The sequence below is a fragment of the Cyanistes caeruleus genome, chromosome 14, assembly GCF_971803275.1.
Source record: "Cyanistes caeruleus chromosome 14, bCyaCae1.hap1.1, whole genome shotgun sequence".
In the NCBI taxonomy this organism is placed as follows: Eukaryota; Metazoa; Chordata; class Aves; order Passeriformes; family Paridae; genus Cyanistes; species Cyanistes caeruleus.
Window position 1 is genome coordinate 15,075,384 of NC_141714.1, and position 69,934 is coordinate 15,145,317.

The 69,934-nt window shown below is 54.8% G+C and overlaps 1 protein-coding gene and 2 long non-coding RNA genes across 6 annotated transcripts; 1 reads left to right on the forward strand and 2 right to left on the reverse strand.

Moving 5' to 3' along the window:
- Positions 1–5,061: 5,061 nt before the first annotated feature.
- Positions 5,062–49,925, reverse strand: EFNB1 (ephrin B1). Its single transcript, XM_086850252.1, has 5 exons — positions 49,728–49,925; positions 21,175–21,452; positions 7,930–8,022; positions 6,875–7,003; positions 5,062–5,925 (listed from the first exon to the last, which is right to left on the reverse strand). Exons 1-5 carry the CDS (start codon positions 49,841–49,843, stop codon positions 5,537–5,539), a joined length of 1,005 nt encoding a protein of 334 aa, XP_086706378.1. The 5' UTR covers positions 49,844–49,925; the 3' UTR covers positions 5,062–5,536.
- Positions 27,500–29,920, forward strand: LOC147650584 (uncharacterized). Of its 4 annotated transcripts, XR_015276249.1 has the most exons (5): positions 27,500–27,577; positions 27,886–28,078; positions 28,326–28,438; positions 28,769–28,899; positions 29,715–29,920. It is a non-coding gene; the product is annotated as an uncharacterized LOC147650584 (long non-coding RNA). The 4 variants fall into 4 exon arrangements; XR_015276248.1 differs by lacking the exon at positions 27,500–27,577 and having other exon boundaries at positions 27,594–28,078; positions 28,346–28,438; XR_015276246.1 differs by lacking the exon at positions 27,500–27,577 and having other exon boundaries at positions 27,595–28,078.
- Positions 49,926–55,209: 5,284 nt separating the features above from the next.
- LOC111928768 (uncharacterized) lies at positions 55,210–57,874 on the reverse strand. Its single transcript, XR_002864288.2, has 3 exons — positions 57,804–57,874; positions 56,288–56,368; positions 55,210–55,436 (listed from the first exon to the last, which is right to left on the reverse strand). It is a non-coding gene; the product is annotated as an uncharacterized LOC111928768 (long non-coding RNA).
- Between the last annotated feature and the right edge of the window lie 12,060 nt (positions 57,875–69,934).

Below are 69,934 nucleotides of genomic sequence, written 5' to 3' on the forward strand. Positions count from 1 at the left end.
TCCTGATGGACATCCAAAACCATCAGCAGCTCTGCAGCTTTAATGAACTTTCCAGATCCAGAGGCTCCCGGGTAGGATCCTGCCGATCCCTCACTGCCAGCCGGCCCCTGGGAGCGGAGTGGAGCCACTGCACGGCCTCAGCTCCCTGTCCCTGTGGGCACTGGCACTGGGTTTGATGTCCCCTCCCAGCACAGACAAGGACAAGGGTGCTCCCAACCAAACCTTTCCCAGCACGGGGACTTCTGCAGGATCTCACACCGGGGTGGGATCAGGAGGAGAAGCAGCTCCAGCACATCCCTGCCCTATGGGACCCCGTCTGCAGCTGCCTTGGGATACACATGGAGCACCAGGAGTGATCAGGGCCGGCAGGCTCTGCTCCCCCCAGTCCGTGCTGGTCCCACCCGGAGCAGCCCCGGAGCCGGAGGGACCCTCCCGCACTCCCGCTCCCGGCCGGGGGTGGGTTCCAGGAACCTGTTAAAACACTTTTCCCTCTGCTGGCAGGTCCCAGCACGTTTGGCACTTCCAGTTCTCCCTGCGGGCATCAGGGCCCAGAGAAGCTGTTTAGAATTAAAAGCCTTATTTCATTCCCACTGGGATCAAAGCAAGCAGGGAGGGAGGATTTTCAAACCAGCAAACCACATTTGAGCCCGGCTGGTGCACCCTGCGGCCCCCCCATCCCGACCCTCATCCCAGCATTCCCTGCTCACTCTTGGAATGGTCCCGAAGGTTCCGGCTGTGCCCAAGCAGCTCGAACTATCCAGCTGTGTTCCATCTCCAAGGCTCACCTCACCCCTCCGGGTCAGATGAGTTTCCTGGTTGGTGCCTCAGCCCCATTTTAACTCAGAGATCCCATGAACCAGACCCATCCCCTCCCATACCCGTGTGGTCATCCCAGAATCCAGCAGCCACAATTCCTGATAGGACAACCTGGACTGGAGCAGGTGTGGTTTGCACCAGGCAGGAACATCCATGGTTCCATCCTCGCCTAAAGCAACGCCAGGATGAGGAGAAGCTGGCCTCACTCTCTGCTTTTCCCTGTCCCTGTCTGGAGCAGGCTCATTCCTGCCAGGAATGGGACATCCCTGTCCTGTGCCACCCAGCAGCTCCCAATAGGCTCTGCCTGCTCCGGAGCACAGGAGCAGCACCTCAAGCCTGAGGGAAATCCAGTGGTTCCCAGGAGCCTCTGGCTGCAGGGACAGAGCCATGGAAACACAGAATTGTTTGGACTGAAAAACACCTTTAAGATCACCAGGTTCAATCATATCTGTGGAGTGCTCAACCATATCCATCCATATCCAACCCTGAGTTCATCCAATCCTGAGCCCATGCTGTAAATATTGGACAAAAATCTCCAAACCTTTTGTGACCAAACCAAACCCACCAGGTCCTTCTAGGACCAGCTGGTGAGGATCTCTCCCAGCCATCTCTTCCCAGATCTCTTCAGCTCAGTCTTCAGTTTCAAACCTGGGGCAGGAATAAAGCACACAAGAGACAGCCGGGATTCCATAGGAAAAAAACCCTTTTATTTAACAATATATCAGGTTCCATCACGGCTCCATGGAGTTCAGCTGCCACAGAGCTGTTACCGATGCCGATGATATGCTACTGGGCGGGAGAGCTGGGAGAAGGCGAAAGGAATCAAAACCAGGAACATGACAAGAAGAAAGAAAATCTGCGGCGCTGGGAGCGCGGCCGAGGGGATCCCGGCACCGCCGGAGCCCCACCGGGAGCCGAGCAGGATCAACCAGCGCGGGGATGCCGAGGCCGGAGCCAGGATGTGCCCCTGCAGCTGAGGAGGTTCCCCACATGGTGCCCAACCATTCCCGCTCAGCCCAAGCCCCATCCCGCGGGCCCGGCACCAGGAGCACATCCGGGCTCCAGCTCCGTATCCACCTCTCGGCAAACGGCAGTGGAGGGTGGACCCGGCTGCTCCGGCGGTGCCGTGGCACAGGGGAGGGGCAGCGGCAGCCCCGGCTGGTTGATGGCAGGGCCAGGCCCCTCGGGACAGGGGACGGCGCGGATGTGACGCTGTGGGATATGGAGGTGGCACAGCTCTGAAATGTGGGAGCGCGGTGAGTTCGTGCAGGGGCGCGGCATTGCCGGGATGGAGAGAGGGATGTCCATCCCTGCTCCAGCACCTCTGGAACCTCCCAGGAACCCTCTGTCGATATAATGCAGGTTCACAGCCCAGCTCCTGGGAGCAGCTGGGAGAACTGGGGGCTCCCTGATGCCTTCAAGCTGCCACGTGACACTGGAGCACAGGCACAGCCACCACCCCTGGACAGGGACCTTTCACTGTGGTGGGCACAGCTGAGAAGCCACCCCAGCCCAGGCACCAAGAAGAGATGGGGCCATGGTGAGCTGGCAGCTGACAACCAAACTAGGCAAACAGAAAACAGGGATAGTTGGGAAAGGGATCTCCACCACAGGCCCAGTAAAGCAGAGCAGGATCTCAGGATGTTGCATTGAGTTCTGCATCCCCAAGTCTGGAGTTTTTCGGTCAAAGATAAGAAAGCAGATAAATCTGATGCTCCTTTCGGTCACCATGTGTCCACAACTCTCTGCCCATGGCCAGGGCAGGGCTCAGAGCTCTGGGACTCACTGGGAATGAGCCACAGATTCCAGGATAGACTAGAATCCCAGATTCCTGCCTCACTCTCTGCTTGGAGCCCATCTGATCCTGCATTATATCGAGGGCAGGTCCCCAGTCCCGATCCCGGCAGTTCCCACACTCCAGCACAGCCCACAGGCTCCAGGCTGAGCTCTATGACAATGTTTTACACCCGTTCTTGTGGTTAAAATTTCTTTTTTTTTTCATCTTTTTTTTTTTAAGTTCTCATTTGTTTTTCTAAGAAAAAGCAACCAGAAAATAATTCGGAGTTTATACAAAACATCTTTACATTATTTCTTCCAAAAAAGACTAGTATTTACACAAACAAAACAGGGGGGGAACAAAAACATAAAAAATAAAAAAAAAAAAAGGAAAAATCAACCAAATTTCAATGCTTTCCATGAAAAGAACCCGAGGGACACACTCTGATCCAGGACCCAGCATCCCGAGGTGCTCAGCAAAAACCAAGAGTTCTGATTTCACCCTTTCTTCACATATTTACAAGGTTTTGCAGCTGTTCCCAGCAGCAGGAGTGGGACTGATGGAGACCTCAGCTGGGGACAGCCACCAGGAGAAGCCACCGGCACTGTCAGATCACTTCTGGTACAACCCGTGGCCAGACTTTGTCCCTTCTCCACCGAAACCAAAACAAAACTACATCGTCCCCTCATTTCCCCCTCCACTCCTGTCACTATTCCTAACGGATTCCACTGTCACTGTCACCATCACCACTGCCACCACCACCCAGCCAGGACTCTGCCTGCTTCGGGAAACACAGGCTAAGGTTTGGCAGAGGAAAGAGGGAAAGGGGATTTTTTTAAGACACAATTCTCTGGGATTTCCCCATCGGAGAATGGGGGTCCTGGTGGGGGCAGTTCCCAGGCCAGGATGGGCAGTGGATCCCACAGAGGAGAGAGGGATGGAAGGTGCTACATGGGGAAGCAGCGCTGGGATGGGGAAGCGGGGGGAGCACCCGCTGGGGCATGTCTCTCCCAAGGGAAGCAGCCGGTTCAGGGCCCTGGAAGCAAAACCATCTCGGGATGCCGAGGGCAGGAGGGGAGCTGGGACACCCTGCTCTGCTCCAGCCCAAATTCCTGCCCTAAACTGCAAACCCAACAATGTGACACCACAGGATGCTCCCATTCCGCTCAGGGCCAAACCCCAGCGCAGCAGCCGGGCCACTGGATCCTCCCGGGACCACCGGATCCTCCCGGACCACCGGATCCTCCTGGACCACAGACCCCCAGTCCCTGCTCTGCCCCCGCCCCCGCCCGCTCCTTGTCAAGGCACTTTAGCAGAGCAGCTCCCTCGCTCTTTGGGCACTTCCTAACGCGGGACTCGGGGCCCTGGGGACAGGTGGGAACAGCCCAGGCGGGAACAGCCCTGCCGGCCCCACTCCTGCTCCCTGAGCAAAAGCAGCTACTGCTGGAAGGAAAAGAAAGTGAGGAAGGGGGGACAGCTCAAGGACAGGCAGTGCCAGGGCATCGCCAGCCCCGCTGGGCTCACTGGCATCAGCCATGGTGCCGGTGGCTCCTCCTGGGAAGAGGAAGCTGGGAATGATCCCACCAGACAGGCTCGACCCCTTCCAGTTTTGGGCAGGAGATGGGCAAGGCAAGGGCAGGGGAGCCCGGGCTGTGGGACCCCCGGGAGGCAGCAGGACAGGGAATGCTCCTGCACCAGGAGCAGGGCGGGGAACAGGCACAGCAGGGCTGGTCCCCAAAGCAGGTCCTGCCAAGGGGCACTGGATTCTTCAGGTAAACCAGGAGGGTGGAAAAGCCTTTGGCTCAGTTCCCAACCAAGCCAAGCCTGGTGCTCCAGCCACTCGGGGGCTTCCAGCCCCAAGCACCAGCCTCCTCCTGACACCCCTGGCACGAGCTGCAGGTCGGGAATCTTTGTTTTCCAGTTTTCCTTTCCAAGGACAACCACCTGCAGTATGCCCAGCCTGGGAGGGGGCTGCAGCTTCCCCCTGCCACCCTCTACCTTGCTTCCAGCAGGCTCAGCCCCAGCCCGATAGAAAGCCAAAGGCTTTTTTCCACAGTGGGATGCTCCAGAGGGGTTGGGAAGAGCTGCCAGGCCACGGCTGCTCCGCGTGGGGCGGGAGCAGTGTCCGGCCCCTCGCGCACTGAATGCTTGAGACAGGGTGGAGATAGAATTTTTTTTTCTTTCTTTCTTTTTATAAAGAGACTAAAACAAGAGTCAACAGCTACGAACACAAAAGTTTCCAGGGGCAGCTGGGGGAGCGGGATCTGCCCCGTGGCCGGCGGGATCACGTGCTGGAAGGAGGTGATGGCGTGTGCCCGGAGGCGGCGGGCCGGAGTCCTGCCCGGAATTCACAAAAATAAAAATGTTACAAAAAAATTAAAATAATTATAATAATAATAATAGTAGTAGTAGTAAATCGGGTTTGCCAGCTTCCTCCCTGCACAGTTGTCTGCATCTTGGCACCTTGGCAAAGCATCCTCCTCCTCATCCCCCTGTGTGCTTGCTGCTCCTGGGACCGAGGCCCCTGCGTCGCTCCAGGCTCCGGGACCCCACGGCACTGGCGGGCACTTCCTGCAGGGCCCAAGGGGTGACACGGGGAAATCCCAAATCACAAAGGGATGGTGGAGTCTCCGGGTTTGCCAGCGGTGTCCCGAGCATGGAAAGGCACGGCACCCGCCCCCGCCACAGCCGGCCACAGTCTGGAGAAGAAGAGGAGGAGGCTGAAGGCTCACCCTCAGAGTCTCGGGATTACAAAAGCTGAGAACTACAAAACTAAATACAAAGGGGAGAATCAGCACGTGAGCGTTGAGCCCTCCGCTCCCCGGCGCCGCTCCCGGCGCTGCCCGCGCCGTGCCGGGGGGGTGCGTTTCGCTTCCTCCCTGCGGCGCCAGCCCCGCGCCCGGCGCTCCCGCGCTGCTGCATCGGCCGTTCCCAGGCTGCTCCTCACACCTTGTAGTAAATGTTGGCTGGGCTCTGCGGGGGCATCTCCTGCACGATGTAGACGGGGTGCCCGTAGTCCCCGCTCACCTTCTCGTAGTGCGGGCAGTAGTTGTTCTCTGTAGTCCGTAAGGGGATGATGATGTCGCTGGGCTCCGAGCCCGCATTCCCGCTGCATTTGGGGCTGGCCAAGGTGCTGAGGGACAAGGCTGCGGCTCGCTGCTGCGTGTGCTTCCGGTGCCGCTTGCGGATCTTGATCAGGAGCACAACGAGGAAGATGATGATGAGGATGAAGATGACGCAGCCGGCGCCGATGGCTGCGAACACGGCCACCTTGGAGCTCAGGAAGCCATCGCTGGGACCTTGCGTCTCCTGACCGTCCTGGTTGACAGAGCCTGCAAGGCAAGGGGAGACGGGGGTCAGTGAGGCAGCCAGGTCTGTGCTCTGTCCATGCATGGATCACACCTGTGGAGCAGGGAGATGAGTTTCCCATTGGAGCCCCTCTCTGCCCCCCAAACTTAGAACGTTCTACCGTGTTCCCAAGGAGGGGAGGCCCTCACCTCCAAGGGGATGGCACTTGCTCTGCACTTTCCCATCCCAGTCAGACCCACATATCCCTAGGAAGGGCAGGCAGGGCAGGCAGGAGCCCCAGGCATCCACAGAAAGGGCACCACACACCCTGTCCCCCATCCAGCACCACTGCTCCCCTTCCCATCTTCCAGCCTATGGAGCAGAGTGTTGATTGTGTCCAGGTGACACCATTCCAGACCTGGGGAGCCTTCACTCCCCACTACAGGGTGGGATGCCCTGGTGAACGTGGGCTCTGACACCCAGATCCCCCCAGTCTCCAATTACTGACCCCTGGGCCGGGGCAGCTGCAGTGCCTGCAGGGGCAGTGCTCAGAGGTCGATCCAGGCAGGAAGAAAAGAGAGACTTTTCCCAGCTTCATCTGATTCCACTTTGCTCTCAGAGGGGTCAGGAACTCAGGAAACCACCTTCAAAGGGCTCTCACACCCGAGGACCTCACCTCCTCCAAGCCCTCTCAGATGTACTGTGAGGAACACATGGGAGGAGGAGGAGGAGGAAGAGTGCTGAAACAGCACTTCCTTGCCAAGCTCTGCCAGAAGCTGGGAAAACAAACTCAAGCTGCTCTGCACCCTGGGCTTGAGACAGCAGCAGGACAGCAGAGACGGGCACGACGCTTATGGCAAACCCATCCAGATCCTGGATCCGGAGAGTCTGGTATCCCTGCAATCCAAGCAACAAGCTCAACTTGGAGAGGCTTCATTGGCCCCACAGCAGGCAGAGCCCCATCCCTCTCCTGGGGATCCCTGGAATACCCACCTGGCTTGCCAGGCTCCTCCACCGCCGGGACCTTGCTGCGTGGGCTCTGCGTGACGACCTTCACGGTGTCATCCGACTCCTTGCTCGGCCGACTCGTCGTCAGCTGCTCTGGGATCACCGCGTTTGGATCTGGGAAAGGGGAGGGATGGATGAGAAGCCTTGATCCAGCCTGGAAGGCAACAGCTTGCTCCCCCCTAAAGAAATGCCCCCAATTGTCAGTCACTGCTGTGGGACACAGGAGCCCTGGGAGATGCTGAGAGCAACAGAGCAAGGCTGAGCTGCTCCAGGGCTTGTGGGAAGCGGGTCCCCACCCTAATTCCCTGGTTTGCTGTTTTCAGAGCTCCTGTGCGTGGGCTGGGACAGGTTTCTTGCTCGGGCAGCGGGAGGAAGGGAAGGGCAGGCAGGAGGCCAAGGCTGCAGCACAGCTTTGCCTGTTTATTATAAATATTGGCCCCGACGTGCAAACACAATAATGAGAAGCAGAATCAGGAGCTGCGCATCCGAGTCAGGGCCAAAACGAGCCTGGGGCATTGCTGGGGCTGAGAATCAGCTTGGGATGGAGGTGGTGGGGAGGGGGAGCTCCAGGAGAAGAGCCTGTTGGTGATCTCCCTGGTGTCCCACTACGACCGGAGTCCCCACAGCCTCCACAACTGAGAGCCACCAAGCCCAATCCTAATGCCTGGCCAGCTACAACCCCCTCCTGGATGCTCAGGAAGTCACAGGGGCACTGTCTGTGCCAGCCCCCCCGAGGCACTCACAGGGCTCACGGGTCCTGTGCCGAGCTCACTTCCCGCCGGGATACGGCCCACGAGGTGACCGGGAACAATCGCTCCCTTTCAACCCCAGTGCTCTGCACATGCACCATGTTGGCAAGAGAAAAAAGGCAGGAAGAAAGACCCTAGAAATTAAATTCTGTTGAACTAACCCAGGAGTGCTCCCAGGAGCAGTTGGCCTGGCCTCAGTTTCCCTGGAATCTTGCACTCTCACACCCCGCAAAGGAACAGGGACCCTGGTTCAGGGGGCAGCAGGAGACCCCAGGGGACAGGAGGACTCACCCTGCCCCACTTTCATGACAATCTTCATGGAGCGTGTCTGGCAGACCCCTCCTTCCCGGTTCTCCAGGCCATCCAGCGTGCCGTTGGAAGTGGCTGCAAGAAAAGAGAGGGAATGTTAAGTTCCTAGGAGCTGGAAGGGCACTGCTGAGCAGCTCTTTGCTGTTCCCTGACATTACTGTGCAGGTCCTCACTGTCTCCTGGCACTACTGAGCAGATCCCAGTTATCCCCTGGCACCTCCTACCCCAGGGATTCACTCCTGACCCCCCATTACAGCCACATCTTCACACCCCAATCCAGAGCCCACCGAATTCCCAGCTCCTGCCCCTTCCAAAGCTGCCTGCAGCAGTAAGGACATGATCCCTGCAGCTTCCTCTCACTGCCACATCCACACAAGTGAGCCATTCTCCACGCCTGCAACCTCCTCCCCCTTTAATTCCTGGATAATTTCCTTTGCTTCTGGTGCAGAATGGGAACACTTGCATATGCACAGTTTAAATTATACATCTCTAATTACACCCTGTGCCTCGGTGAAGAATGTAAACTCAGAGCCCCAGTGGGCTCCGGGGGCTCTAATTGCAGGGCAGAAGTCACTTAAATTCACATTAACTTTTTGCTGGAGCCAGCATGGAGTTTTCAGCCCTTGGATCCCATGGGAACACAGGGAAGGTCCCCCATCCTCCAGCCCTCTGTGGGGTTCAGAGCAGGGGGGACACAAGAGAGAATAAATCCAAACATGAGGATTTCAGGATAAAGCACCTAAATGGCAGATTCTGCTAAACAGACTCAAAAAACTGGTTTCTGACCCAACCACTGGATGTAGCCCCTGTGCCTGGCATGGAGCTGGATCTACCCAAGGACCAGGATGGTTCCCACCCCATCACATCCCTCCATCGTGGCAAACACAAATCATTCCAGTGCTCCATCAAATCCAGCCACAGGGATGAATTCACCCAGGGAAGCAGGGAAACCTGGGAGAAGCTCAGCAACAGCTTAGGGAAGGTAATGCAATGAAGAATCACAGAGTCCAGGGATAATTTTCCAGACACAAGACAGGACTTGGCCAGCACAGCACAGCCAACACCTCCCCGAGCCTCAAGGCCAAAGCTCAGCCCCAGGGTTTCAGGTTCCCTGTGCAATTCCTGCCTCCATCCCGCACAAAAGCAGGTCTGGGAGGGCAGGTGACTGACAGAAATTTGGGATGAATCCATTGGATCCTGCTGGGTGTTGGTGAGGGGACAGGAAGAGGCTGGAGTATGGAGCAAGGTCATCTTTCCACATTCCCCTTCCCACAGCAGGAGGTTGGGTGCCTCCATGAGCCTCCCCACCGGGATACTCTGCAAAGCACACCTGGATCCCGCCAGGAAGCAGGATCCAAGTCCATCAGCTCTTTCCAAACACCTCTGTGCAATCAAGGCTCTCGCCTGGAACCCCAGCAAATGTTTTCCTAATCAGAAAGTCTTTGGGCCATTTGCTGAGTTATCACCTCTCCCACAGCAGGGTCCCCCCTGCCAGCAGCTCCTGGGATGGAGCTGTGCATCCAGCTGGGATGGTGCATCCAGCAGGGATCCGCAGGCGGCCGTTCCAACAGCAGCACTGTCAGCACCAAGCCCCACGCAAATGCCTGGGAATGTGGAGAAACGCCCCTGACAGCCTGCACGAGTTCTCTGGAATCCAAACAGGATGGACCTGAGCTCAGACTCCCCATAAAAACACATCAGGAGCAAACTCCAGCCCGGTTCTCCCAGGCCGGAGGCTCTGGTTTGGGGGTGAAATCAGCAGATCAGCCCAGCTCACAGCCCTGAAGCAGCTCCTTCAACAGTTTCCCAGCTCCACGCCATGGGCTGCTGCATCTTGAAGAGAATCATCCATCGAGGGAAAAGGCAGCAGTCTGTAAAAACCAGTCTGTGTGAGGCCTCATGAGGTCTGATTTATAAATAATTAACTAATTTTAACAAAATGAGGTAACAAGCAAGCGTGGTTCAAGTGGGGAAAACTAGAAGATCCCACAAAGGCAGCAGTTCCTCCAAATAACTATGGAGACATTCCATCCACATACAAAAAAAATATTAAAGGTCCAAAGAGGACAGAGGGAGCAGCTGGAGCCACGGGGATGGACGGAACGACACAGCTGAGCATCCTTCTTCCCACCCCACACTTGGACACAAAGTTTTTTCTTGTTCTGGCCATGGAAATGATGAGGGACAAAGTAGCTTTGAGAGGGAGCCACAAGGAAAAATGAAGCAGTTGCTTGAGGGAACAAAAAAAAAGGAAAAACATTTGTAAAACCCACAGTGATGGTCTTGGAATGGCCTCTGGAAACAAGGACATGAGCTTCCACATTCTGTGTAAATCCAAAACAGGCTGGAGAGAAGCTGGATGCTTCACGCAGCTGGTTGGGCTTCCAAAATCCTAAATCCCCAAATCCATCCAAATGGTGCAGAGTCCAGAGAGTTTGATGTGAACATGTAGGGCAGAGTGATGTGAGAGCAGCAGGTCCCTGATCCATCAGGAAAGGCTCCTCCAGTGCAATTCCCTGTGAAGCTCAGCGATGAAGAGCTGTTCCTCTCACTCTGTTTCCTGCTTTCCCAGCAGAGGACTCCAGGCTCAGCTCAGCCCAGCTCCAGTGGATTCAGACTGGGATCCAGGTGGCACTTGATGGACTCCCCAAGTACCTGTGCCACTCACCGCCACGGTTAGGGTGAGCCATGGTGACACCACCAATCCTCAGCTGCCGATGGAATCCAGAGTCAGCAACCCACAGAGGAAAACGTTAAATCCACAGGCACGGCAGCGGCTGCAGGAGAGCTGGGAGAGCCCCGAGCTGCAGAGAGGCAGCTGCAGGGCAGCAACAGGAGGCAGAGCTGTGACACGATGAAGGAAGCCAGGCAGGGAGCTGGGATTACCCATGGAATAGGAAATGGCAGGTCTCAAACAACACTGTCACCTCCCCATGCCCCACCAGCAAGGCTCAATCCAGCCTCAGCAACGCCGAGTGTACAGGAGCATTTTCCTGCCCTGTTCCGTTTTGGATGGATTCACAGGTTGGCTGTAGGACTGGGAGAGCAAAAATAACCTCTGGCCAGTGACTTCCAAAGGCTGACTTCCAAAGGCCGCTCCCAGCCTGGAGAGCCGTCAGATGCCTCTGCCCTAATGGAGCATTAAGCCCAGGGCTGCTGAGTGATGAGGATTTAACAGTGATACCATTAACCATGTAATTGCTTGTCAATTTAGAGGAGATGCTCAGCCACCATGGAAAGCAGGCAGGACCTCCACTCCTGGAATCCCACACGCCCATCCAGCCCAGTGACAAACACCACAGAGCTGGGACAGATGGCTTAGACCTCCAACAACCCATGGTCCTGTCTCCAAGCCAGCAATGCCATGTGCTGTCCCTGCTGCCTCCCCAGCACCAGCACTCGGTGTCACCACAGCTTCTCTCCCTCCCCTAAAAATATTTCAAAGGAGAACTTGGGTTTTGGCAGATGGGAGACGCTGGAAGTAATACCTGGCAAGAGATGAAGGCAAGGGTCTCTTAAATGGTCAGTCTTGGCCAGAGCAAGATGTTTGGTTTCTCTGCTGGATTCCCTCTAGCAGGACTGCGTTATGATTTCGGCCCCAAAGCACAATTAATGTGCTGAGACTGTAGCGAATCCAAGTCTCTTTCCTTTTATTGCTCTTAATCACTCTTCCATCTGTGCAGCTCAGCCCTGCTCCAGTCCCAGCCAGGCACGGCGTGGCCACAGCCCGGCCACAGTCCCCACCACCCCCCTCACCCCCAGACCTGCACAAGGTTCGTGTTTCCATCACTTCAGGAGAGGTGGCAGCATCCCACTGGTGCCCCACAGTCTGACCCCAATCCTGCTGGAGCCATGGGACCGACCCTGGCAAAGGGCAGCTGGTGCAGAGAGCAGCCTCAGCCCAGCCTGGGCACCCCTGGGCTGGAAGCCCCCCTGGCACAGGTGAAGCCCCTACAGGTCACGCTGGAGATGTGCCTCTCACATCACTGATGTGCTCAGACACTGCCAGAGATCCCTGCAGGAATCCACAAGCAGACTGCACTTCAAATAAAATCCCAGCTCCTGCCGCCTCCCCTCTCCAGACCTTCCAAGCCGTTTTACACCCCCTCGGTACCGACACAGAGGTACACACCAACCACCACAGGCACTGAGCTCCTTCCCCCCCAGCCCAGCCAGCACTGGCACCCCAGGGGCACAGAGCCACTTCCAGGTCACAGAGCAGAGGCACCCGCCTGCTCCACTGCACACCAACTCCCTGGGGCCTCCGGGGAGCATGGCTTGCTTACAGTCCCTGCTCCTCCTCCTCCTCCTCCTCCTCCTGCTGCTCCTCCCAGGCATCAGTGCCACGCAGCTCCGGCTCAGGGCATGCTGTTATTGGTAGTGTTGATATTAATATTGGTGTCACTTCCTAGCCAGCCCCATTGTGGGGACACAAGCCCCCCACCCAGCACACATCCCCCAGCCCCTTCCCTGAGCTCCAGCACATTGGCTGGGGCTGCTGCCAGCACCAGGGCAGGGGCTGTGTGGAGGGAGCCCACCCCACGCTGTCACACTGCCAGAGGAGCCGGCAGCCTTCTCCCAGCCTTCTTCCAGCCTTCTTCCAGCCTTCCCGAGGCAGCTGCACCGGGAAGGGGCCCTGCAGCCCCTGAAATGCCTGTGTGAGCCAGCCCAGCCTTGTCCCATCCCCGCACGGTGCAGGAGGTGCAAGGCTTGGGTTTCACAGCCACTCCTGCCAGCTCCAGAGCTGCTCCAGAGCTGCTCCAGCCACATGGTCCGGCATGGAAAGAGAAGGGACATGGGGGCTGCTCCACCAGCACCACTGACTGAGGGGGGACCACCTCTGCTCTCCTCCCTGGCATCAGGACTGCCAGGCCCATGCCACGAAGCCAGCTGGGATTGCTGTGTCCCTCCCCACAGCTGCACAGGGCAGGTGTGGGGCCTGTCGCTGCAGCCAGCCCATGGAGCACTGGGAATCTGGCCATCCCACCCCACACTCCCTGCTCCAGCAAATAACAGTGGGAAAATCCCCAGTTCAAATGCACTGCTGGAAATAGGAATGAAAGCCACTACATGGGATTTGGCTGGGATAGGGTTTGGCTTTCCCTGGCCAGGATCAGCACCCCCAAAATCAAATTAAAGGGTTAAATTAGCCCCATTCCTTATAGAGAGCAGAGGGACAGTCATACAGTTACACCTGGAAGAAGAGAGGGAACCACCCACCACACTCATCCTCACCACCCACAGCTCCACTCTCTCCCATTCTTTCCTGGGGCAAACGGAGAACAGGCAAACACTGAAGTATCCACTAGAAAAAGACACTTTAACCCAAGTAATGCTTAAGTGAAAAGCTAATTTCCCATTAAAACAGATTTCTGGTGGAAAATTATAACCAACCCTAATTAGTATCATAATTAAGAGTCACTGCTGGATTGCAGGGAACCTCATCCAGGCTGGAGAGCTCATCTTGGCTGCAGGACCACAGCTTGGTGACTCACTCAAGCCCTTTATCATCAACATGTCCATGTGGATGAGCTGTGAAAACTCCCAGTGTCCCCATCCTGATTCCTGCCCAGCTCAGTGGGACCACAGCCCTAAAAGAAATCCTTTGTCTTCAGGTCTGTCCATCCCTTCCAAAGAAAGAGCACATCACTGGGAGAGGAAGATGGTTTGTGCAGTCTCTGCGGTCGCTCCAGGCAGCTGGAGACAGGTCAGGATGAAAGTGCCACGTAATTCCCCACCTGATGCTCTGCCAGAGTCATTTGTGGGCCCCGCTGGGAGCAGGAGGGGAGGAAAGCACTTACTGCCTTTCAACAGGGTGTAAATCTCTCCTGCTAGGCACCAGAACACCTGGGAGATGACTGAGAAATCCTTTGGGAAGGGGATGGAGAAAGTGCCATCCCCCAGATGCAAGGCCAATGCCACTTGTCCACCTGAGCTCAGGCTCCATCTGCACTCCCATGGGCTCAGAGAAAACTTCAGGTTATCAGGGACAGAGAGGCTGACAGAGGGACAGATTCATGTGCAGATCTTCTGGAAGATCCAGGTGCCAGGCAGTGGGGAGGGACAGCAGCTCTGGGTGCTGTGGGACAGCCAGAAGGAAACTCCACTGCAATTACAGGCAAACTTTGCATAACCACCAGGAACTTCTGGAACTGGGGAGGTGACATTGGTGAAACTCTTGGCCCAGAATTGCAAATAATCCCTTGCCTGCAAGAGGAGGCAGCCCAGGCACTGCTCCCACCATGGCCATGCACCCACCAGAGCCTGGCTCAGAGCAGGATCACCTGCAGCTCCCAGTCCCACAACAGCTGGAGCAGGAGATGATGCATTGCTCCTGGGGATTGCATGGCAGGACCTCAGGAGCTGGTCTCTCCTCCAGGCAGACAGCAGTGCATGCACCAAATAGTCCCAGCAACACCCTGAGTTACAAGGTTTGGAAATTTCCAATAGATGCCACGTAATCCCCTGGCTCTCCAGACAAGGATTTGCCTCCTCACTGAGTAATGGACAGAGGAAGGGGACTCCACCCCCAGATCAGAGCTGATCTCACTGCAGCCAGCCCCAGATCCCACTGCTCCTGCAGCCCCCTCTCCATGAGGTGTGTAACTCCCACTCCACACTACCAGGTGGGATCAAAGCTCAGACATCACACGGCTGCAGCAAAAACATCAGTCCCGGGGCAAAGAGACTTTGACTGGAGGATGACACCAATCCACCCCAGAAAGGTGATCTGCTAAAGGTGCCACACACCACCTGGGCTGGCCTGGCTGAGGGGTGGATAGACACAGATCCATAGAGATTAAGGATGGAAAAAGGTGGCATGTCACAGTTCATTAATGTCAGACTCTCTGCCCCCTGCACATCTCAGGGTCCAAGTGTGGTGGTACTTCCTGGAGCCCCCAGTGAGCTCTTGGTCTGACAGCACCCACCACCAGCAGCATCCACCACCACATCCCACACCCACCATCACACACACAGCACCCTCCCGTACAGACCCCTCCACACCAGTTTGGAGCTGTAGTGATACCAACAAGCCTCTTCCCAGCACTACAGCAGCAGTGGATTGATCCCAGGATAATAGCCCAGATGTTATGGTTATTTTAAAAAAATATGCCAAGGAAGTAGCTGCCTGCAGTTATCCATGCACAGCTTCCCAGACACACCAGTATGCCAGGATTTGTTTCAATTCCTCATCAAGCTGAAAGCTCCTTCAGCCTTGAGAGTCTCCTGCTCAATGTTTAATCCAAAAGCAGCCAAGTTTAATTTCTTCTAGTGACCCAGAGGAAGTCCTCAGAGGTGACCATCACTGAAGAGCCAGGTCCACCACAATCCATGCAACTGCAGCTTCAGGAAATGCCCTGGGATTTGCTGCAGACATGGCAGGAGGAGCAGGGGCTGGAACAGCCAGGATGAGGAAAGGGAAGATAGGATGCACCGAAAATCCTGCTTTGCTGTGAACCTCTCACCACAGCTGCCAAGAGAACCCTTTTGGGGTGGACAGGCAGATTCCCAGTGTCTCAGGAACAGGGGGGCAGAGTAGGATCAGGCAAGGGATGCAGGGGGAGATGCCACCTCTTCACTGCCATCACCCCTGCACACCATCTCTACTGTCACCTCAGTGTTCAGGAGCACTGAGGAGTTAAACATGTTTTGTTTTCTCCTAATGGGTCGTGACAACACTAAAGGGGTCGTGACAATTCTAGAGATGCTCTTGGGAATCATTTCTCCCAGAGAAGAGCAGCCTGGGATGCAGCCAGCCTGGCTTCCCAGGCAGACAGCACCCAGTGCCCAGCTCCAGAGCCCTTTGCTGTGCCAGGGCCGCAGGCAGAGCTGGGCTACCCAGCAGCCAGGGAGTTGAGCAGGCATGGGGACCCCTGGGTGGGTAGCTATGGCAGGCAGGGACCCCTGGGCGGGGATTTGTGGCAGGCAGGGCCCCCCTGGCCCCAGAGCAGATCAAAGCACGGGGTATTTACCTCCCGGCCGGGCGCAGGACACCGGCCCTTTCTGAGGGGGCTTTTCATCCCTATTAGGGCCGTGAAAGGCTGAGCCATGAGATCAGCTGCCAGGGGCTGTCCGGGGACAGCACTGAGCCGAAAAGGTCAGGAGGGAGGAGGAGAAGAGAAAAGAGGCAGAGGCTTAAGGGACAGGGCTCAACAAAATCACATTTACTGTGGTCACGCTCTTCAGACAAGCCTGCAAGACAAGGAACCGCGTGTTGTCTAAGGGCCATTATTTGGGTTTGACATGGCCAGGGCCCGAGCTTTGAAGTCGGGAGCAGGACACCGTTAGAGCCATTTGTGTCCAGCCACCGGCTCCCATGTGGCATCACCATCCTCTGCCAGCGGCTCCCAGCGGGATGGGGATGGAGGAGCAAAGCCCCAAAACCAGATGGATGCCACCAGGCTGGCTCTGCTTGGCCTGGGTGTGTCGCAAGCTGGGCCCGTTTGGGTGAAGAATGAGGAAGCCACTTAATTGGGGTTTTATCAGCAGAAGTTCACAGCTCCCATCGTGGCATCAAACGGCCCCTGGCCTTTCAACTCCTCTCCACCAAACAAGTTGTGGGAAGGAGGATGAGGAGCACATGAAAGTGGCCACATTCAAATGGCATCAGCAAAGAGCTGGCGGGCTGACAAAGCCCCCCCTGGCACAGCCCCCAGCCCAAGGAACCAGGGAGGGAATTATCAAATCCCAAGGAACACAGAAAGGAGCGCGAGCGGCTCCGCACACATGCATTGGCACGGGCTGAAGGCTTCCCAAACCAGCGGAAGCTGGAGGAGCACAGCCAGAAAAGCGAGTATGGCAACATGTCCCAAAAAAGCTCCCGAGGAGGAAGGATGATCCTGGCAGCTGGCAGGGTATAGGTGACCCCCTTCCCCACGCTGAGCTGCAGGAAAATGCTGACGGAGCGTGGCCCAGGGACGAAGCCGCATCGCAGCAGCAGCGATGGTTTACAACAAATAACTCTTGCCAGGTTAAGACTAATTGCATCTAAAAACAGAAATGCAAGACAAGGGCTTTAACACAACACTCAGGGTAATAGATCCGCTCTCACTGCATCCCGCTGCCAAAAAGTGTTGGATTGGATTACGGACGTTATTACATCAAAAATGGATTGAAGGGCTTAAGGACTAACAATAAACAGCAAACGCTTCGGATTTATGAGGAAACATCTACTAGGACCTTGCTTTTCCTTCAGCATTGTCATCAAACAAGGGCTCTGTGCTTTAAAGAGGCTCATGGGACAGGTCAGACACTGAGGAAGAACACCTGGAAGAGCACCTCGGCACCACATCTGCCAACAGCTGCCTGGAGTGCACCCCAAGGCTGAGCAAGGTTTCCTGGGGTCTCCACACCCCACTGAACACAGAAGGGGCTGCCAGGACCACCATCAGCCCCAAAAAACAGAGAAGGAACTGGGAACTAAGGGAGTCCATCCAGTTCATCCCCTGCCATGAGCAGGGACACCTTCCACTAAACCAGGTTGCTCAAGCCCCATCTAACCTGGCCCTGAACACTTCCAGGGATGGGACATGCCAGGGATAGACTAGGCAACATTTAACAGTTCCTTCTAACGCAAACTATTCTTTGATCCTCTGATCCAGAGCTCTGGGATAGAAGGGAGCCACTCCGGGAGCTCCTCCTCAAGTCACCCTGCTGCCAGGACATGGGGATTAATGGATCTCTATCCAGGCACCTCATTACTAGAGATAGTAAAACTGGAGCAAGTTCAAAGAGGAGCAGCAAATGCAATTAGGAGCTGGAGTGAATTAGGAGGGGAGGTGGAGGGAGCTGAACCTGCAGGGCTGGATAAGCCGTGGTGGGGCCGGAGCTGCCCACGACATCCCGGGACTGCAGGCACCAGGCAGGGGGGAGGCTATTCCAGTGGGGAGTATTTTTTAGGGAGGGGACAGGACACTGGGGACAGGGAATCCCACCAAGGCACCAAAGGCAAGCAGGGAAACACCCAGGAGAGCAGGGATGCTCTCACAGCACTTCATGATATAAAACACACAATTCCCAAATTCCCAGCTCCTTCACCCTCTCAGCACTTCATCCTGGGGATGGTGCCCACATGCTGCTGGCATCCCATGTGCCCCCCCAGCGTCTGTCTCCAGAGTTGAACTGCAGGCAGATGCTGCTGCATCTTGTTCTTTATGGAAAGCCTTAGGAATAAGCATTACCTTTCCTTATCCACCCCCAGGAGCAAAGATGCTTTTAAGGAAAGTCTGGAGCTGGTGTGAAGGGGGTCGGTGTGAGGCTCTGGAGAGGATGGGGACAGGGAACAGCAGCTTTCAAAAGCCTTTTCATTGCTAAGCCGAGGGCTGGGGCCATGTCCCTCCATGATAAAAGTGTCCCTAAACAAGGCTTGGCATATCCAAAGTGATGGCAAGGAGCAGTCCTGAATAGGAGGGACCCTGGGAAGCCCCCAGCTCCGGTGAGGAGGTTTTCCAGCTGCTGAGGAAGGTGGGGGATGAGTGGCACATGCCCTGCTCCCCTCAGCTCCAGCATTGCTTCCCCAGCTTAGAAATGAAAGGGGAGAAAAAACCCTTTTGTGTGTCCAGGCAAAGCTTGGGGAAAGGGAGGGGAGAAAAATTGGGGGGGGAAAAAAAAGACAACATGTGGGTGGTCTGCTCAGGAGACTTCTGACTTTGTTTTTTTGGCTATTTTATTTCTTGGCAAAAAGAACTCCTGGGGCTGCTCAGCAGAGGGTATGGCCAGATCACAGGAGCATCCTCAGCCCACCCAGGGGCCAAAGTTCAGCTGGCAGCTCCCAGCTCCGAGGGGTTTCGCATCAAAGCTTGGAGGAGTCAAGAGAAATTAAAGTCAGAAACGGTCCAAGGCAGGGGCAGAGGCCACTGCTGGCCCCCTGAGGAGAGGGGGGGAATCCCACAGGGATGCTCCAAGCACCCCGCTCTCTGCATCTCTATACAGCCTGAAACTGGGAACAAGAGGATAAATAGGATTTTACATTAAAAAATAAGCTTAAAAGGCTCAGCCCAACATCCGACGGGACGCACAAGCCGGGATTTCCCAAGCTGGGCTTTGCAAAATCCCGGCTGCATGTCCTGTCGGATCCACAGCGAGCTGGAGCCGGTCACCTGCAGTGACCCAGGTGTGCTGGCAGCCTTGGAGGGGAGCTGGCATCGGCCCAAAGCCGCGGGGGCCCCGCGGGAGCCGGGTTTGGAATCGGCAATGCACCGGCGGCCGCTTGTGAAAGCACCGCACCTCCCAAAGCTCCGGGAGGCTGATTTTCACTTCAGTTTTCATGTGAAATGCAAAACAGCTCCTTAAAATTTGGGTAATTCGGAGGCTGGTAAATCCTTCTGCCTCCACCTTCCTGATGGACTTGGTTACCATAAGAGGGATCCCATTTTTCTTTTTAGTGTGTTGTTCACCTCCTGAGCTCATTTTGAGGAACCTATTTGTCTTTGAGGGCTCTTTGCAGCCTGAGTCCCAGGGGCTGTAGCTTGGAGGACCCCAGTTTCAGACCTCATTAGCTCAATGACCACATCAGTGCTTGAACTTGACCCCCAAACACAGAGGAGCCACTGACCAAGTGCTTCAAGACGTTTGCCTGACCCAAACCTGCCACTTTGGCCTCTCTTCCAAATTTTTGCCCGCTGCAGGCAAAACCTGTATTCAATCAAGCTTTCCATCAGCTGAAGGACAGCAGAAGGGCTGAACTTCATGGTCCCCAGAGCCACCAGGCTGGTGCCAGCTCTGGTAAGGGAGATGGGAGCCTACATGGGAGTTGTGCCAGGGCATTTGGTATCCCCAGCCCATCTGGATTATCTGGGATGGAACCAGGGTGTCCTGCCCCCAGTGGCTTCAAAGGTGGTGCCACTCAAGTGACATGGCACAGACATCCCCATGTCTGGACAGTGACAGTGACCATTGCTCTGAGAGAGCCCAGCCCTGCCACAGTGACTCAGCCCTGCAGAGCCTGGGGTCACTGCCAGTGCCCAGCCGAGCTGGCTCTGCAGGTTGTGGCGCCAGGTTGTCCCTGCTGTCACCTCTCCTGTTAGGGAAACTTCCCTGGCTGACCATCTAGGAGCCACTTTTGTATCTCCATGGCCACACAGGGAACAGAACCCCTGTGAGCCCCCGTCACCACCCAACAAAATTTGCTGTGACCGAAGTGATGAGGGCTCAAGGCTGACCTGCCAGAGGAAGGCTCGGCTGCTTCTTCTGCATCAGGTTTATTCCAAATTATTCTGCAGCAAGATTCCAACAGCCCCAGCCAGGCTCTCTGGGGACATCCAGACCAGCAGCCTCACCACAGCACCACGTTACAGCACAGACCCCCTGTCTCCGCTGCCCTCCACGGCCCTGCTGCCCCCTCCCCAGAGATTCCAGGCTAAAAATACCCTGTTTCCAGCCAGAACACACCGCTCCCACGGCCAGGCGCTCACTCCCACACAGGCAGTGACCCCTGTGCCGGCCGCTCGCCGCAGAGCCCACGGCACACAGCGAGGGGAGCTGAGCCGTGGCCACCGTGCCCTTTGCGGTGCACCCAGCCAGGCAGGGACAGCCAGGCTGAGGAGGAGGGGAGGGGACAAAGAGAGAGCTGGCAGCACTGCTCAGACACAGCTGAGCTCCCCCTCCATCCACAAAAGAGCAGGCACAAACGGATACGTTTCTGTGCAGCAATCCCCTGCACGCACAGACCACAGGCTCCAAGAAAATTCCAGCCTCCTTCTCTCCCCCCTCCACAAAATGCCATGGTGCACCAAGACACAAACAGAACAAGCCAGTGTGCAGAAATTTTCAGCCACTTTGATCACATCATATCACACACTGGACACCACCGGCACTTCACGGTTGCTGGGGCTGCTCCTGGAGGCAACACCCAGGAATAATGACAAGCATCACCATTCCTCCTTCTCCCCAGCCTCAAAGCAAAGCCCTGCAACACTTCCAGCAAAGATGGCAGCAAAAAATAGGCTCCAGGCATGACAGCGCTCCAGGGCTGACCCCAGATGGGGATGTGCTCCTGCTCCCAGCCATGAGCAGGGCAGGGGACACAGCACAGCAGCCAGATAGGGACTGGTGACCCACTCGGCCAGTGACACATTCCTCCCCCTGCTCCCATCCAGCAGGACATATTTTCCATCCGTGTCAGCTCTCTGCACCGGCCAAGTCACACACAAGCGCCTGGTGACATTCTCCAGGCGCCCGAGCCCTCCCAAGCCAGGGCTGGCAGCGAGGAAGAGGAGGGCGACTCACATGTGATGAAGTAATCCTGTTGCCGCTTGAATTCCAGGCCCATGTAGTTGGGGCTGAACTCCTGGAACTTGATGGTGAAGCGGATCTCCTGCTCGGGCCGGTTGCACGTCACCAGCACGTTGGGGTCCATGACGGTGCTGCAGGCATCCGCCTGCTCCTTCCTCACCAGGTACAGTTTGTAGTACTCGTAAGGCTTGGACGGCTCCGCTTTGGGGCAGATAATGTCCAGTTTATCCCCAATCTCTGGGTAGATGACCAGCCCCTTCCCAGTCATGAATCTGGAAGAGAGGAGGGTAAGAGGTTACCATGTGCTAGAGCAGAGGCGACACCAGCCCAGCCCACCCCACTCTGACACCATTTATTTTGTGTTTCAGCTCTGCTGCTCCTCCTCTGTAAGACGGGTTTTGACACCAAAACCAAGCTCTCTTCCCTCACCATCCCAGCCCATGCATGGAGCCAGCAAAGGCTCCTGCTGACAAAACCAGCGCTGGCTTGGGTCAGTCCCGCTCGCCAGCCATGATGAGGGCGGGCACCCTTCCCAGCCCCAAGCCTGGCATCCAACCGGGAATGAGTCTTCCCACACAGGGCTGGGAGACGCCACGGCTCTGCCCGACGGCCAGGCAAGGAGCTTCCTGCAGGGACAGGCAATAATTAGGCATAGGGAGAAGTCCTGACAATGGGGCACAGGGAGGGATCCCGTCCACGCCCCAGCTCCCTGAGGAATTCCTATCCTTAAATGGAAGGGAAGGAAGCATCCTGCAGGACAACTTCTGCCGAGCCAGGCTCAACAGCGTGCCCAGGAGCGTGGGAGGACCGGATGGAGAGGAGCAAGGAGGGAGGAAAGCTATTCGGGGCTGGAAGGCAGGGCATCGGGAAGGGTAGGAAAGCGAGATGCTGATAATTAACATTCGGATATCGTTATGGTGGGGCAAGGCACTGATTAGGTTTTTTCAGCGTGAAGGAGAGGATTAGGGCAGCAAGGAGGGAAGCAGCAGATCATCTACTTTGATGTAGGCAACTAAACGCGTTCCTGATGGGAGATAAGGTGGGAATGGATTTTCCTGCAGAGTTATCTCTGCTGCAACTCCCTCACGTAATCTGGCCACGGCAAAACGCAAAGAGAGCGCTTTGCCAAGGCTGCACGGCCATGCTTCCCCTTCCACTGTCGGACACAGCCCATCCCTGCCCCAGCCCACCCTGGAGATTGGATGGGGGCCGGGATACCTTCTCCCCCAGCCAGCTGCACCAGCTGGAGCTGCAGGCTCCATGGAAGGAAGATCAAACACACAAGACCAACCTGCTCCGTGGCTCCATGCAAGTCTTAGCAAGAAGCCACAGAGCTGGAACCAGCACCAGGGCTTTGGCTGCAGGAGCCCAGCAGATCCACAGGCTGGGCTGGGAGCAGGCAGGCGGAGCCAGAGCCCACGCACCCCCAGTGTACTTGGCACAGGCTCCGGAGCTCGGTGCCAGCTGTAGTAGCAGGGCAGACACACAGACATCATCTGCACCTCAATTGCAGCTTGCTGGGTCAGAGGAGCGTCCCAGGCACCCAGGGCACGGCACAGGGATGGCGGGCACAGCTCTATCACAGAGCTGGATTTAGAGGAGTTACAGGTCCATCCTCCCTGCCTAGCTGCAGCTCCACCACATCAGCTCCAGCAGTACCCAAAGCAGCACAATGGGGCATTTGGGATCATCCCAGCACCAGCACCACTGGCACAGCACCACCTGGGCCACGTGAGGTTGCAGGGAGTTTTGTACAAGTCGTGATTCAGGCAGGTGACCAGGAGAGAGTGGGAAACTTGGCCTCTGGGGGGTCTCTAGGGACACAGGTGGGATGCAGAGCCTGCCTCCATCCTGGCACTGCCGGCAGGTGAGCCATGCTTTGCTTCACACTACCAAGTAGGTCACCTGGCCAGTGGCCAGCACGCGCTTCCAAAGACTCGGCAGCGATAAAGGCTTCCCCACCCACGGCCGGAGCCCTGACGCAAGGCCGGAGCAGGAGCAGGAGGCAGGAGCAGCCCCTGTCCCTCCCTCCCCGCCCGGCCGCAGACACGCAGCGCAAGTGAACACTTGCATGGGTTCCCACTCCGAGAGGCAGCTGGATCCCACACTCCTTTCTCCACGGTTGGGCTGAGTCAGAGGCTTCCTGGCACAGGACTCTGGAGTGACTCAAGCTCCCTCCTCCAGCCCCTGCCAGCTCCCTCCTGCCCAGAAGATGCCAAACAGGAAGCCACAAACAAGTCAAGCAGATGTCTTGCACCGCCAGAGCAGGAGGAGAAGGCTCCTATCCACCCTCATCTCCATACCAGGAGGACCTATCACACCTCTGTGGCCAAAACCTTGGCCAACACCTGCAAACCAACCGGTCCCTGGGCCACCAGCCTGTTGAGATCAGGCCAAATGGATTTGTAAGCAGGGGAGGGGCCATGAACCAACCAAGGGAGCTGAAAACCTCCCAGTACCACATCCTGCTGGCACCTCTTCATCTCAGCAACTTCAGGACTAAGGCCTACCTTTGGTTCAGGTAAGCTCTTCCACAAATGCTCAGCTCCAGAAGCACACAGCTGCTGTCTGGGAATTAGCCCAGGAACATCTTCCAGATCCACAAAAACACAGAGCAAGACAGAGCCACTTCCCTGTGCGTGGAGCTTTTGCACTGCTCCCTCCAACCGCTGTTCCCCACCAGCCACATTCCCACCTGCACAGAGACCGTTTTCCCTTTGTCTTCCAATTTTCCTGATTTTTTTCTCCTCCATTTCCCCTCTTCTCCAACAGCAGGGCTGTATCCAGATGACAGCCTGGGCAGCACAGGAGAGGAGATAAACCTGAAGCATGTGCCTCAAACCCATCACACAGCTCTTCCAGCTTTTCACCACACACAGAGACCTTTATTTCCCCCAAAAATTCTGCTTTGTCACAAGAACAGCTTGTGATGATCATCCTAGGGAAGACCAACAACAGCTCCCACCATGCCAGAGGCTGGTTCTCCAGGAAATTCTCTGTTAAAATACACAGTGAAAAGCAATATTTATGACAAGAAAATGAGACAAAAAAGAATTCCAAAAATTGTCACATGTTGCCTGAATGCAGTATTTCAGCCAGTTCTAGAGATGAGGAATTTTAGTTTCAAGGGATGGTTGAAGACAAAAAAGGAATTACACTCTTGACTTGTCTTCACAAGGACATGTCTTCAGATTTATCTTAACCCGGAGGAGTGAACAGAGCAACTCTTAAATTAATAGGGAAATTCATCGTGCCCTCAGAGCACCCGCTGTAATTTCAGGGAAGGAAGGGGGAATCTGCTGTTCCTCTGGAAAACACAACTTGATTTCCCTGTTTTAAGGTGACTTAGCTCAACCTTAAGGCTGAAACAACTCTCAGCATTAGGAATCACTCTCCCCTACCTTGCCTACCACACAGAAGGAGGAGCTTAATGGCTCCAACTTTATTCCTGCCCCATCCCTGAAGCATCCAAGGGCAGGTTGGATGGGGCTTGGAGCAACCCGGGATAGTGGAAGGTGTGGATGAGCTTTAAAGTCCCTTCCAACCCAAACCACTCTGGGATCCTGTTATGGGCACCATCACAGTGTCCTTTCTCCTGGTGTCCAAGGGGGTGGGAATGATTAACTACAGCAAACAGAACTTAAATATTATTTTGCCAGCTGAGCAGGTGGAGAGGGCCGGCATCTTCATCCCTTAAAGCCTCTGATTTTTGGGTGGCACCTGTGGCTGCCCACCCGCAGAGCCAAGGGACCATCTCAGCCATCCCAGCCAGGCATCTCCATCCCTAGCGCCACTCCAGGCCCCCAGCTCCCGGCCCCGCAGGTTCCTTGGGAGCGATCAGGTGGCAGCATCCAATTTCCTCATTGTTGCAGGAGGTGTTTTCTGATGGGAAAGGTGAAAAGGGGATTTGTGAGCCTTGTAAACCGATTCCTCTGAGTTGGGTAAACAACGGGAGCTCTGTTGGCAGCAGGATGCTGGGATGCCGGAGCAGGGAGATGGGATTAAAGTGCAGCCTCTCCCGTGCCCTGAGTTGGGGGGCTCCTGGTGGGGCCCCCAATCCCTTGCACAGCCTCCCTCACTTCCCCTTGGGGATTCAAAATGCAGGATCTGATGGAGTGACCAGGGGCTACAGGTGGGACCTGCTTGAAGAGACATAGACTTAGCCAGGGCCCAGTGTCAGAGACATCCCAGAGAGGGTTTGCTTGGAGAGGAGGAAGAACACAAGCTAAAGAGGAAAACAGAGCACGTTTGGCCAGAGTAAGATCAGGAATCATACTGGGAATGATACCCCACTCCTCCACACCCCCCTCCCATGCAGTCATCTCTCCTCCATGTGGGCACACGTGGATAGACATGGATGAGCATTCCCAGCAATCCTGCAGACACAAGTGTCCTGCAGATAAGTCATCCAGAACCTTAAAATCCAACAATCTTTCAGCTCTTTGTTAGGGAAGACCAAAAACTGACTTAGAAATACAAATTTTTAAGAGAATGGGTTGACATGTTTTCCAACTTCTCTGCCCCTGGCTCCAGGCATTCCTTGCACCACATCAACCACAAAATCTCCAGGGCAGCCTCACCTTTCCCCACGTCCATGGCATACAATACCACTCACCTAATTTCAGGCTTGGCAGAAACAGAACAACATTTCCCAAGAACCTTCTCCTTGGAGAAGATGTTCTAAAGCTGATGCTGACATACATATAAGATGACATATGCTAAATGCTGTTTGCTTCAAAGAAATCCAAAAATAACTGGATCTTACATGGAGGACGTGTATGTCTGGCAGGGAAGGCTGACAATGCCCGGCAGAGCGAGACCTGCAGGAGCTGGGAGGTTTTCCTGGTGTCTGGGCAGCTGAAGCCCCCATGGGCCCTGCTCTCCACACCAACAGAGCATGTGAGTCCTTCCAGACAGATCACAGCTCCCACCCACCGGGAGTCTCCTTAAGGAAGGGACGGGAAAGGGCCAGATCCAGTAAAAAACCCAAAGCTGTGTGTTCAAACTGGGTGTGGGATCCTGAAAAACACCCCTGAACCCTGCAATTCGCTGGTGCCCAGCCACACACAAATCCAATCCTGCCCTCTCTGCCTCCCTCATCCAAGCTTCCCTGGGACACAGCAGCCATGTCCAGGCACTGAGGACTCTCTACCATCGGCCAGAAGAATCAGTCCTGTCCCCAGAGCTTTTTTCCAGACCCCAATGTCACAGAGCCACATCACACTCCTGCCATTGGAGGGTCCCTGCACAGCTCATCCAAAGCTCCCTTGGTGACAAACAGGCACTTCTGCCCTTGCCAAAATCTGCATTTACACCAAGAAAGAGAATTGAGAGGTCAGTAGTAAAAACTGGAACCTAACTTAGGTGAAGTGGGATGTCACAGGTCAAACAGCATTACCACATAAGGACAACCATATGGTCCCCAGGGAGGACCCCCTGTCACGGGGAGAGGTTCTCCTGCTGACACCAGGAGGTATCAGTGAGACAGTGCAGCCTCCACCTACCTCACTTCACCTCTCCAGAGCCGAGGACAATCAAACCAGAAGAATTACACCCTAATCCCAAAGGCCCACCTGATCACAGCACACCAACATCCACAGCCCTTCCCCAAAGTGGTGCCAGTACACAGAGGCACAGCCCTTTCTCCTATTTGACTCCCATTCAGCTCTTGGGAACAAAGATACTCCGTGGAAGGAAGTTAATAACAAGTGGAATGAAAAGGTTCCTCCCTCTGTATCTGTCGCCTTCTCGCCCGTCCATCGCACTGCTCATCACCACAAGAGGGTAAATAGGAGCACACGAACCCCCACGCTCTCAGATCCCACTCCTTTCATGTGCTCCTCTATTATTAGTCTCCTTTAGAAGAGCCTGCCATCTTTTTTCCCCCTGCTAATCTATGGATAATTATTTTCCTTGCCCTTCGGCAGCCCTCTTCTATTTCTGCTCTATCCTTTGGAGCCGAGGTGGCCACACAGAGCCAGCAATTCCAGGTATCTGAAAGCAGCTTGTATCTCCTCCACTCCTTTGGTCTCCACTGTTCAAGGAGATATTTTTCACTTTCCAGCCCCCGCCAGCTCCTCACCATGCCTGAGATAGGGAACAGCCTCTGCTGAGCCCCCCCGGGGCCGTCCCGTCCAGTCCCCCTCCCAGATACACTCTAAGGCCCCTTTTTTTTCCTCATCTCGGGTTTAATGAGGCCCATTCAACCCTCCCAAAGACAAAAGGCCCTTCTCGTTTCCAAACGGATTTACACGACGCATCAGTGAGGCATAAACGGGTCTCCATGGCAACACTCACCGACCCCCCCCCCCAGCTCTGGGATGCCATTTCCCAACTCTGCTGCTCCCCAAAACCCTTTTGTTGCTTCCCTGCCAGCTGGGAGGCTCCTCACAAGCTGGTAACCCCCCCCACCCCACACCCCCGGGCACCAGGGGTGACATCTTTTGACGTGAAGTTATGAGATGCCCAAGCCAGTGTCCCCCTGGCACAGACACCCCGGAAAGTTCCGCATTGTGACCGACTCCAGGTCACAGTCAAACCAGGGCTAGGATTGAGTAGAAGGGATAGAAACACCAAGTGCAGGGGAAAATGAACCCAAACTGCCCCTCCCTGCCCAGAAACAGGGGTGATGCCCAAGGCAGTGTAGTCTGTCCGTGCTCAAACACCAGCCCCAGTCACAGTGTGGCTCCCACCACCTCTCCACAGGGAAACCGGTGGCTCTGGGGATTCCCATGGCTTTGGCAATGGCCAAGAGGCCACTCCAATGCTTCACACAGAGGTTTGGCAAACAAGAGCCTCATGTTCATTACTTTGGACTGTAACTCTCCCCAAGCAGCTTCAAACAATGAAGGCTGAGAGGGCACCTTGCTTCCCCTGAGCAGCCCTGGAAGCAGGGAAGGTGAGATGCAGGGAAGGTAGGACACAAGGAATGTGGGACGCAGGGAAGGTCTCACTATAGCTCCTGAGCTTTGTTCACATGTTGCAGTCACTGCCGTAGCTCTGAAGACCAAGCCCTTACCCAGCATGCGGGGGACACACTAGAGAGCCCACTTTGCCAGGAAAACACCCACCATTGCTGGGTTTCTCAAGCAGGAAGTAGGGAGCAGGATCCTGGTTTCAACTGCAAACCTGCATCTTGTGGACAGGTCTGCTCTCCTCTCTGCAGTCCAGACCACTTTTCCGAGGGAAGGCTCACACCAAGGTTACCACCAGTCAAGAGCAGAGGAGGGTTCCAGCCACCAGGATGCCGGGAGAACAGGTCAGCAGGCTTCAGAAAAGTTGGCATGGATGCTGTGAGATGCCAGCCACACCTCAGCACTCCCAGCCAGTGGCTGCCACCACAGCTGGTGACATCTCGGGTCCCAGTGACTCAGCCCTCCTGTCCCAGAGCAGGGCTGCAGGAAGGGCTTTCTCCCTGAGCTATCCCCATAATTACAACATGGTCAGGGAGAGTATCCAAGTGCCAGACTCCCAGGGAGGATGACAGATCACCACCACCAAAGGCAACACCCACAAAAGGAGAGTGTTCTCCTTTGTCCCATCATGGGCTCGGCCAGGATGTATCCTGATGCCAGTCCATCACTTCCAGGGACAGCTGCTGACCACCCTCAGGCCCCAAGGAGGAGGAGGAAGAAGAGAAGGGGGAGGAGAGGGAAGGCTCCCAGCCCTCACAGCAGCCAGGCCTGCTAGAAGCAGCCATGTGCTGATCCATCCTCCCAGGTCTGCGCACACTTCATGCACTCTGCACCCAAACGATCTCCGTGCAAACCTAGCGAGGGGGGGAAACAAAACCTGCTGCTAATTGAGGGATTTTGGAGTAGATTTAATTAGGGCCAGAGCACTGGCGCAGGCTGCTGCTGCCACCTGCAGCACTCTCCACAGCCGCTGGCATGGGCTCAGGGGACCCCGGGCTCCTGCCCACACCCGCCTGGGCTCCGGACAGGGAATGTGGAGCACCGGGAGCCCCGCAGGCTCACCCCTGTCGCACACCCACCCCCCCAAACCCGTTATTTCCCAGCACAATAAGCACCTCCAGCAGCGACAGAATCAAGGGCTTGGCCAAAAAATAAAGAGGAAGAAAAGCCATATTTTCTCCCTGGAGTCAGATCGTCCCAATCTCCCCTCGAAGGAATCAAGAGGGGCCGAGTTATCTAATTAATGCTGGCAGAAGCGGGAGGCCGAGGGCCGGGGGGCGGCGGCGGCCCACAAAGGCAGCGTGGGGAGCGGTCTCCCCGCCGCCGCCGCCGGCATCCCCCGGCAATGGGGCCCCACGCTGGGAGTGAGGTAAGAGGGGATTCAAAGGGGGGTTTGTCAGGGGTTTTGTTTTTGGAAACGGGGGAGGGGAAGGGGACAGGGCTTGACAAGAGCTGACAGACAACTGAACAAAACCATAAGGGCCATGAATGGCAACACGGCGCTTTAATTGGCGTAGGAATGGAGAGAGAAGTGAGACAATGAGGCTGGGCGGTGGCAGCAGGGCTGAGGTGTGGGCAGTGGGCACTCACCTTCTCCTACCCGCACTCCAATCCCAACAGAGGTTGGCACCTGGATGCTGCACCGTGACCCTCATCCCAAAAACCGCCACCTAAAACCCACAGGGAGAACACGGAGGCAGAACGACAGAACCCAGCACACGTCAGGCATCACAAAACCCTGACGGCACCAGGAGTGGCACAATCCCAGCCCCGGGATGCTGCAGATATTAAATGATCCATCGGAAAGAGCTCATGTTCCCGCTCGGCTCCGTGTGTTTTCCGGCTTTGGTTTGGCCACTCGTGCCCTGGCTACAGCCCCGCTCATCCGGAGGACGGGGGGCCGGGAGGGGGAGAGAGGGAGAGGCAGGTTAAAAGGGAACACGGTTGGATCAGCGGGGTTCCCACTCCTTCCCTGACCCCTCCGAAATAAAACGGAGGAGATTTCGTCTCCCGGTTCCAAAGCAAAGAATTACTTTGGCAGGGGCTGCGGCGGCGGCCGGGCGCCCACTTGGAAGGGAAAGCAGCAGGAATATGCCCAAGGAACCTAAGACAAGCCCTCCCCGCCAAGCCCTGCTCATTCTCATGCAGATCAACCCCAGTCGGGACAGAACTGAGGCAAACTGCAGCACCCCCCCTCCCCAGAGCAGGGCTGGGGGCACAGGGACAGGCGGGTGGGGGGCTTAGCACACCAAACCTGACACAAACCCCACTGTTTTCCAAGATCCCCCCTCTTCCCACCTCTCACTTTTCCAGCTCAGCTGGAAAAAAAAGAACTGAAAGCTAAGAGCCAAGAGCTGAAGTTACAGCTGGTAGCTGGGCCTTAGGAGAGAGGGAGCCCTTCCCTTCCTGAACCCCAGGACCTGACACCCCACCTAACCCTGCTCCCCACAAACACAGTTTGCAGCTGGGAATCTCAAATCTCCCCATGGAGCAGTAACTGGGTGCTCCTGCTGCTGCATTCCAAGAAGTACAGAAAGCCTCCCCAAATGCCTCAGCTTCCCACTTCACTGGCCACCTCCAATGCAAGAGAGAGGAGCCACCAGCCTCCTCCATTTTTCTGAGAAATACCAGAAAAATAAAGCCCACACATGTCCTGGGGAGCAACAGAAACCACAAGGTCTCCTGGATTTCCCCTGGTTCCCAGGAGCCCCTCACTGTGTCCCAGGGCTCAGGTTTCCATCCGTGGAGATCCCACTGGGGGCTGGATGACAGCTCCAGAGCACCCACCCAGGTCCCTGGGGCTCTGGCTCAGCCCGGGGATGCAATGCTGCGGTTTGAAGGATTAATCCCAATGTTAGGAACTGGGCAGGGAGGAGCAAACCCTGCGGAGGGTTCCCCATCCCAGCTGTGGGATGCCCTGCCCTGCCCCGACAGGTCTCCCGGGTTTCGCCAGCCCTGCCAGCCCCTGGTCCCAGGGGAGCAGCGTCACCCCCCACCGCGCCGCCCTGACTCACACCGGGCCCTTTGATCCCCCGGCTCCTGGAGTGGCCAAACGAGTTCTGGCATTCCAGCTCTGGCTCCCGTCTGGAAGCGCCATCTTCCCAGGCAGCTGCAAATCACCAGCCCTCAGCCCTGGCGTCATCACTGGGAACTTGTTCGGCTGCCACTGCCACTGGGAGTTATTAAGAGCTTCCCAACCCCCCATCCCAACACAGGCCATGTGCACATCTGCCCACAGCTGCCCACCCCAGCTACAAGGGACCTCGATGACCATCCAGTTCCAACTGCCCATGGCAGGGACACCTTCCCCTACCCCAAGTTGCTCCAAGCCCCATCCAACCTGGCCTTGGGCACTTCCAGGGATCCAGAGGCAGCCACAGCTTCTCTGGGCAACCTGTGCCAGGGCCTGCCCACCCTCACAGGGAAGAATTTCTTCCCAACATCCCATCTAATCCTGCCCTGTGGCAGTGAGAAGCCATTCTCCCTTGTCGTGTCCCTCATCCAAAGTCCCTCTCCAGCTAGAGGGACTGTCCTAGAGCCCCTTTAAGCAATGGAAAGGGCTCCAAGGTCTCTCTGGAGCCTTCCCTTCTCCAGGATGGACCAGGTCACCCCATGTTCCTCACTCCCACACCAGTCTCACCACCGGCTCACTGCACTCAGCTGCCCCAGACTTTTGGCCCTGCTCCAAGGGGGTGGATAGGACTACGTTAGGTCAGGGAGAAAAAGCTAAAAATGAGACACAGGACCTCAAAAGTTTATTTGTTCTCTCCCCTCTTGTCCTGCTGCACAGAACTGAGCCATCACCAAAGCCTGGAGAGCCAGCTCTGCAGGAAAGCTGGATCCAGCCTCCTCCTCCAGTCCTGCTCTGGGTGTCAGCAGGGCAGAATCTGCCCCTTTCTCCCCAGAACCTCTTCCCAGTGCTGCCCACACCCCTCTTTACTGCAAGGTCCCATTCTGGCACAACAGCCCAAATTTTCTCCACATCTACACCAAAAAGACCCTCCTAAAAGTTTCACCGCTGGAAAGAGTTGGGACATTCCTGTACTCCCGCTCAGCAGCCGTTCCACTGCACCCAGTTTACCCAGCTGAAGGCTGACGGGAAGAGCAGCAGCTGAAGGAGGGGCCAGGAGAGAGAGCACAGGAGTGTCAGGTTTTAATCCCTCCTCCAGTACAAAGAGATCTGGCTTGTACTTGCTTTTATTTTTAGGCCAGATTTACATGTACAGCTGAACTTCAATCCAACCTACAACTTCCAGCTGCGAATGGGAGAGGAGAGGAACCAGAACCCAGCACTGGCTCTGGTGTCACAGACACTGCCAGAGCTCTCGGGACTGGTACTTCTTTCCATCTCCAAGGATGTCACCAGACTCCACCAGGACACACAGCTCCCACTCCCAGAGGGATCTTTCACAAGGCACTAAGCAAAGCTCATGTTTAAACCTAAAAATAACCCAGCCCTTGGGCCTGGGGAGGAGGAGGAGGGCAGAGCACCCAGCCTGTCCTGCTCCAGCGCCAGCAGTTTCCAATTGCCTGCGGACGGGGAGTGTTCCCAATCCTCCCCCCGAGACGAAATCCTCCGCCTTGCCACCCACACTCATGGAAGAAAACTGGCGAGAGCCGCAGGAGAGACCAAAGTCTCCCCCAACCACATCCTGCCCCCCTGCTTTGCTGCCAGATGCGATCCCCCAGAGTCTCTTCCCAAAGTCCCGCTAGCTCCAGCATTCCCAGCGGTGGTCCTTGCCCCACTCAGTGTGTGCCACCAAGCTGGGGCTGTGTCCCAGTCATGCCACCACGCTGGGAGCCTGAGAGGGCTGATGCCACCAATCCAACAGGAGTTTATTCCACAGCTCATGTCTGTCTGTCCCGCTGACTCCCCAGGCAGAGCTGATCCCCACTCCCCAGCACAGAGCAATCCTCAAACCCACGGAGCTGTGAGAGCAGAGACCAACCCCCACCTTGGAGTGATGGTTTTGGGGTGCTCCCTAAAAAGGGGATCCTTTGTCCTGGCTTGGGAAAACCCCAAGTGAACAGCACCAGTGCTATTGTGGGACCTCCCTGTCCTGTCCTGCAGCCCCTGGCAGGACTCACCCACACAAATTCCTCACAGACTCCAAATCTCCTTCCCAACCCTCAGCTCCTCCATCCTGCCCTGCAGCTGCCAGCCCCTGGCAGGATTCACCCCACAAACCCCCCAAATCTCCTCCCTGACCTCCACTCCTTTCCTGCTTCCCTCTCCCTCTTCATGGGGCTCTAGCTGCCAACTATCCCACTTCAACTCCCTCAATCCATTTAAGTCTTTCTTTGCATGTAAGGTGTTTTTTTCTTTGCCTTTCTCTTTTTTTAACTTATTAGGGAGAAAGTTCAAACCGTTGGCAGTGTCTGCGACGCACTAATTTGGAACTTAGTGCGGTGTCGACATTGCATTAAGTATTTCTGTCAACCATGAGGACACACCATGTCTGCGTAAGAAATTACACCAGCAATTATAGCTAAAGAGGCATGTAAAATTTAAAAAAAAAAAAAATTAATGTATTCAGAAATGATAACTGACATTCTTATTAGGATTAATCTAATTTTAGTAGACTCATTTATATCCTGCCTCTGGATAAAAAATGAGTTTCAATTTTAAACCTGGATAAAAAGTGGCATTTTTTAAAAAAGTACTTTTAGAAGTCACCCTGCATGATTAAGCGGGATGATAATGCGAGGAAGCTTAACAAAAAGCTGTGCCATTAAAGGAGATATTTGTTAAACAAAACCAAAGCAGAGATACTTATCAAGCCCAGCAGATTATTCCAGGGTAACTCTGGACCTGGCACTGTCGGGTGTTGCTTGCGGTCGCAAGTTAATGGAGAGAAAATTGGGAATGGCAGATAACGGGGAAGGGGCAGGAGTTTTGCCGGGTGCATCCTGCACCAGCAAGCCAGGGAATGGCAACACCGAGGAGAGCCATCCATAGCCTGGACGAGTCCATGCCCCATTGGACATGGACAGGCATAAGGCACAGGAGTCATTCACAGACTGAGAAGAAAAACCCCAAAAGTTGAGTCAGTTTAACATATCCAAAAATGAAGGAACAGGAGATGGAACACTAAGGTCCTTCCCGAGGTTCGCCAAACACCAGGTGGGGCTCGGCCCGTTCCAGCATCACCCAGCTCCCCTACATGGCACTGCTTTAGATGGGCTGTTGGTACAAAATGTGCCCTCGGCCTCAGGCTCTGGTGTTGGCATGTTTTAACTCCGTGGCAATGGATGCTTTGATTGACACAGGTCCTGGCAGGACACAGGAGTGTCTCTTCTCCCTGACCTAGCCCAGCACACACTTCCTGCTACATCCATCTGCAGCAACACCTCGCCAATGAAAAATCTCCTCATCCATCGAACCAGCCACCCCAGATGAGGAAACAGACAAGAGGCCTCCTCCAGGCTCGTCTGTTGCTCCACGTCCCCACATCCACATCCCTGTGTCCATGACCACCACATCCCATGGAACACTGATGAGATCCCAGCCATCCCAAGGTGCAGGACACCAAGGCAGGAGGGCACTGGTAGCCTGCACAGCCAGGACCAGAGCCGAGGTACCCACAGGGCCGGGCCCCCTCCTCTCACCCACATCCCCCCATTACAAGGGAATTAAGCACGGAAGCAAAGCACCACAAGATTTAAGAATGTGTGGAAAGAGTCAAAAGCCAAAGAGGAAAAAAAATCCCAGGCTGATTATTTTATTTTCTCCTGACAGTTTGAGCCACAATGGCCAATAAATCCCAATTACGGATTTTAAAAATGCTTCCTGCAGACACTTGGACCATCAAGGCAATTCTGGGCTCCCATAACTCCTGGTTTATGATGGTCATACATGTCAGTTTTCCACAGAGCCCAGCATTTCAATAAAATGACCATAAACCTAGATTAGAGATTAAAGGACTGACTCAGAAGTTGTCAGAGGAAGAAACAAGTTTCCCTGCAATTGCTTTGCCATTTTTACCGACCAACAGTTTGGCTTTTTGATGGGTTTATGCCAGCAGTAAATTCTGGGCTGCTGACAGCTCTGTGTGTGAGATGACTGAAGGCAGCAGCAGGGAGGTGCGGGGAGGACAAGAGCCCAGCCCCAGGCTCAGGCGACAACTCCGAGATGAGAAGTGACAGAGCTCCTCCTGGGCTCCCCAGCACCGGCACAGGGACAGGGACACGGATGCCGGCTCCGACCGACCTTCCTGGCCCCCCTCCCAGCCCCCCGACCTGTCAGACTTCTCTCCAGGGAGCAGCTCTGTCCTCATTTCTCCTCCTCCTGCCTTGGCAGGGTCAGGAGCTGCCAGCACATGGGAAGGTGACCCCCCCGAGGGCTCCCCGTGGCCAGGCAGGACCTGGGGACCTTGGCCCTGGGGACGATGCACAGGGGAGCATCCCCGGGCCGCACACCAGCAGCTGCCTCTCTCCCCGGCCTGTCACAGCAGAAGCAACAGCTCAAGGGAGACGCCTTTGAAAGGATAAACGGCAGGCGTTTGTTGTGCTCCCGTTTCCTGGATGAATGCGCTGCTTCCTTTTACTAAGTGCTCTCTTAGGAGAAGGAAAAGGGAAAAATAAAACAGCAGCAGAAAGGAAGGAGGATGACTCACGGTGAGGCCACATCTCCATCGACACGCGAGAGCTGCAAGCCGGTGCCAAGGACAAAGGCTGGGATCAAAAGCACGGGAGCGGATCAAACACGCGCCCTCCCCGGGGAGGGGGAAGGTTTCAGGGAGCTGCCCGGGGGGAGGAAGGTGGGATGGAGCCAGGCCCTCCTGGCCGCCCATGGGCTGCGAGCAGCCATCTCCCTTTCCTGAGCTTCAGCCACTGCTTTCACCATCTGAACAGGAGCTCTAATTGTTGGAGTTCATTAAGACACGCACACAGAGCTCCAGGATGTGGGCAGCGATGGGGACGGAGAGGACCAGGAGGAACCGTGGCTGCACCCAACAGGAGGTGAAAAAATGCCCTTTTCCTGAGGAAATGAAAGAGCTGAGCCCGGAGCTCAGCACGCAGAAGGGGGCCGGTGCCCTTTCTGCCGGTGTCTCTCAAAGTCTATCAAAAAGTCCCATTTACATCAAAATACCCTTCCAGACATGCTTCGATTTTACTTTTCCCCTTTCATCTCCATCCCCCTACCGCCCCACCTCGCAGCCCCATTGTCCTCGAAGCACCAGGAGAGGGCCGAGCGCGCTGCCAGCGGGAAAGGAACAGGAGAGAAAGAAAAGAGCTGGAAGCTAAGAGAGAAGCCGGAATCGCTCCTGGTCCCGCTCCAGCGGGAGCTGTGACCCCATCTCCTCCCGCCTGCTGCTTGGCGGCCGCCCCAGGGGACAGCGCTGGCCGTGTCCCCTCTGCAGGGACGGGGACTCGCTGCCACGGCCTCCGCTGTCGCCCGAAGCTCTGCTCAAGCTCCGGTGGCCACAGATGGTTTCAGTGAGCTTCAACAAAAGCCTCGGGCAGGGGCTGCAGGAGCCACCATCCTGCTCCGCTGTCCCTGGCCAAGCAGCACTCTGCACACCCTGCTCCCAGTACGGAGGCCACTGGTGGTACTGGGAGATCCCGACAAAGTGCTCCGCGCTTGGTCACGACTGCCCATCCCACCTGGCAACAAAGTGAATCGAGCGTAAGAGCTTCACTCTGCAGATGAGTCTTTAAAACGCCTGGGGAGCTGGACACTTCCACCGGTGCCAGTGCCAGACTCTGCTCTGCCCCCAGCCCTGGCCCACCTGTCCTCCTCCAGCAATTTGGATTTACTGAGCTGTTTCCCTCCCCAGCCCTGGCCCCAGCAGTGCCACATCCTTCCCTCACATTTCCAAGCCCCTTAAAAGCAGAAGTGCTTTCCCCAGGCTGCCAAATAGACATGCAAGCCCTAGACTGAAATCCGCTCCAGGTTCCAAGTGCAAATGAGGTTCAACTCCAGTTTAACCCAGTAAAGCCCAGCTCTAGCAATGCACAACCCCAATGCTGTTCACCAGGCTCTGTCCACCTTGCCTGACACGGAGCTTTTCCAGTCGTCCCTTCCTATTGTCAGCGTCTATTTTTAACCCCCAGCATTATTTCTCCCTGCGTGACTTCAGACACTCTCTGGGGACGAGGTGGAATTGCTGAGCTGGTTCCAGGCAAAGTGACTCAACTCTCACCTTCAGAAGCCACACAGGAATCACAGGAGAAGTAAATTTTCCTCCATTCACATTTTCCTTTCTGTTTCCCTCCAAGCTCTGTCTAGGGCTGAAAGCAGGGAAAGCTGCAGGGATGTAAAGCCTGTGTCCATCAGCAAGAACATGCGGCAAAGCCATTTTCCTCCCTTTTCTTCCCTGGTACCTTTATAATCAGCTGGATTTACCACTGTGGCAGCTACCTTGAGGAAAATCCTGCATCAAACTCCTGGTGTACCTGAAGGTTAGAATGGTGACCTTAACACAGGTGTTATGAGCAGAGCTCTGAGCTGCCAGGCACAGGGAATCTCATGGAGAGGTTCCATCCCGGAAAGGAGGGAGCAGCATTCCCCTGGCGGGGCCCTGGGCCGAGCACCGGTGCCGACGCTTCATTGCTCCCTTTGAGCTGGTCTTGCCGGCGCCGCAGAGCAGCAATTAAGGAGAAGGTCAGCAGCGAAGCCCTTCAAGAATCTGTCCCTTTAGGGGAGTATCCAAACAACCCCACCATTTGCTACCTTCTAATTCCTAAAGCGCACAAGCCCAACGCCAACCCAACGCCGAGCACTCGGAGATGCCTCATGGAATGAGAGACGCGTGTGCTGCGTCAGCCAGATGTTGACATTATTTGGCATTAAGAGCCAATAAATAATCATTAATGCTGCAGCAGCAACCAGGCTCTCTGCAAGAAAGCCCAGATGCCAAAAACGCCGTGTTTATGGCACAAGGGGAGGCAGGATCTGGGAGAGCCGCCTGCCGCGCACAATGCAGTCGGCGCTGCCAATTCCAGAGCGTATCCCACTCCTGCAGCACGCAGCATTCCTCCGGAAGCCCCAGCTCAGGGGCTGGCAGAACTGGGAGAGCCCTTGCGATCCGACCTGCTTCTGCAGCCACACAGGATCACACTGACCACCAGAAGCTGGGGTGTTATCAGGAGTCGTTGCATTCTGAGCTGTCTGACACTGCTCCAGCCAGCCTTGTTTTTTGGGATGACTCCTTGGTTTCGCTCACTGGAGCTGGCAGGACGCTGGAACACACACAGCCCCGGAGACAAGGGGAGGCAGCATCTGGAAGCAATTATCCCAGCGCTCTTGTATCTGTCACCCACTCCTTTTGTAAGGAACCATTCCCAGTATCAGCAATCTCTCTGTCAGAAAAGACGAAAGGGATTTTTCCCCCTCATCCCAACAAGGCAGTGGAGACTTTCCTGATGGAGGGCAGGGTGGGCAAGGTTCCTTCTGCCAGGTCACAGGAGAACTAGGCACAGCAGGGACAGGCACCTTAAGGAAGAAGCCCACCCAGATAAGGAATACAACAATTTGTCTCCTTTGTCTGTGCCCTGGTATGATGCTGCAGCACTTCAAACACTGTATTTCCAAGTTTGATGCTCCAAAAACCTCCAACTGTTTTACAGGCATGGATGAACTTCTGGGAGCTCTGTGGGATGGTCCCCATGCCTCCAACGCACCCCATGCAATTCCATCCTCAAACCATGTGCTTCATCCTAAACCAACACGCCTCCAGCCTCAAACCATGTGTTTCCATCCTCAACCCACGTGCCTCCATCCTCAAAGAGGAAAAACAAGGAGGAACAGGCCTTGTCTAGGAGAGGAGGCAGGAGGATACCACAGCCCTTCCCCACCACCCTGAACACCCCCTCCCCAGGGTAGGTAGTCCCCACATTTTTTGTGGCATTCTCCTCATCCCACACCGTGCTCAGGGACAACATACAGCTTGAATCCCAAAAGGAAAACCCAGCCAAGAAAGGCTGGCTGATGGGCACCAGGACTTTTCCAGCTGGCTGGCACATCCAGCAAACCCCCAGCACCTAAAACAGGGACACCCCCGCCCACCCTTCCAAGCCCACAAACTCCACACACAGCAGAGGGAGGTGGCTCGTGAAGACTTTCGTGCCTCTCTTGGATGTTATGAAACCAGGCAGGGAGCATGAAACTGCCTGCCGTGGGTGGGAACACCCAGGGCTATATGGAGAGCCTGGAGGATTCCTCCGTGGTCTGGGAAAGCACGTGGGCTCCCCCGCCCCGCACACGCCCTCGCAGGGTGGGTTTTTCCTCTGGAGAGACTGGGTGAGCACAAATACCCAGCACAGCCCCACATGAAGGGGGTAATTAGGGAACAGCACCCAGCGCTTACCAAGTCAGGGCAGAGATGAAAAGCAGAATCAAACATTAAACCTCACCAGGATCAAGAGCTGCTCCTGGGAATGGACTCCTGTGGGAACCACCCCTCCCCATCCCTGCATCCCAGAACCACTCACTGCAGGTAGGGAACACTAAGCCAAGGCAACACAAACATGCCTTCCTCCATCCCCTACTCCCAGCAAGTCTTCCTGTAGCTCAGGGAAGTGAAAAAAAGAAGGAAAATAGGAAAAAGCTCTTCTACTGCCATTAAATGAGCAGCAGGCATGAAGCTGTGAAGGATGAAGTGGTGGGAGAGGGCTGAGGGTCCAGGAACCACAAGGGACCCTCCTCTCCTTTCCCCTCCCTCCACTGCTTTGCCAGGATGTTGCTGCCTCAATTATTTCAGTAATTAGTCGAGCCAAGGCACTGCTAATGGGGGGCAGGGAAGAGGGGAACAGGGAAAGGGGGGTGCAGGAAAAGGGGGCACAAACTGGCTGGGATGCACAGCCAGATCTCAGCCTCAAAAAATTTCCATGAAAGAAGAATAATACAAATCTAAAACCCAAACACAGCTGAAGGGGAAATTCCAGCTGCCTCCAGCCCTTCACACCTCCAAGCACTTTCTTGAAACCCCAATCCAGCCAGGCCTTCTCGGCCCAGTGAGAGGGAAGGGGGCTGTGCATCCCCAATGGCACTGGAACAGCCCTTCCCACCTCCTGGGAAAGCATGTTCTCCTCCTCCTCACATACTGCGAAGGAAGCTGGGAACAATGCTGGCACAGCAGTGCCAGCTCCAGCAGGGATGGACACTCATGGACCACCCACCTGGCTGCCCAGGGACAAGGGACAGGCTGGGAGGGACAGCTGGGTGCAGGGGGCACAGGCAGCTGCCAAGACCCCCTCCCTTGCTTGGTGTGAGGAGTAGCTCCCTGTCCTGGTCACATGGGGGGACACAAGAGGGACCTGGGGAATTCAGTGACTGTAGGTTGTGGTCACCGAGGGAGGGGCTGTGCAGAGCTCCCTCATCTTCCCCCACCACAGCTCTTCCCACAGAAGAGGGGCTGCTGGCTGAGCCATGGGCCAGACCTTCCCTTACAAAAAAACCATTTCACCTTTTTATTTTTTTTTTCCTTTTCTTTTTAATTTCTTCTTTTGAAATAATTGACTAATTGGCCAAGCCCCAGGTCCGTGCTGGGAGTGAATCCCAGGTCTGCTCTTGCATAAAGCATTTATTAAAGACATCACAGGAGGACAGGAGAGGAGGGGAGGGGGGCCAGGCAGAGCCCGGCAGGCCAGGGCGGTGCCCAGAGCGTGCTGGAAATTTCCCATCGCACCCAGAGGGAGGAAGCCCAAAAATTAATCCCGATCATCCCCCGCAGCGCAGCTCTGCCCCGAGCAGGGCCTGACTCAGCCGGGATGGGCATCACCCGGGGCAGGCATCACCCAGGATAGGCAGCACGCAGGGAGGGCATCCCAGCCCCAGCACCCTCAGAGCAGGGCAGTGAGTACGTGAAAGGGAGAGGATCCCCCTCCTCCCTTTAATCCCCAGCCCCAAAGCAGAGCCCTTTCAGGGGAAAGTGTAACGCAATACCTGGAAAATTTCTCCCACCCGTTCTCCGCTGTTGGCTGCCAAATTTAAAACATATTTGCTGCCTGGCCTTGAAGAAACGTAACCTGCTGCCTAATTCCAACACGTTCATTCTTTGGGGGGCAACGAAAAAATTCACAGAGCTAATGGCGGCTCCTCTCCTTACACCCCGCAGCCCTCGGGGCTGGGAGCTGCCAAAAAACTGCCTGGGAGCCTCAGCCAGCACACACCGGAACGCCAGGAAAGAACGGGAGGAAGGGAGCCATTGTACAGCAAGAGGTTTTTGAAACGATGTCCATGAGCCCCAAGAATCAGCTGGGGGTGTCGCCAGTCAAAAGCCCTTGGAATATGTGACATCCAGGGCAATACAAAACTCCAGAGCATGGGGAATAGGGACCTGCAGGGAGAGGATCCCCACTCAGCAGTGGAGCCACCCCATCTCCCCTCACAAGTGGAGAACTGAGGGAGCAGGTGAATGCACACACAGCCCCATCCTTCATCCCACCACCCCAGCTTCTCACCAGGAAGAATTTTCTGGTAGGCCGGGGTTTTGAGGGGAGGCTGGAGCAGTGGGAAGGGGCTGGGGGAGGACACAATGTGTTTAGCAGACTGAGCGATCCGACAGGACCCATTAAAGGAAACAATTTGTAATACAATAATTATTATGTCGTTTCTCTGGCCTCTTTCCTAAGCCTCCCTTTAAACAGTTTGAGGCTTGAGGGGCCTCTAGAAAGTAGAAATCTGTGGGGCTGAGGGTGCTCCATGTTCACATTGGCCAGGATGAGGAAGATGGGATGGACACATGGAGCAGACACTCACTTGAAGCTCTCCATGCAACAGGAGCTCATCCTGGTTTGCTCACAATCCTCAAGAGAACACACGGAACAAAGAGGAACTGCTGCTCCCCAACTGCAGGGGATCATCAGGAGATAAGGGTTCTCTCTGGGAACACCACTGGATTGGACCCATGCTTGCTCCAACCTGGAGCGAGGCCGGGCCCCACGGCCACTCCAGCTCGGCTTTTCTGCTCTGAAGTTCTCGGCCACACATCTGAAGAAAGCGGCAGTAGCGAACAACAGAGCGAGAGCAAGCAACACAAATCCCTGGGATAATGAGCCCGGAGGAGGGAGACGGTGGGCTCTGTCTGAGGAGGGAGCCGTGCTTTTATTGGAGAGGCCTAAAAGGGCTATAAATCCTCAGATTCAAAGGCGAACTCAAGCTCTTTCAAGTCGGAGGAAGGCCTGGGATGTGTCAGCTGGGAGGACTAACCACGCCGCGTCCCCTGCTGAAGTGGCCTCTTCAGCAAAGCCGCGGAGCAGCCCGGGATATTACACCCAGATCCTTTCCATATGCTCCCGGCCGGCCGCAGGCAGGGCATGCCAGCATCCCTGCCGGCACCGGACCCACCCGACCCCCCGCACAGGAACACCAGCCACCCTGCCTTTGTGGGCGAGTGCCTTTCGCCCATTCCCCTTCCAAACCCCACTGAGGATCTGTCCCCCGACATCCCAGTGGGCGCAGGGGGCTGCATCCCTCCCTCTCGCGTTTGGCTGTGATACTACAGCAAGCCCAGACAAAGAGTGCGGAGCCCAGGACCAGCACATCCCTGCATCCCTCTGCATCCCGAGGCTGCCAGCCCTGCCTGCCAACCCACACACCAGGCCACGCTCCCACGTTTCAGAAATCCATTAAAAGGGAAAAATCGGTGGCAAAGGAGACGGCGCCGAGCCCCAGCCCCGTGCAAGCGACCGCAGACACCTCCCAGCCTAATGAGAAGGAAAACATGGACACACTCTGGGATCAATGAGGAGTGGCGTAAGGGGTTTTATAGATCATAAGCCATGAAAACGCACTTTGCTTTTCCCAAAGTATCTACTTGGAAGAGGTGGGATGGCAAAAGCCAGGCAGGGCAGCTGGTACACAGGGCTGGGCTCATCCTGGCAGGATGTCAGGGGCAAGGAAAGGGGTTGCCGGGAAATGGGACGTTCCTGTCCCATCACCAGCAGTGACACAAGCCTGGGTGCCAGCAAAAACAGCCAGGAACCCAGCTAGGGACGACATCCACTCCAGGGCTTTGAACTTCCCAAACTACAGCCTGAAGGTGCTCGGACAGAAGAAATTGGGACAGCTTGTGTGGCATCTCCCAAGTTTCTCACCCCAGCACCTCCATGCTGGCACCAGCAAGGGCCAATCCACATGAAACCATGTGACTCCAAGCTTCTCACCACAGCCCAGCCCCAGCAGACAGGGCACACATGGATCTCTGTGCAGGCACAGCACCACAGAGGGATAGAACCTTTGAAAAACACCGAGGGGAGCTCATGGCTGGACACCAACCAAACCTCCGGCTCTGCTCTCACACAGCCCCCCTGGAAAAGCCTGGTCCCATGGCCTCAGAAAGGGCAAGCAGTCCACCTGGGAAGGGCCGGCTGCGGGTAGGAAAAGGTTATTCCCGAGCAGCCGAGCCAGGGTTATAAATAGCTGGCATTTTTGAAGTGCAGCTGCTCAGCTCAGCTCAGCTCGGCCAGGGCAGCACTGCCACGCCGGCACCTGAGCCGGCTCAGATCCCACCCGGGGGCTCCGGCAGGGAGAGCTCAGAGAGAAGCCACTGCTCACTGGAACACCATGAGCAACCCCCCAAACCTGTCCCCTCATCCTCCAGGGAGGAGGGACTGGAGGCCCCCGAGCTGCGCTCCGGGGATCGCCCGCAGCCTCCACTCCACTCCAGCAGAACCTGCTCCACGGAAGGGCAGGGGCCAGGAAAACCCCACCGTGTGCACAAATCCAGCCTCGCCAAGCAGGACGCTTAGCCCCAGCTTGTCCAACTCCCCTGGGACCAAGCCTGGACAGGCTGGGGGAGCCAGGAGTGCCAGGATTCCAAGGCTCAGCCATGAGCAGAGCATTGGGGCTCCAACCAGAGATTGGGATCCTGAGACTCCATGAGCCAAGCGCTGCTGCTCCAGCCAGAGACAGGATCCCAAGGCTTCAGCATAGCCATGGGCTGAGCTCTAATGCTCCAACCGGAGATGGAATCCAGAGGTTCCAGCACAGCCCTGAGCAGATCCGCAGAGTTCCAAAAACAGACAGGATTCTGAAGCTCCAGCACAGCCATGAGCTGGTGATCAAGCAAGAGACAACCCACAAGGGGCAAGAAAACCCCTCCCAAAGGATGCCAGGAGTACCCCAACCCTCTCCACGAGAGCAGGACCGCCGTCACCATCTCTCCTGCTCTCCAGAGCAGGATTCTTTACCACACCACCCGATCCAGAGCAAGGGATGAGAAGGAGAAAAGCATCAGGAAAGAGCAGCAAGGAGCTGGGCTCTCCCTCAGCCCTGCACAACAAAAGCCCCGCAGCCGGACCGCGCATTCCTGCCCAGATGTGACGCCGCGATAGCGCTGAGCGAGTCCTGCTCCTGCTCCCCGATCCCAGCAATCATTAATTAGAGACAGAACGGAATCAGCTTTGTTTCTCCCCACCCTATTCCAGCTGCCAGACTCCAAGTAGCATGTGCTACTGATCGCTCCAAGATGTTTTCCCACCGGAGTCCAGCGCTCCTTGGGCAGACAGGATTCCCAGCAGCACGGCCACCGCTCTGCTGAGGACAGGGTGCCCTGCCACAGGGGCAGCGAGCACAAAGCTATGGGAAAGCCGGGGGGAAGCTGGGACACACAAATCCTACAGGGAAACAAGGGATCATCCCCACTGCTAAGCCTCTGGTTTACAGGGGACAATCCAAACAGCTCCTGACGGACGTCATGCAAGGGACTACTCGTGCATTCCGACTCTTTGCGACCCCCATGATCCCTAAAACTAGGGACAGGGCTCAGGGGGGACCCATGAGCCCCCAGTGAAGCTGTTTGGGGGCACCCCTAAACACTTTATGAGGCTGCTCAGGGGAACCCCCAACCTACCTGGCTGCACCACCAAGGGCACAGGCACATCCCACCCAGCCACATCCAGCCCTTCTGTGATAAGGATTCAAGGGAACAGCTTGATCCCAAAGCGACACAGGAGCTCAGGTGCAGTGGAAGGTGGCAGCCCCCACCAGCCCCCTGCCAGCCCACCCCAGTCAGAAATAGCACAGAATAGCACCCCGTCCAGCCCCACTGCCAGGCAGATCCAAGGAGCTGCAGCAGCTGTTTTGCTCCGGAGAAAGCTCAGGCTCCTTTTACAATCAATCAGCCACCCCATCACAGCTCTTTTTTTCTTTTAAAGGAAGCAGTTAAATCCATTTTATGGAATCCAGCGGTATTTACCCGGCTACTGCAAGAGCCGCAGCCCTGCCTTCCCTTTTTTTTTTAATTTAAGTTAATGAAGTCATTCCCAAACGACCTGCAAGGAGCCCTGGGTGCTCCTTCCCCCCTCCCAGCACAGGGAGAGGGAGAATGCCTCTAGTGAAAGTGGGCTGGGCACAAGGGGTCCGCCTTGTGGGGAGCAGGAGCTGGGAGGGCACCCAGCAAAGGCTCCCCCCCATTCCAATGGGAAACTCCAACTGGAAAGGAGGCTGTCCAGGCTCGCTTTGCCCAAGCCAGCCTCCGCAGGTGAAGCAAAGCCCTGGAAAGGCCAAGGTGTGCATGGGAGCTACGGGATTATTGATGGCAACACAGAATCATAAATCCTGGAACGGTTTAGGTTGGGAGGGGACCTTAAAGCCCATCCAGCCCCACCCCTGCCATGGGCAGGGACACCTTCCCCTATCCCAGGTTGCTCCAAGCCCCATCCAACCTGGCCTCAAGACACTTTCAGGGATGGGGCAGCCACAGCTTCTCTGGGCAACTTGTGCCAAGGCCTCCCCACCCTCACAGCCAAGAATTTCTTCCCAATATCCAACTTAAACTTCCCATTTTTTTAGTTTAAAGCCATGCCTCACCTCTCAGTCTCAGGAAAGGGGAGTCTCTACAAGCCAGAAATTACTTTCAATAAAAAATAAGCAGCGAGTTTTCCCTATTTCCCAAATCCTGACACCGCGAAGCGCCTCCTGCACCCACAGCTCCTGTAATTCCATTCCATCTGCTCCGACAAGTGCGAGCCCCCCGCTCCAGGCCAGCCTTTCCCCTCGGAAACAGCCTTCCCGCAAGCACTTTGTCCCTCGTAAAACGGCATTAAAAGAGGCAAAGATCTGCCAGGCATCAACCCCAGTGCTGATGGAATTCCATGGGACACCATCATGTCATTAAAGGCAGAATAAAAATACCACGAAGGATTAGACTTTTGTCTGGGGTTTTTTTTTTTCCTCTTCCCCTCACCTCTTTTTTTCTTAAATAAATGCATTTATTTGGTTTTTAACAAGTTCGGAGCTGAGCAAAACTTTCTGGAAGGGGAAGAGGGAAAAGCAGAGGCGAAAGGAGCCGTTCTCCGGAGCTGCATGGATGATGTGTCCCATTTCCCCCACCTCCTTATTAAAATACTTTCTGGGGAGGCAAATTCCAGCCTGAAATGAATTTTCCAAACCATATTTTATTAGGAATGCTTCCCTTTAACGGTCGGTACAGGAGCCCACCAGGGTCAATATTTCTCCCAAATTACAGCCAAGGGAGTTGAGAAAGGATTTAGCCAGAATTCCTCCGGCAATTCCCGGCTGTCCAAGGAGAGCACGCTCCCACCGACCCCCGGCTGCGCAGCAAAGGGGACGAGTAAATCCCAGAAGCACTTTCCCTAAAGCCCCCCTTGGACACGATGGAATAAATTAAAGCCATATTGCCACTCCAAGCCCCTTCCAAAGGGCTCTGCAGACATCTCAGGGAAAGCTCCCTCAGAAAGTGAGCTCATCCCAAGCACAGGTTTGAGACAATTATCACTTTTTCCAGCAAAACCATTCCTACACCTATTTTTTTTTTCCCTTTCAAGACCCAGCATCCTTACAGCGGGAAGTGGGTGATGATTTCACCACTGGCTTTGGGACACACACCCAGGAGCCAACCTGGGCTTCTCAACCCAGCACACAGCTTAAGCCTGACTTAACTCGATTAGGAAATGATTCCATCTCTCGGATGTGTTATCAGCATCCCTCTGATAACACCAGGAGCCCCAGACCTGATGGTAGAGCTGGAGCCCACAGCTCCCAGCTGCCCAGAAAGGGCAGGAAAATATTTTCCTTATTTACAGCAATCGTGCTGAGGCCGGCCGGGCCCGGAGCGCCACGCTTGCTCCTCGGATCCGTTGGAAAATTCCACTTAGCTGTGTTATTTTTAAAGGCTTTAGCTCTCTTTACTCTAAAAACAAGAGTTAAAGCTCGGCAGAGTGGGATGGGGGCTGGCACAGCCCTGGCATTGCCCCAGGAAGGGGCTTGGAAGCCCGAGTACAGTGGTGAAGGTTTTGATGGATCTTGCTGGAAGATAACCCATCCAACCAAGAGCATGAGTTTTCCCCCAGCTGGAGCCGGACTTTGCCCAGCACACCAATCCCCAGACTGGTTTCCTCAACTGGGCTTGCCAGGAGCGGCTGTGAGGAGGCTCAGCCCGATGCCACGCAGCCGGCAAAGCTTGGAGCTGGGAAAGAAAGAAACGGATCCCAAAGACGGATCCCAGACACGAGGATCCGGGCTCACTCCACAGGGGCACAGACTGGAGGGATCCGAGTGGGATCACGGCCGAGCCCCGAAAGTCCCCACTGAGGTAAAATACTTGCAATGGTTTTGCCCGTGCATGTCCTGGAAGAGCCATTCCTGGGTGGAAACGCCGACATTTTGGGCGCTTCCCACTCTCTCTGGTCCCTGTGGGGATACAGGGATGGGGAAGCACCCACAGGAGCAGCCCCACATGGGATGGCACATTCCCAGAAAGCTGTATCCAGGGCGGACAACCTCCGAGCTCCAAATCCGCAGAGAACCGAGAGCAGACAACCCCCAAACTCGAAATTCCCGGAGAATGGAGAGTGGGCAATCACAGAGCTCCAAACTGGGGGAGAACTGGGGGTGGAAAAGCACCAAGCTCCAAACTGGGAGAAAACTGAGGGTGGAAAAGCACCAAGCTCCAAACTGGGGGAGAACTGCGGGCAGACAAACACTAAGATCAGAATGTGGGGAGAAGAGAGAGTGGGCAACCAACAAGCTCCAAACTGGGAGAAAACTGGAAGCAGACAAACTCCGAGCTCTGAACTGCAGAAAACCAAGGGTGGACAACCCCAATCCCTGAATTCAGGGGGAACTGAGAGCAGGCAACCACCAAGATCCGAACTAGGGCTAAACTGAATCCAGACAAGCTCTGAGACCTGAATTACACGTGAACCAAAGGCAGAAACCGCTGAGCACCAAAAACTGGGAGCAGAAAGCCACCAAGCTTCCAGTTTGGGAAAACCAAGGAACCCCTCAAGCTCTCCCTGGACACCTCACCAGGGAGGAACATCTCCAAGGCCACCACTCCAGGACTCAGTGGGAAGTCCTGGAGTATCACCCCTGTGCCAGCCAACGGCCACGGCCTCCTCCCAACTTCCCAATCCTCAGCAGCTTAAGGAAAAGCCAGGATAAGGAAGGGAAGAGGGGTGACATGGCATCCTCCACCACCAAGCCAGAGCCACCTCCACCTCCAGCTGCCTTTTCCCAAATAAAATCTGTTTTCTGGAACCAATTTGCCTGTCCCTCGCCAAGCTCACGAATCCAGCGGGCAATTCCCAAGGGAAAAGTCTCTCTCTGCTCCCAGCCAACTGACACGACTCCCAAAGAAACGAAAAGGAAAAACACACCGAGGAGAACGAAGTGACAGAGCCGCCGTCCCGGCGCTTCCAGAGCTGGGGACACACAAAGTGTGCCTGCAAAGTTCCTTTTTCCCCACCAAGAAATCAAGGAAATAAACATTTAGTTGGAATACGTGTCCAGGCAGGAAGGTTGTCCAAATTGTTTCGGTTCTTTCCAACCCTCAAAAACTCTTTGGATTATTTTTGGGTTATTTTTTGCCTCGGGAAGTGTGGTGGGGGAAAAAAAAAAAAACAATAAAAGCAGGCTATAAGCAGGAATTTTTTGAAGGGAGAAAGGGGTAAGATAAATAAACATTCCATGATCTACAAGATAAAGCTGAGGAAGGGCCACCGACCCATCCAGACCACCAGCCCCGGCATAGGGGCGACCAAACACCCCCCACTCCTCCTCCTCCTGGCCCTTCATATTGCTCCTGCACGCCAGCCGCGTCCACATCCACAGATTTATATAGAAATATATAAATTTATAGAATTTAGGTGTCTGTATAGGCGGAGCAGCCCCACCGCCCGCTTTGTTCGGACCCAGCCCGAGGTGGGGGCGGAACGAATCCCCTCGCCTTCCTCCGCGGCTGATTTCCGATGAGAAAACCCAGGAAAAAAAAAAAAATTAAAAAAAGGTTATAAATCCAAACGCTGGAGGGAAGCGGCGATCCGGGGTAAAAAAAACAAAACAAAAAAAAAACCACAACACCGTGACGTGAAAAATTAAAAAAAATATTAAAAATCAAGAAACAAAACGTGGTTTTCAAAAATAAAAACGGATTTCAAGAGAAGAAAAGCTGTGAGAAGAAAAAGCATAGTTAAAAACGGGGGGGAAAAAAGGGAAGGAGGTTTGGTTTTTTTTTTTGGTACGAAAAGCAGCGCGGCGCCGCGGGTCCGTCCTCAGCCGGGGGTCGCTCCGTCCGCCGCCCGCAGCCTTCAGGAGCGATTTTTCCTTAAAAACCTCGCTGTTTCCGTTAAACTCGCATTTAGAACGCGGTTTCGGTGCCTTTTTCCCCGCAGGGGGTGCGAGGCGCGTCCCTCCCGACCCCCCCCTTCTCTCGCCGCACGTACTTGGGGTTCGCGGAGCTCCACGACACCGGCTCCAGGCTCTTGGCGAGCGGCGCGGCGAGGCGGCACAGGGCCAGCAGGACACCCAGCAGCCACCGCCCGCCGCGGGGCCGCGCCATCGTCCCTCGGCGGCGGGACGGGCCGGGCGTCAGGCGCCCATCACGCTCCGCCGCCGCCTCCTCCCGCTCCGCTCCCCACCCGCCGCCTCCGCCCGCCCCGCACCGACTGAGGCGCCGCCCGCCGCGGCAGCCGCTCTACCCCTCCGCGCAGGCAGCGGCGCGGACAGCCCGGACGGGCGGCCAATGGCTGAGCGGAGCGGGGGGGGCCTTGCGGGTGGGCACGCCCATTGTGGGTTCCTAAGGGGAGCGCAGAGGATTTGTGCTTTTTTTTATGCCCCCCCCGGTTACCGGCCGTTGCTACCGGGTTACCGGGGGGAGGATGAAGAGGCGACAGCGTTGGGGACGAGCTGGAAGAGCTCCGGTATGGGTGCCCCACCGGCCTGTCCCCATCCCCGTCGAGCCCGTTACCCCCCCCGCTGCGCGCCGCGCTTGGCCTCGCCCGCCCCTTCAGCCGCGATCCTACAGCGCCCCCCAGCGGACGCCGCCGGCCACGCCCGAACCGGGACGAAACCGAAATATTCCACAAAATCCATGGATTGGGAGGGGTTTAAAGAGGTTTGAACGGTCTGGAACTTTTATTCCAGCGGATTGGAGGGTATTAAAATTCTTAATTTAAAAAAAAAAAAATTCTATTTTTTTTTTTTGTCTCTCCGGGGTTTTTCAAAGGTTTTGTTCATTTTTTCCCCCATTTTTAAAAAAGATTTTCCACTTCTTTGACGTTTTGGAGGGTCTCTTAAAGATTTTTAAATATTAATATTACTGCTTTTGAAGGTTTGTTTAAAGATGCTTCCATATTTTGCGGCTTTTTTGGAGGGTTTTAAAAAAAATATTTTACATTTTTGGGAATTTTTTTGAGGATTTGCAGTTTTATTAATTTTTTCCAGGTCTTTTAAAGATTCTTCAAATTTTTTTTACTTTTTTGAGAGTTTTTAAAGTCTTTTCTGACTTTTGTGACTTCGTTTAAAGATTTTTTTTTCTAACCTTTTTGGACTTTTTAAAGCATTTTTAAAAATATTTTTCCTTTTACCATTTTTTTTAAGATTTGGGGTTTCTTTTACTTTTTTACAAGGTATTAATTTTTTTTCTCACATTTTTTTATTTTTTAAACTTTTAAAGTTTTCCCTTTTTTACATATTTTGAGTTTTCTGAATTTTTATTATTTTGAAGTTTTTGATTTTTTCTTTTTAAATCTTCTGAACTTTTTTAAACTTCTTTTTTTAAATTTATTTTTCATTTCCAGAATTGTTTGGAGCTTTTCTTATTAATTTTCTTTTCAAACTTTTTAAAATTTTCTTCTTTTTTAGAGGGGTTTTGAGGTTCTTTAAAAAATTTATTTCAAGTGGATTTTTTTATTTCTGTGGCATTTTTTTTTTTTAATGTGTTTTGGAATTTTTGGAGTTTTTGTAATTTGTTAATATTTTCTTAGTTGGCCCATGGGGAGGGAGGACCCAAAATCCAGAATTAATTTTCTTCCTATTAAAAAAAAATCTTTGGAGTCACTTTACTTTCTATTACAAGCAAAATAATAAACCCCTTTGGAGTTGGTTTAATTTCTATTAATAAAATAAAAACAAAAAAAAATAAAACCCCTCTCCCTTGTTCACTTTTTATTAAGGAAATTTAAAAAAAAACCTCCTCAAGTCAGTTCCTTTCTGTTACAAAAATAAACCAACAAATTTTGGCGTCGCTTTCATTTGTGTTGAGAAAATTGAAAAACAAACAAAAAAGTCACTTTGGAGAACAAAAATAAACCAAAACCCCCCGAGTCCCTTCGGTTTTTATTAAAATAATTCAAATTAAAGCTCAAAAATTCCAAAAAATGGTGGAGTAAGTTCCATTTCTGTTGAGAAAATTATAAAAAAAATTACACAATCAGGGTCAAATTGGCTCCATATAAATAAAATTTATTAAAAACTCAAGGCTTTAAATTTGATTTTTCTGCCTTTTCCATGAAAACCCCGAGTTGGAGATGGCACGTGGGGTGTGGGGGCTCCCTGGGCACAGGGAGCAGTGGGATTTGGGCTCTTTGGAGCCAAAAGAGAGGGAAATACCTGAGGAAGGAGGAGAGAAAACATCCAAAAATGGGATTTTTTAATGGATTTGAGTGCCTGGCTGCCTCCTGGGAGAGGGGCCTTGGATCCCTGCCCGCTCCTGGCTCATTCCCTCTCTGTTCCTGGCTCTTTCTGCCCACTCCTGGCCCATTCCCTGCCCATTCTTTCTTTCCCTGCCCATTCCTGAGTCTCTCTGCCTATTCCTTTCTCTCTCCTTTCCCATTCCTGCTCTCCCCACCCGTTCCCTGCCCTCTCCCTGTCCATTCCTGCCTCTTCCCACCTGCTCCTGGCTCTCCCTGCCTTTTCCCTGCCTTCTCCCTACCCACTCCCTGCCCATTCCCTGCCCCTTCCTGGCTCTCCCTGTCCATTCCCTGCCATTCCCTGCCCATTCCTGCCCAGTCCCTGCCTGTTCCTTGCTCTTCCTGCTCACTCCCTGCCCATTCCCTGCTTGTTCCTTGCTCTCCGTGCCCCTTCCCTGCTCATTCCCTGTCCATTCCCTGCCCATTCCTGCCCATTTCTGTCCATTCCCTGCCCCTTCCCTGCTCATTCCCTGTCCATTCCCTATCCATTCCCTGCCCCTTCCCTGCTCATTCCCTGTCCATTCCCTGCTCATTCCCTGTCCATTCCCTGCCCATTCCTGCCCATTTCTGCCCATTCCCTGCCCCTTCCCTGTCCATTCCCTGCCTGTTCCTTGCTCTCCCTGCCCGTTCCCGCTCTCCTGCCCCTCCATCCCTGCCGATGACATCAGGCCCTGTTGCCATGGCAATGCCGCTCTCCCGGCACAGGCTCAGGTGGGGATCCAGAGCTCGGGAATCCTTTGGAAAGGAGGATGCTGACCCCACAGCTCCCCTGTGCCCACCCACCCACCCACCCCGCACGGCCAGGAACGCTCAGGATCCCTTCAGGATCACTTTGGGAACACTTTGGGATCAGCCCCCCTGGCCTCGCCCCAGTGGGGACCAGTTTGGTGCCGTGGGGGATGTGGATCCTTGGGAGGAGCGAAAGGAGCAGGTGAGCCAGGCACGAGCTTCCAAAGGTCACCACTTTATGGAGAGTTCCACGGCACAGCCGGGAAAAAACCCGGATTGTGGCCTCTGCCCACTCTGGAATGCGTCAGCGACACCAAACACTCGTAAGGGAGAGGCCCTGTGGAACGGGAACAGATCTCATCCAGGGCAGTGGGACACCTTGGAGAGCTGGGACAATGGGAAAACTCCTTGACAGCCCTCCTGGAGTTGTCCCACAGCAGGAAACACCTGCCCCGGGAAGCAGAGCTCCTGATTTTCCCACCCATCTACCTGGTGGCCAACCAGGACCATTCCTTGGATGGTTTGGGGGGAAAAAACCCAATAAATTAAATGGGAAATGGTTCCTTGCCTCAGGTGCACCATGACACCGGGATCTGGGCTGGGCTCCAGGGGGGAGAAGGAAGGGATCCATATCCCAGGGGCTCTGAGCAGGTCCAGTGGCCAGCAAACCCCATTCAACCCCAAAATTCCAGGCACAGTGGATCATCCTTGTGTTTCCATAAGGAATTACTGGGATTTCCATCTCCCTTCCCTTTTCCTGCCCTGTCCTGGCATTCCTGGAGCTGGCATGGACATTCCCATGTGGATGTCACGAGTTTTGGGGGGCTCAGCTCCCACACAGCTCCATCCTGGGGTGCTGATCCAGGCTCCCATTCCATGAGGGATCCCAGAGCCACCCACAGACCTGGTGCTCCCCAGAGTCCTCACGTGCGAACGGTGAGGGACAAGAAAGGGCATTGGTGAATTTCCAAATTCTTCAACTTTCCGGAGCCCAGGAGATGCCTCGTGCCCTACCCATGCCCTCTTCCCTCACATCCCACTGTGCCCTTCCCACCCCATGTGGATTCTGGATTCTTGGCTTCCCTCACCTCCCTAAAACCTCATTAAAACAACATTTTTGGGGATGATCCGAGCAATTTTCCCCCACCTGCTCCATTGTAAAAAGACTAGACTGTTGATACCCGGCATCATCCCCAAAATTCCCGGCTCTCCCACCTCCCTCCCTGCTGGCAGAGCCTCTCCGAGCCCAATCAGCCCTTCATCAAGTGATGAGCTGCAGCCCAATGTATTCCACAGCCACTTCACATTTAAATTACCTGAGAAATTTCCGAGCAGGGAGGAAAAAAAAAAAAAAAAAAAAAAAAAGAAAAATTCGGCTGAACACCAGGAAAAACTGCTTAGTGCAGAAATCCGGGGGATGGTTCCCCCAGGAAAGCGCTGGAGTTATTTAAAACTCACCTAAATAAAACATCGGTGGGGAATAAACTTCTCTCATCCCACAGGCACCGTGGGACCAGGGAGATATTCCCCCTAAGTGTTTTCTAGGATGAAAGGGATAAGATCCCACCGGGCTGGCACGTGTATCCCCAACACCCTGGCAGAGGCACAGCCCCTCTCCCTGGAAAATGCTTTCCCAAGGAACCCTGCACAGAAGGGGCCAAAATTCGTGATTAACTCAAATCTCCGTAAAACAAAAACAAAACCACACAAAAATAAACCCCCCCCCCCAAAAAAAAAAAATCCCAGGAATTTTTGTTTTTAAGGAGACATCCAAAGAGCCTTGTACCCATGGAATAAGAGGCAGGCAGGCAGGATTGGTGCCAGGGAAGCAGAGAAATCAGAGCATCAAAACCAGCAATGAAGGTGATGTCAAGGGTTTGCCTTTCCCGTGATTTATCCCATCATTCCCGCGCTCAGGCTCCGGGAATCTTGCACCTTCTGCAGATGTGCTGCCTGATTAAAATGATGCAACATTTTTGCTGGCTGTGTCATAGGATTTCAATTATAAAAAGCCCCATTTTCCACCTGGAAATCCGGGCGCTTCCCACCTGCCCCGAGGGGAGAGGGAAAGGGGGAGCTGGGGGTGTTTAATCCATCGGGAAAGGATAGAACAGGGAAATGCAGCAGCACGAGGCCATGGGGCTCCAGAGGAACATTTTATGGGGCTGAGAAGTCGCTGCATAATAGGCTGGGGAAGGAAGTATTAAAATCTTTAACCGGTTTTCAGAGCCGCGATAATTAAGGTGTTGCAAGCTACAATTGCCTGGAAAAAAAAATAAAAAAATCCAAAGGCAGGGAATAAGATTTTTATCGCTTGCAGAAGTGGCCACTCATGGATTTGGGGTTTAAAAAAAAAATAAATTAAGAAGAATAAAACCTGCAAGGAAGGGAAAAATTCAAAGGTGGATGAAACGGGGTTGGGCTGGAGATGGAAAGTGGGAGCTGGGGGAGCAGCTGACGGCGCTGGGGAGTCAGGGAAGCATTGTCTGGAGTCCAGCCCTTTAATCAGGAGCTTTAATGGAACTGGAGTAGAGGTTTAATCCCAAACATCCTCACTGGAGCAGCTCCCTTTCCCCCAGACCTCTGCGAGGGGAGGAACATTGGCTTCAATGAATGAGGCCACAGAAATGGGTGAGAGAGGCTGAATTCCCTCCTGGCTCTGCCTTCCCGCTGCTCTCTGGAACAGGACACATCATTCCACATCTCCAGCAAATCCATGACTTTGGCTGTGCCCTGGGAAAGAGCAGAGTGGGACTGAGGGCTGGCAAAAGGAGAGAGAAGGGACAACAAAATCCACAAGAAAAATCCCTGGCAAGCAGCTGATGCCACCTTAGACATGGGGAGAGGGCAACAGAGGGGTCCTGAGCATCCTGATATTCCCAGAAAACATGGGAACACACCCTAAAAACCCCACCAGAAGTGAATCACCTCACTCTTGTAAGAACAAAGGTGAGGGGTGAGACGTGCCAGGGAGCTGCCTTTAACTCTTTGACCATTATTGTGGAAAATGCCCCAAATTTGCTGGAGAAGGAACAACCCTGAACGGCACAGTGGGAGATTACACAAGGAATATGGTGGGAAAATAAATATATATATATATATATATATATATATATACACACACATATATATATATATGTATGTATATATATATATATATATATACACACACACATATATATGTATGTATGTATGTATGTATGTATATGTGTGTGTATATATATAAAATATATATAAATATATATATATATATGAAATTTTGTAAATAGATATGTAGGTATATATGTACTAGTACATATTTATATGAGGGTATATATGTGTTTTATATATTTATATAAATGAATAAATGAATAAATGAATAAATGAATAAATGAATAAATGAATAAATAAATAAATAAATAATCTATTATCATATATAATATGTTATAAATATATATATATGTGGTACAGGAATTTTTGTAATATATAATATATTATATATGTATATTTATATATAGAATATATAAAATATTTTATATTTATTATATTTATCTATATATTTATATTTTTATATATATATTTTTATATATGAGGTAGCAATGTACCCAGGCTTGCAGAGGCTGGAGGTGACGGGAATATCCAAGGGGACACTGCCTAGGCCATTCCTTAACATCTGTCTTAATGACCTGCAAAAGGCACCACCAGCTCGTTAATGACCTGGCAGGGAAGATAAGCAGCTTTTCCATGGAATTCTCGCCGCTATCCCGGTGTGCGGGGCCGGCCGTCCTTCCCCAGGCAGGGAGACATGAAAGGGGCCTAAATAGCCAGAAAGGAGCACAGGAAACGCCATGATTTTGTTAGCGGGGGAAAAAAAAATAAATCTAATCGGGTCTATCTGGGGCGAGTGATTAAAAAGTTGTTGGAGCGGGAGAGCGGCAGCGGCACCTCGGGAAAATCCGCGGGGTTTAATATGCAGCTATGCCGGAGCTCTCCTCATCCACCTCTCCCAGGGAAAACACAAAGTGCATTTTCAGGTCAGCGAGCCGGAGGAAGAAGGAGAAGCCCCAAAAAGGAGCAGAAGCTGGAGGAATGCTGTGTAAGCCGAGATTTTCAAACACATGGATCTGTTTTCTTTGGAGCAGCAGCGGCCGGGGGAAGTCGCAACTGCAGACAAAGCTCCCGCAGGGTTTGAACACCAAAGGAAAAGCGGTGGAGGATGGCAGAGGAGCAGGAGGTGACCTGGGGCTGTGTCCCATCCCAAGGGAAGTGCCGAGAGCCCGGGGCTGTGCCGGGACACGCGGCTGCTGATGGATGCGCCCGAGGCATCGCCGCTCCCAGGGCTCTTCCCTCGCCTGTCGTGGCCTCTGCTCCTTGGTCGGGGTGGAAAATCCAAGTGTTGGATCAGATCTGCAGTCCCCAGAGTCAGACCCGCTATTCCCAGGGCTGGATCTTCCATTCCCAGCGCCACACCTGCCGTCCCCAGGGTCAGACCTACCATTCCCAGGACCAGACCTTCCATCCCTATGATGAGATCATCCACTTCCAGTGTCGCAATTTCCATCCTCAGTGTCACAACTCCTCTCCCCATGGTCAAGCTCACCATCCTCAGGGCCAGCCCTGCCATTCCCAGGGTCACAACTTCCATCCCAAATGTCAGACCTGTCCCCCAGTGCCATCCTTAGGGTCACACCTTCCATTCCTAATGTCAGACATTCCATCTCCAGGATCAGACTTCCCATGTCCAGGTCAAACCTGCCATTCCCAGGGTCGCACCTGCCTTATCCAGTGTCCCATCTCCCATCCACAGGGTCACACCTGACACCAAGCGTCGGGGCTGATCCTCAGTGTCCCACCTGTCACCCCCAGTGTCCCATGTGCCATCCCCAGGATCAGAGCCAGCACCCTGGTGTGACAGCAGGTTCCTGCCAGCTGGCTGCAGGGGGCTGGGGAATGCCGTGTGCGGCCACACGGGCACGGTGCTGCTGTAAGAGTGACCGGGAGGGAGAGGGCTTGGATGGGCTGAGCTCCTGTCCCAGCTCCCCAGCAGCCCCCCGGGGCAGGGTCCCGCGGAGCTCCCGGCACGTCCCCACCCGCGAGCCCCGAACGAGCCGGTGATCTCACGTGAATGAGCTCAGAGCTGGCTGCGTCCTGCCAGGATTTACATGGGAGGCTCCAGAGAGTCTGTGTGTACTCACAAGCCTCCCGCCGAGAGCCACAGCTCTCCCCGAGGGGAGGAGGAGCGGGGCTCCCTTTCCTGCTTCCCCACCCTGCCCTGCCAGCTCCGGCTCCTGGCAGCCCGCCTGCTCCGGGCGGCCCGTGCTGCTTCCCGGGCAGCCGGGACAGGGAGATCCAGCCCCTCTGGGCTCCTCACTGCTGCGCTCCTGCATCCCTGCGAACCCGAATCCACGTGGCTCTATCCCTGCATCCTCGGTCCTGCAGCGCTGCAATCCTGTATCCCTGTGCCCCTGCATCCCCTAATCCCCTGCATTCCCACACCCTGAACATCTGCATCCCTGCACTCCTCCCATCACCCCTGTGCCCCTGCATCCCTGCTTCCCTGAATCCTGCAATCCCCTGCATCCCCTCACCCTACACCCCTGCATTCCCTGACATCCCGCACCTTACATCCCAACGCCGCTGCATCCCTGCATCCTCACATTCCCACACCCCATCCCGACACCCAGGAGGGGATCCCAGTATCCCACAGAGCACAGGGCTTTATTATCCTCCCATTTAGGCGGATCGTGGCTCCGTGATTCCCGCTGCAGGTTTTGGGGATGCAGCCCCGTGGTGCCGCTGGTGGCTCCCGTTGTGGAGCGGGACGGGCTGAAAGGCAGAAGAGGAAAGTGGAGAAATTCCGCTTTATCTCTCAGCAATCGCAAAAAGGGATAAACTGAACATCCTGAGCAGTTGCAGTGCTGCTTTTGTGGGGCTGGTAATTTGTGACAGCGAAGATCACTGGAAATATCTTAATTAATGTTTATTTTGATGGCTGTGTAGGTTTGGGGTGACGTGTCCCTGAGTCTGGAATGGGGAGGGGGGCAGGGTGGCAGGGGGGAAAAAAAAGCAGATTTTTTTTGACTTGCTGCCCAGAACCACAAAAATGCCTTTTAAAGCGTCCCTCCCTCGCCCGAACAGGCTCGTCGGGAGCAGAGCAGAGCTCATGGAAAGAGGAGAGATAGAGAGATAGAGACTCAGAGGAAGGAGGTGAGGGGCAAAGACATGGGAAGGAGACAGACAAACACACACGGAGCAATTTGCATGGTTTATGAGTCTTTGATTCCAGCCTATTTACAACCTGGGCGCTCACACCCCGGTGGGAAGTTGGGAGATTACTGTACTTACCCTCGACTTCGCTTCACATCTTTATCGAGGGATCTCTCTCGCCTCCAGCCAGACTTTAACGAGCTGCAGCTACGGCAGGGACCGGCCCCGTGCGGCCGAGCCCCTTCCCCGCCTGCTCCCGCAGCCATTCCCGGTTCCAGCTGCCATTCCCGGCTCCAGGGACATCCCGGTCATCCACCCCTCTGTGGGCCGAGGGACATCTCTGAGAGCCAAAGGACATCGCTGCTCTCCTTTTTTCCCCCACCAGCTTCAGACATGCGTAAAAGAATTTCTGGGATCAGACCAGGCAGCTTTGGGTTTGGCACAGAGGAAAGAGACCCCAAACCCGGAGCATTTGGTTGCAGAAGTGCAGGAGCTCCTGCCCTGCCAGCATCCCAATCTCCCAATTCCTTCTCATTTACCACCTCATTCTTCTCCCCTTTTTTTTTGCCATTTTCCTCCTCTTTGAGCCATTTTCCATCTGCTTTTCCACTGAAAAATACTGAATTCCAGGGAAAGGGGATGGCTGGTGGAATTACCGGATACAGTGGAAAGAAACGCGTGACCCACAGCTTTTTGTTCCTTTGATATTTGACATCCCAACATCCAGCTCCAGAGTAACTTCTAGAAAGTTCGTTGGGGGAAAGGTCTTTCCCACCAGGAAAAGATGAAGCAATCTGGGGCGAATTCCAAGCCCTGGGTGAATCCTACATCCCAGCGAGAACCCCCGGGCACGCCGAGAGCTCTGGTGCTGGGTTCCTGAGCGCCCTCTTCCCACCTCTCCCGTGATCCCAATCAGCTCCCAGGGGACACAACGAGCCCCTCTCCTAATGCTCCTTCCAGGCTGTTTTCTCGGGATGAATCCTATGATCTGCCTCCATCACTCAGGGCAAACCCGGCATTCATCTCCCGTTCCCCGACCCCTGAGCACACCAAGGGGTGATCAAGGGAAGTTTTCCCGCAGTGTTTTGGCTCCTTTTCGCTGCTGGATTTCCCCCGGGTGCTCGGGATTCTTTTTTTTCTCTCGGAGTTTGACACCCACACGCGTGGGGCCGTGCCAGGAGGGGCAGGGGCAGCTCTCCCTGCCTGGCAGGGGCGTCGTGCCCGGGCTGGGCCGGCGGAGCCTCGGGAGCCGCTCCCTCCCTTGGCTGCGACCCCCGGGACCGTTTCCATTCCATAATTGGGCAAATCTTTTCCTATCAGATCTCAGCGCAAGTGTCTACAAGCCTTGCCCGAATAATAAGGAATATTCAAGGAAAACCTGGTGCTTTTTCTCATCTCCTTTTTGCCAGGAATCTGGTTTTTTAGGATAGCGGCTGCAGCGCAGGCAGGGACAGCTCCCGCATGACTATTCATGGGCAATCTTCGGGGATTTGCTTAAACTCAAAGCAGATTTGGAGGAAAAATAGGGAACCTGGAAGCCTTTGCTGATGACTCCTCGCGGTAACTCCACTCGGCACCACGGGAAGCTTCTCCGCTCCCTCTTTCAGCTTGTTTTTATTGAGGTGTTTTTTCCTTCCTCCCCCTGACGTTATTTAAATCTTGTTCTTTAATAAGTCTACAACTAAAAGCAATTAAGGAGCTCAGTGAGCAGCATCCATTTCAGCGCTGCCTCCAAGGCATGTCCAGCACCGGTAAGCCCTGCCCGGAGGCACGGAGAGCATCGGGAGAGCCCGATGGGTGCCCGGCTGTGTGAAACCTCCCACCGTGGGGGACACAGGGGGTCCCTGGCACCCCCACCCCAGCCATCCCATCCTCCCAGGGGCTCCCAAGCCTTTTCCTCAGGGGGCAGATGATTTGGGGGCCCTGCTCGCAAGCCCCTTCACCTAAAGGTGTTGCTACACTGATAAACGATGCTTAAAATAAAATAAAGAGAGAAAACGCGTGTTTTCCTTTTCCGGGAGCAACAAGATCAAAGCAGTTCTGAGGCAGATGATAATTCCTGGCAGTAACCACCCACAGGAGATAAGGGGGATGGAGGGGTCCTCAGAGAGACACGCTCAGAAATGCAGGTGACAGACACAGAGAGGGCTTTGGCTTTTAAAAGAGACATCAGGCTTTGCCATCAGGGCAGCCCAAACCCAACCCACACTGTCCAAAAATGCCCTCCCCCGTCCTCCCTCTGCCAAATCTCGGTACCTCCGTGGGCAGCGGCCGCAGCCACGGCCGGTGCCCGCACGCCCTCGGCAGCCCACGGAAAGCCCTTCCTGCCAAAGCTCCTTCCCTTTCCCCCTGACAAAGGGCTCTTGCTTCCAGCTCAGGGGCAGCAAACACGGAGCCAGGCGAGGTAACCTCTTCCCACAGCATTTTAATGAAGAAAACACCCACGGAGATGCAAACGCGGCCGCAGCTCGCTGCCTGCCCATCCTTCCTCCACCTGGGCTCGTTCTCCTTCCAGCTGGGATGGAGCAGGGCTGCGCTGAACCACCCGCTGCCTCCGCCCCAGCGTCCCGGGAAGGGCATCCCAAATCCCGCGGCACGGGATGCTCAGGGAGCAGGGCACTGCCAAGGGGGCAGCGGGCACGGCCCGGAGGGGAGCGGGCAGCAGCGCCCAGGAAGGGAGGAGGGAATCTGCGTAAATTACAGGAGGCAATTTTAACCTCATCTTCTAATCCCTGGCACGCTGCCCCGAGAGGAGAACGGCGAAAAGGGGAGGGTTAACCCATCAGAGGTGAGAACAGAGGAGAGACCACGCTGAGGGCGGCACATCCCTAATTCCCAGTAGGAATCAGTATCCTTGATGGGGATAAGCCAATGCCAAGCTTCCAGCAACAGGGCTGGGCACACCTGGCAGGACCAGCCTGTGCCTGGAGCCTGCTCAGCCCCAGGGGCTCCAGAACCACCCTGAGGCTGATCCCCGGAGTGGGGAGCTGGGAGGGGGGAATTCTGCCCCTCTCAGGTGAGACCCTACCTGCAGAGCTGCCTCCAGCCCTGGGCTCCCAGCACAGCAAGGACCTGGAGCTGCTCTGAGAGTCCAGAGGAGGCCACAGAGCTGCTCCAAGGGCTGGAGCCCCTCTGGAGCCAGGCTGGGAGAGCTGGGGGTGCTCACCTGGAGAAGAGAAGGCTCCAGGGCAACCTCAGAGCCCCTTCCAGTGCCTGAAGGTTGCTCAGAAAAGCTGTGGCTGCCCCTGGATCCCTGGAAATGTTCCAGGCCATGTTGGACGGGGCTCGGAGCAACCTGGGATAGTGGAAGGTGTCCCTGCCCATGCAGGGGTGGGACAAGATGGAATTTAGGGTGATTTCCAATCCAGACCATGCTGTGATTCCATGATTATTTCCAGAGGACTCTGAGATGGAGACCTGTCTGGAAGCACTGTAAACAGGAGGTGGGGAAGGTGCTGCCTCTGATGTAATCCTGCTGATCCCTGGGAACCACCAGCATCTTCCCACATCTCCCTTGGCCTTGGGAGCCCAGCTCAGCTCACCCCACCACCCCTCCAGACGGGTACATCTGACTTGTCCTCAAATCCAGCCAGCAGCTCCGAGTATTGTCCATAAAATAAACTTAAAAAGAGCCCAAGAATGATTTATTGAAATGTTACCATTTTCACTGGAAACACAAAGGAATGATCCTCCCAGAAATGTGGCTCGCAGCTGGGAATTTTTTAACTAAAAAGTACGAAATGTGTGCAAACGAGAGACAGTTTTGGGGGAAAAAACCAAAAATGCAACTTGAGAGCCCAAACATCTGTTGGAAAACCATTCCCAAAGTTCAGAAAGGCACTACCAGCAAACCCCACAAAGGCTGCAAGCAGAGGGAAGGGCCATGAGCAAGTCAAGTCTTCCCAGGTGGACACGGGTCCTGCATCCTCAGGAAGGGCATCGTCTCCCCCTCTGAATTTTTGGGTTTTTCTGGAGAAGCTGGGCTGTGGGAGCGCTGCCCCAGGACTCCCAGCAGAGCAGCCCAGACGGGTGAGGCTCGTGCCTGTCAAAACATTTCAGAATAATCGTCATAAAGCACGGCCAGATCAAAACAAGTTAAAACGGAGCCGCCAAGGTCTGGTCACCTCATAAACCACAGATAAAGCCAGCAAGGCTTCGCCAGAGCAGGTTTGATCTTCCTCCCTTCCTGTATCTCTTCCATAAACATTTTGGGGAGCCGCAGGAGAAGAGTCTTATTGATGAAGTCCCAAAACTAACATCCTATGGATGCTGGGAATTATCCCACGCCTCATCCTCCCTGTGCGGGGCAGCGCCAACCCCAGCGGATCCTGCCAGCCCTGCAGAGCCCGCCCCAAGGACTCCTCTGTTTACTTTAAACCGATTCCCATCAAACTCCTCACTCAAGAAGGGAGAAAAATTGGGTCAAAAGATGCCCTTTGGCCGCCCCCTTCCTCCCAATTGTCCGACCGTGGCAGGTGTCGGCCGAAGGAGCCAGGACCGTCAGCAGCACCTCAAGAGCTTTCGTCAAGTCCAAAGAGCTTCTCCCAAATCCCTCTCTACCTTCTGCTGCTCTTGTGCTGCTGCATTCAGGATGTCCAGGGAAGGGAACGGAGCTGGGGAAGGGCCTGGAGCACCAGAAGTGGCTGAAGGAGATGGAGGGGCTCAGTCTGGAGAAAAGGAGGATCAGGGGGGCCCTTCTGGCTCTGCACAGCTCCGTGACAGGAGGGGACAGCCGGGGGATCGGGCTCGGCTCCCAGGGAACAGGGACAGGAGGAGAGGGAATGGCCCAAGCTGTGCCAGGTGAGGTTTAGTTGGACATTGGGGAATTTTAGGGAAAATTTCTCATGGAAAGGGTTGTCCAACCCTGGCCCAGGGGTGGAGTCCCCATCCCTGGAGGGATTTAAAAGCCACGTGGATGTGGCACTTGGGGACATGGTCAGTGGTGGCCTTGGCAGCGCTGAGCATGTTTGGGCTCCACAGCGCCAGAGGGCTTCTGTGATTCTCAGGATCATCCCTCCTGCCCCAGCAGCTGAAGGTGTCCATGAACTTCCAGGTCACTCTGCTCATGCACTGCCTGGGATAGAGACCTGCCAAGTCTCCAGCTTCAGGTGCTCCAGGAGAAAAGTGGGATGAGCACCGAGCCCTGGCAGTCGTGGGGCTGGTCTGTCCACACCAGCCATGCTGTAATCGAGGCTTGGAGCAGAGAAGTTGCAATACTTGGGGTTTCTAAAAGGTCTCTGCAAGGTCACTCAGCTGAGGCTGGTGAGGCAAGAGCAGCCCTGGGGTAAATGGGAATGTTAATCCCTGGTTAAGGATGGCAGGACTTGGGGAACAGCCTGTTTATGCAGGAGAGAGAACTTTCAACAAGGTCCCACAGGAGCTTGGCCAGAAACCTCCTCTGGTGCCCCCCAAAATGATCCAGGAGAGGGAAGAGCACAGCCAAGCACTTCAGAGCAGCTCCAAATAATTACTCCTGGCACTGAGGAATTGTGGGGGAATGGAATGATCGTATGGAACAGAGCAATAAAATGGCAGATGAACTTCCCTGCTCATAATTGCAGAGTAATGAACATGAAAAGCTTTTCCCCCATCCGGACACGCGCAGCGGCTCCGTATCAGCAATTACTGGGATTTAACGAGATCTCGGAGACGCTGCCGAGCCCCTTTGAAGGCCTCCTTTCAATGATTAGCAAGAGTCAAAAAAGGCAAGTGGAATATTAAGAACTCTTGGAGCAAGGAAAGAGAACAAAAGGGGAAATGTCCTTTTTTTTTTTTTCCTTCATCTGTTGCCTCTCAGCTCTGATGGATCCATGCCAGGGAATGAGGAGATGGTGGGGGAAAGCATCACTTTGACCCAGGATTTGGGATAATACCCGTGTGGAGAGAGTTAAAATGAACCAGGAAAAAGGGGAAAAAGGTGCAAAGAAAGTTATAGAGGTTTGGAATGAGAGAATTGACAAAGAGATCCTTGGATAATGGATTTGATGCTTTTCCTGCCAAGTGGCTTCATGGAGCTGTGGGAATTGTCACTGGTGGAGACTTGTCAGCACCCTGAGATCAGATCTGCAGGGTCAGCTCTGCATCCCTGAGAAAAACAGGATCAGCTCCAGGCAAATCCTGCCTGACCCGGGATGGAAAGGAAAGAGGATCAGGCTGGGCACCACTTCCTTCACCTGGAACCTCCTGGGAAATCCCTGGAGCTTTCTAGGGATCCACAGCACAACAGTCCCTAGGGTTTTGTCCTGTGGATTTGGGGATGGCATGTTCTCTTAAATCCTTCAGCCTTTCTTGCAACACCAAGGCTTCCTAGGAATTTCCTATGATTTGTGTCTAGAACATTTCCAGGAATGTTCAAGGGCTTCTTAAGACTCCTCCAATCTGAAATATTTCAAGGAATGCCCTAGAGCTTCCCTGACTTTCCTCCACCTAGAAACTTCTCCAGAATCTTCCATGTTTCCCGCGAGTTTTCTCCCCTTCAGAAGTTTTCTGGCATTTTTTTATCAGCAACATGTCTAGGAGCATCCCAATGAATTCCAGGACTCCCACAAGGGCTCTCAAGAAATTCTTCAGTCTAGGACATGGGTATGAAATCCTCCAAACACCTTTGAGAAATTTCTCCATCCAGGAAACCTCAGCCAAGATCTTTTCTCAGACTCTTCTGCCTTTTTCTAGAAATTCCTCAGATGAGGAATTCTAAGAATTTTCCTGGTGATTTAAAAAAAAAAAAAAATCATTGTGCTTAGAAGGACTTTTTCCTTTGCACTTCATGGTGCTTCAAGGAATTTCCCAAATGATTTTTTTTAATTTTTTTTTAGGAATTCAGCCCTGCTTTGTGAGAGTTTTCCCAAGTGCTCTGATTTTTGCAGCGCATCCATGGAATACCAAAAGAGGAGCCACTCCTCACCCAAGCAGGACTGTGGGGCAGCCTGGGATCTCTCTGCACATCCCTGGAGAATTCCAGAGTGAACAGCCCATTCCAAGCTCCCCGTTGGATCCAGGGATCAGTCACTGCCACGCCAAGAGCTGGATTTGGGGTGTGATCCACACTTCTGGCCCTTCCCTCATCCATCACCACCAGTCAGCAGGGAACACACGGTCTGCAGGCTCGGGGTGTGGCAGCTGACACAGCCACATGTGGCCAGATGTCAGGAGAGAAGGAAAAACACAAAGCTGGGAGAGAGGCAGGATAAACCCAGATTGTTCTGGGATAACTTCTGGACATGCTGGCGGCTCCTGCCACGGGCTGTGGGTTCACCAGGGTCAGTTGAGGTTCCTGAAGGTGCTCCTCAACCTCTTGGGTGGTCTGGAAACTCAGTTCCTGGTTCAAAGAACTCAAAGAACCTTTGAACCAAACATCACCTTGTGCTGGGCACTCCAAAAGGAGCACCAGGAAGTGTCCAAGGCCAGGCTGGATGGAGCTTGGAGCAGCCTGGGCTGGTGGAGCAGGATCATCTTTAAGTCTCCTTCCATCCCAGATCATTCTGTGATTCCATGATCTCCCAGGGAATCCTCAGGGTGCTGTTGGGCTTCAAATTTTCCTGTTGTGGGTGATCCATGGAAAGGAGGAGGGGAGCATGCTGAGGGGACAACGCTCCCCTGAACAGACCCGTGGGTGCTCCAGGTGCCCTTTGTGGGCACAGAGGAGAAGATCTGGGGAAAGCAGGGGCTGCACCCCCAGCAGAACTTTGGGGACCCCCCCCAGAACACCATCCCCCCCCAGCCACCCTGCCCAGGGTGACTCAGGGTGGGGTGGACACACCTGGTCTGCAAATATTATCTGAAATGCATCAGCCCAGGCCGTGTTTGCTCTGTTTATCTCCTGGAATTATTTATTTCCTACCTGACCATGGGCTGCTGGGGACTGTCACCACTGGGCTGTGGCCATGGCTGTGTTGACTTTGGCACAGGGAAGGGGAGCCTGGGCCAATCTGGGCAGCAGCACCTGGAGAGGAGGAACTGGGAGAATCCAGGGCTGGGAGAGCTGGGGCTGCTGGGCTGTGAGGAGAGCACCTGGGCACGTGCAAGGAGCAAGATGTGGAAGTCAGTCCTGGAAACTGGTCCTGCAACTCCATCTTGCAGGAATTTGGGGTGTGATGCCCCTGGAGCACCAGCAGAACCAAGGGCTGGGGGAGCAGAAAGGGCCTCTCCTCCTGCTCTGGCATAATTCCGTGGCCAATGGGGTCACAGTGATCCCAAAAGGGTGGGTGGGTCAAACATCAGGATTCCCTGGGCAGAGCAGCCCCAGTGCCCGCCTGCCTCCTCCTCCTCCTCCTCTCCTGCCTCTGGACCTGCACCTGGGCTCTCTGCAATGTCCTGGGTTGCAAAATAGCCCAAAAGTTCCCTAAAGAAGCTCTGGCTCTCTGATCCCACAGAAGAGCCTCCCTCCCATGCTCCAGCTGTCACCTGACACAGGGACACGGGTGAGGGGTGACAGAGGGACAGGGTCAGGCAGAGGAACCACCCTGGAGGCACCCAGTTGTGTAAGAGGCAGCTTAGAGAGGAACTGGAGGATTTGGATCCTGTTTCTTGCTTAACTCCCTGATATCTGATCCCTGGGGAGGAAGAGAGGATTCTTCTGCCCCCGTCAGAAGGGATTTAAGAAGAGCCACTAAGAAGAGCTTCTGGAGCACCATGTGAGGGCTCTGAGTCCTTCCCGACGCTGTGGGCGATGCCTCGGGCTGTGGGTGCAGGATGAGGGGGATCCCAGGACCGTGCATGGTCCCAGTGCTGCCTGGGTGACCAGGGGCAGGGGGACAGCCCCTGGCGGCCTCCCAGCCCTGCTGCTGTGAGGAAGCACCAGCCCTTTAGGAAGGGGATTTCTAACAAAGCTGAGATCACGTTGCTGTTTGACTTAATCTCAGGCCATTCTGTCTCCAAATCCCTCCTAATTCCTCGCTGATATTAATTACCATGTATCCGACCCAGGCCTGGGGAATGGTAGCTCTTCCCGACATCCCAAGCCAAGTGCTTCCCCAGGATCCTGTTCACAGCCAACAGCCCCTGAGCCAAATAATCCCTGGCCTAATGCGCAGACTTAAATTAGATTTGGGCCCTCTGTCCCTGCTCCACCACTTTCTGCTCGCTCCCCACAGCTGCAGCGCAGACGAAACAGGAGGGATTTGGAGGGAGGAGTTGGCTGTCTCCTCCAGCACTCTTGGATCAAGGGATTTGGGCTTTGCTGGGCCGCCTCTCCCCGGACCAGCGCTCGCTGCCTGCAGAGCGTGGTGGCAGCAGCTCTGGGGTCACCGCTGTCACCCCTGGTCTGGGACGGACTCTTTGGTCCTGCAGCCGAGACACAGAGTGAAGCTGAGGGTTTGTGCTGACCTTTGAGCTGAAAACTGCTTTAATGGAGTCACGGATCCAAGGGAAAGACGGGAGCACTTCCCTCGGCATCTCCAAAAACAGCTCGTACCCCACCAGCCCTGCCTGACGGGCTGGAGGGCATCCCACATGAACAGGGGAAAATTCCCGGCAGGAGAGCATCCCACACCTCCAGCAGAGCATCCCCATGCAGGGATGCGCTGGGAATCCCGCCTGGCACGAGCGACCCGCGGCGGCCCCGACCCCCGTTCCGGGCTGGGACAGCCGGGGATGTCACCCCCGCGGACACCCGGGCACGCCGCCCGGTCCCTGCAGGTGGGATGAGCCGAGCAGGGGCTGTAATTCCAGAGCCACTTCCCAGAGCAAAGCCGGAGCCCCCGGGCAGCGCCCTTTGGCCGCGGGCGGTGACCCGTGGGCAGCACATCGTCCGAGCCCTCCCGGGCCAGTGATGGATGGTGGTCCCTGCCCCCGCAGCCGCAGACCGCCTGTCCCCTGCCCTGCCGGGACAGCCCGGCCCGAGGGGCTGATCCGGACAGGAATCAAAGCTTTGGGAATGGCAGCTCCAGAGCCTTCCAGTCAGGCAGGATCCACCATCCTGCAGGAGGGCTGGGGTCAGCCAGGGGCTGCCTTGCCCCGCTCCTGCCCTGGATTTTGGCAGGGATTTGGGATGCTCCAGGCACCGAGGGTGCAGGCACAGCCATTCCCTGCGGCGCCTTCCCAAGGCATTGCCGGTCTGGCTCAGCTTCCCATTCCCCTCCTTCCCTGCCCTGGGGTTCACTTATGGGATTTTTTATCTGCTGATGTTTGTGCCGCACTCTGAGGGAAGGGCAGGCGAAGCCCCGAGGGCACGGGGTGCAGGGAATCCTCTCGTTCCATCCCGACTCTTCCAGGAGCCCGCTGGGAGCCAGATCCCCTCCCCGGGCAGGAATCATCGTGAGCAGGGGGGAGCGGAGCTGCCTCCCTCTCCCCCAGGTTTTACCATAATCCAGCCGGTTCTGGCCCGACTCGTGTTTCCTGGGCCCGTCCACACCATTCCAGACAAATTGATGGAGTCAGCAGGATGGGAAGTGTTATCACGTACTACAAAAACATGGAATAAATCCAAGTCCCAGATTATCAGATAAACGGGCTCCTGATAACTGGCATGATTGGAAAGTAATGGGGAAACAGCTAAACGCGGTGGCAGGGCGGGTGTGTAAAACATGGAAAAGATCCAGGAATTCTTTGCCCCGTCACTGAGCTGAGGGGGCTGGGAATGGTTTTCCCAGCGCTGTTCGCTGCTCCCCTCCCGGGCTGAGCTGGGGGAGAAGCCCCTTCCCCACGGGAATGCCCCGCGATTCCCCCCTTCCCCCGCGCCTGCCCAACCCCTGATTGCTCATTAACCAGCTCTTGCACCAGAGAATAATGAGTCGTAAATCACCCTGCAATCGCCTGGACTTTAAACTCCATCCCTCCTGGAGAGCGCGGCCATCCCGCCGGGGAAGGGGGAGAGGCCCCCGGTCATCCCTACCCAGCCTTGGTTTTCCTTGGACTTTCGCATCTTGCAGGCTCGGGTTAATCTTGGAGCAAACAGTGCGGGAGATAAGGAGCCGGCCGACCCGGCGAGCCCCTCGCCCTCCATCCCACACCTCACCTTTGTTTTCCCTGGCCCAGCCCCGCAGGTGCTCGCTGCCAAAGCAGCCCCATCGCCCCGGCATGTCAAAATCTCCGCCAGGCAAGTGGGA

What these genes read in the sequence shown, in the direction of transcription:
- EFNB1 (XM_086850252.1), bottom strand. Translation starts at nt 49,843, where the DNA reads ATGGCGCGGCCCCGCGGCGGGCGGTGGCTGCTGGGTGTCCTGCTGGCC. An exon ending in TGGAGCTCCGCGAACCCCAA is followed by an intron (nt 21,453 to 49,727) that starts GTACGTGCGGCG and finishes CCTCTCTTCCAG; the next exon opens with ATTCATGACTGGGAAGGGGC. An exon ending in GGAGGAGCCTGGCAAGCCAG is followed by an intron (nt 5,926 to 6,874) that starts GTGGGTATTCCA and finishes CTTGCCTTGCAG; the next exon opens with GCTCTGTCAACCAGGACGGT.